The sequence below is a fragment of the Vigna unguiculata genome, chromosome 5, assembly GCF_004118075.2.
Source record: "Vigna unguiculata cultivar IT97K-499-35 chromosome 5, ASM411807v1, whole genome shotgun sequence".
In the NCBI taxonomy this organism is placed as follows: domain Eukaryota; kingdom Viridiplantae; phylum Streptophyta; class Magnoliopsida; order Fabales; family Fabaceae; genus Vigna; species Vigna unguiculata.
The window spans coordinates 23,117,731-23,189,819 of record NC_040283.1 but is presented as its reverse complement, the minus strand read 5'-3'; the positions used below and the strand labels follow the sequence as shown (position 1 = coordinate 23,189,819).

The 72,089-nt window shown below is 34.8% G+C and overlaps 1 protein-coding gene and 1 long non-coding RNA gene across 3 annotated transcripts; both read left to right on the top strand.

Moving 5' to 3' along the window:
• The first annotated feature begins 51,563 nt into the window (after positions 1 to 51,563).
• On the top strand, positions 51,564 to 54,793 carry LOC114183249. 2 transcript variants are annotated; one of them, XR_003604319.1, is made up of 2 exons: positions 51,564 to 51,847; positions 54,258 to 54,793. It is a non-coding gene; the product is annotated as an uncharacterized LOC114183249 (long non-coding RNA). The 2 variants fall into 2 exon arrangements; XR_003604318.1 differs by having other exon boundaries at positions 51,564 to 54,064.
• An 8,809-nt stretch (positions 54,794 to 63,602) lies between these two features.
• On the top strand, positions 63,603 to 67,130 carry LOC114184139 (myb-related protein 305-like). Its single transcript, XM_028071395.1, has 3 exons — positions 63,603 to 63,830; positions 63,971 to 64,100; positions 66,527 to 67,130. Exons 1-3 carry the CDS (start codon positions 63,692 to 63,694, stop codon positions 66,867 to 66,869), a joined length of 612 nt encoding a protein of 203 aa, XP_027927196.1. The 5' UTR covers positions 63,603 to 63,691; the 3' UTR covers positions 66,870 to 67,130.
• Positions 67,131 to 72,089: the final 4,959 nt, after the last annotated feature.

Below are 72,089 nucleotides of genomic sequence, written 5' to 3'. Positions count from 1 at the left end.
TTGTGCTTTTAAAATTTTCTCTTTTAATATCAAAGATCAATTAAAATTCTTTCCTTTATTTTAATAAACACAATAAAATAAAGAGAGTAAAAAAGAGAAAATTGCACAAAGTATTTATACTGGTTCGGATCAAAAGACCCTACGTCCAGTTGTTTTTCCCTCAAAAACGATATTAACTCAATCACCAAAATAAACCAAACTTACAATTAATGATAAGAAAGATTAGGTTTAGAAAACACCTCTCTTGAATCACACAAGAGATGAAGACACCTCCCTTGAAATCTACAAGGGATGAAAATGTTGGCACAAGCAAGCTTGAAGCAAAGAATTGATAAAGCCATATGCATGAAGATCTTAAGTGTTTGATAAAGTTTGATGAAGATTGATGAAGATCCACTTGAAGATTTAGTTTTAGTGTGTTAAATCTGAAAATAACATGTTAAATGTAATGGTTTAGTGTTATACAATGTTGCTAGGCTCTATAACATAGGTTAGATGTCTTGTGTGCCTTAGTGTGTCTCTTTTAATCTGTTAAAATGGGTTTTAACAGGTTAAAAGGCTTGTTGTATATAGTTTCTGGTATGAATGCATAAGTCAGTTGAAATATTTTTCAATCGACTGATTTCACTTAAGTCAGGTGAAATCAGCTAACTGTACAGAAAATTCAATCGAACGATTTCACTTAAACCAAAACTATATAAGCTGTGTTTTCGCGAGCAGAGGTGCGAATCTGAGTTTTTCTGAACCAAATCGTGTCATTCATCTCTGGGAAGCGTTCTCTCTCTGCAATACACACCTGTAACTCGTGGTTTGAAGATATTGGTTGATCTTGGTTGATTTTGTAGGCATTTTGGCTTGTGAGTAGCTTGAAGAACACATGTATGGTGTGCTAGGGACAGCCACCATCAGGTTTGGATGATCTTGTGCCTCTAGATGGTTTTCCTGATGTGATTTCAGGTCTACAAGTGTGATTCTTGTAGGTTGTGGTTCTAGATTTTTGTGTGAATCAAAAATCTTGTGTGTTTTGCGTTCAAAAGTGTAATCTTGGTTTGTGATTTGTAAAACTTTTGAATATAGTGGAAACCAGGCTCAGGTTGTCCTGGTAAACTAGATGTATCTCTGTGATTGAGTGAACTAGTATAAAAATAGTTGTACAATCTTCTTTCCGTCATCTCTCTCTCTGTTTGAACTCTTTAAAAACTCAAGAAAACCAAGCAATTTGATCTTTGGTGTGATTTAATGCGTTCTTGTGTAATTTGAGGCTTTATACTTGTTATAAATACTGATTAGAACATGTCTTGTATGTAAAAGATTGATGTTTGAGTTGAATTTGCAAATTCTGCATAATTCTCTAGTATTTTAGCCGACTGAATTGCATTTTTAATCGACTATTTCATAGCATCAAGAATAATTTAGTTTGCTATTTTATATTTTAATCGACTGAAAGTGTACTGGTCTGCTGCATTTACATTCAAACTTTCCAGTCCATTAGATTCAATTGAAAAGAGGTTTACGCTTTCGAAAAAGTTTTATAAAGCCAATTCAACCCCTCCTTTCTTGGTTAAACTCACCATTTCAAAACTAACAATTGGTATCAAAAGGTTCTTGAAAGGTATTCAAGTTTGATAAAAAAAATCTTTTGAAATGGCTGAAAGTAAACTCCCTTTTGCTGAAGGTGCCTCTATTCATAGACCACCTATGTTTTGTGGCCTAAACTATTAGTTTTGGAAAATAAGGATGCAAATTTTCATTGAATCTATAGACAAGGGAATTTGGGATACAATAGTTAATGGACCATATACTCCTAAATGTGTTGTTGATAATAAGCAGGTAGACAAGACTTGGAGTGAATGGAATAATGAAGAAAGGATAAGAGCTCAATATGATTGCAATGCCAAGAATTTGGGATGTCCTAAAGGTTACACATGAAGGAACAAGTGAAGTGAAGAGAGCAAGGAAGCTGCCTTGATTCAAGAGTATGAGCTTTTCAAGATGCAAAAAGGAGAGTCCATAGCTGAAGTGCAAAAGAGGTTCACTCACACAGTCAACCATCTCATGGGTCTAGGCAAATAATTTGACAAAAAGGAGCTAAACATCAAAGTGCTTAAGTGTCTTGATAGAAATTGGCAACCAAAGGTGACTACCATATCTAAATCTAAGGATTAAGCATCATTACAACTGCTGCACTATTTGGTATGCTTAGAGAGCATGAGATTGAAATGCAAAGGCTAAGTGAGCTTGAAATAAGTGAGAAAAAGGTAAAACCCATAGCCTTGAAGGCTAACTCTAAGAAGAGTGATGAAACCGAGGAAGAGGTTGCGGAATATAGTGACAATGGGAATTTGAATCTACTAGTTAAGAAGTTTGGGAAGTATCTCAAGAAGAAAGGCAACAAAGGTAATCAAAGGAGGTACAATTCCAAACAAAATGATTCAAGTAATTCTTCTAAATTCTCATGTTATAATTATGGAAAGCAATGACATATCAAGATTGAATGTCTTAATGTTAACAAAGAGAAGGAGAAGGTTGATGATAGGAAAAAGGAGAAAAGGGCAAGGAAAGATGTGCCTACATAGCTTGGGAGGACAATGATGATTCAACAAGCACTTCATCTCAAGAAGGAAGTGAGGAAGCAAATCTATGCCTCACGGTCGGATATGAATCATCCTCATCAAGCCAAGTAAGTTTCTTGTCATCCAAAGATAAGAATGACTATTACCAATCATTGCATGACTTTAAAGAGTTGCATAGTGAGGCAAACAAAATTGCTTTCATGAACAATTGGCTAAAAGGATTAAATAGCTGGCTAGAAAACAGAGTTAGCTAATTAGAATCACAAACAGTCGACTTAAAAACTGATTTTGAACATTTGGAAATGATTTACAGTAATTCAGTCGATTGTTCTGAAAAACAGATGGCTATAAAACCTTGTGAAAACTGCACTACTTTGAAAAATCATGTGAAATACCTTTTGAAAACAAAAGCAAACTTGGAAGCTGTTCTTGGCTCTCAAAATTGTGTTTTTGGAAAGGCTGGACTTGGTTATACACCTATCCATTAAAAGAAAGCCAATAAGTTCTCTAGTTTCTTTTCCAAGAGTGAGCCAAATGCTATGCCCTTCATTTCTTGCAACTACTGTATGAAGAAAGGTCATATTCTTAAGAATTGTCATGTTAGAAAGTATGATGTACCTAAGGGAATTATGAAATGGATCCCAAAAGGATCTAGAAAGACCCATATTGGACCCAAACTATCAAAGGGTCCATGCAATATTAATTTGTTTTGCAGGTCATAAAACATGAAAAGAAAGGCCTTTGGTACCTAGATAGTGGCTGCTCGAGGCACATGACAAATGACAAGTTCAAGATTACAAAGTTGGAGTTAAATGATGAAGGATTTGTGACTTAGTGTTTACAACAAGAGGCTAATGATTGTTGAAGAGTTAGTGTATATTGTATTTGATGAAACTAACCTTGTGTAGCAAGATCAAGAGCCTAAGATAGCAGATGAAGAAGAAACAACACTGAAAAAGAAATCTGCTGTAGAATTGGAATCTGTTGCAGGAAATCAGTCAGCTTAAAAGGAAATTCAGTCGACTAAAAAAGCTGCAGACAACAAATTACCCAAGAAGTGGATTGAACCCAAAGGAATAAAAGGACAACATAATTGGTGACATAGAACAGGGAGTATCCACTAGACGCAAGCTTGCATTCTTTCAACATGTTGCATTTGTTTCTCAAATTGAACCTAAAAATGTGAATGATGCATTATATGATAGTAATTGGGTTATTGCTATGCAAGATGAACTTAATCAATTCACTAGGAATGATGTGTGGTCTCTTGTTCCTAAAACTGATGCAATGAATGTGATTGGTGCAAAATGGGTGTTCAGGAATAAAATGGATGAAAGTGGAAATATAGTTACGAATAAGGCTAGGCTAGTTGCTAAAGGTTATAATCAATAGGAAGGCATTGATTTTGATGAAACATATGCACCTGTGGCTAGGCTAGAAGCTGTGAGGTTATTGTTAGCATATGCATGCATGTGTAATTTCAAACTTTCTCAAATGGATGTGAAAAGTGCATTCTTGAATGGTTTCTTAAATGAAGAAGTGTATGTATCACAACCCCCTGGCTTTGAAGATCACCTCTATCCTAATTATGTTTTCAAATTGAAAAATGCTTTATATGGTTTGAAACAAGCACTACGACAATGGTATGAGAGGTTAAGCAACTTTCTTTTATCTAAAGGATATTCTAGAGGTGTTGTTGATAAAACACTTTTCATTAGAAAGCATGCAAGTGATGTAATACTTGTTCTAGTATATGTAGATGATATAATCTTTGGATCAAATAATAACTCCATGTGTGAAGAGTTTGTTGCAGCTATGTAGGGAGAATTTGAGATGTCTATGATGGGAGAGCTAACCTACTTCCTAGGGATGTAAGTGAAGCAACTCAAGCATGGGACATTTTTAAGCTAGTAAAAATACTGTTTTAACCTACTGAAAAAGTTCAAAATGGAGGATTGCAAAGAGGCTGCCACTCCAATTGCTACAAACTGCCTTATGGATGCAGATGAAGCTGGAAACCAAGTTGATTCAACCAAATATAGAGGGTTAATTGGTTCCTTGCTATATCTAACTACTAGTAGGCTGGATATACAATTTGGTGTTTGCTTGTGTGCTAGGTTTCAATCCAATCCAAAGGAATCGCACTTCAAAGCTGCAAAAAGGATTCTCAAGTATCTGAAAGGGACAACTAATGTTGGATTATGGTATCCTAATGAATCTAACATTCCTCTTAGTGGTTTTTCAAATTTTGACTATGCAGGGTGCAAATTGGATAGCAAAAGCACAAGTGGCACATGCCATCTACTTGGATCAAGCCTAATCTCATGGAATAGCAAGAAGAAAGCTTGTGTAGCACTCTCTATAGCTGAGGCTGAGTACATAGCAGCTGGACATGCATGTGCTCAAAGCATATTGTTGAAGCATCAACTTATGGATTATGGTGTAAAGCTAGAGAAGGTACCTCTTTATTGTGATAATATAAGTGCAATCAACCTAACTAAGAATCCAATCCAATATTCTAAAACTAAACACATTGAAATCAGGCATCATTTCATAAGAGATCATATTCAAAAAGGTGATATTGAAATCATGTTTGTGAAAACTGAAAATCAATTGGCGGATCTATTCACTAAACCACTTGCACGTGATAGATTTAATAAGCTTAGATCTGAATTAGGTGTTCTTGACATGAAGAATATATGTTGATATTTGTTTGGCTTGTTAATCTTATTAGATCATGTGTGTGCTGCATTTAAAATGACAAAAATTTGCATAATTTGAAAACTGCCAGAATTTCAGTCAGCTAAATTTGTAATTTCAACACATAGATTTCATTTAAAATGTCAAAATCTGCATAATTTGTGTTCTGGAACTGTTTCAATCTGCTAAATCTCACAAAACAGCACATATATTTGATTCAAATTGGTCTGATGTGAATTTTGTAAAATCTAAAATTTTTAGTCAGCTAAATTGGTAAATTTAACACATAAATTTCACTTAAAACTGCCACTGCACCAAAAATCAGTTTTCTGGTACAGTTTTAGTTGACTAACTCTGTATTTTTATGTGTTAAAATAACTTATGCTGATGTGGAATTGCTTGAATTGATTTTAATTGATTGACCAAGTCAAAGTATGCATCACATGACTCTTTTTGGACTGTAGCAGCAGCATATAACAACTATTACATCAGCTAAAATCAACTTTTCAGATTGCATTGACCGTAAAGTGCTATAATTACATGATTTCCAATGTGCATGCATTAGATGTGAACTGTTTATGAGTGGATTGATCATAAAACGCATGGGAAACACATCACTGCATTTCTGATTCAGATTCCCTCACATTTAATTGCTTTGATTTTCTGTACTACATTGAAACCAGATATTCTGCACAATTTAATTGACTAATTTTGAAAATCAACTTGCTGATTCTATAAATACTTGCATAAGCATCATGCATTGGCATTCTCATTTGCTAGTAAGAGCCAAACCTGCATTTCACCATGCCTAGAAGATCACGAGCTGCCCCCTCCATGATGAAAGCTCCACTCCACCTACTCCATCCCCTCCAAATGCTATGAATCAAGGAAGACTTGAGATATGGTTTGAAGGTCATGAGGACAGAATTCAAACCTTCTTGATATAGATAAATAGGAAGCAAATCATTCTTCCTAAGGTGATTCGTATGTCATGGCTAAGGGCAGAAAACTTTGGCAACCTTGAGCAACATCTCAAAGCTTAAAAATTGAAGACTTTCCTTGAGCTTTCAGGTAAGGTGTATTCGGATTTGGAGAAGGTGTTCTATGCCAACCTCAAGTTCAACAATGGTGTTCTCAAATCAAGTGTCAAAGGTGTGGAGATGGAAATCACTAGGTAAGCATGGAAGGATGTGGCTGGCCTAAGGTAAAGAGGTGTGTAAGTCCGAAAAGGAGAAACTAGTGCGGTGGACGAATTCAACAAGGTGCAATACTTCAACCAATGTGTGAAAAATCAAGGTGAGCAAGCTAGTAATTTCCATGTGGGAAGGCTTCGTGTGGAGGAAAGGTTGCTAACCATGGTGGTGACCGAAATCATCATGCTTAGGGGGAGCAACCATGCTACCTTGAATGAAGGTGATCTTGTGGTGATGTATTGTATCCAAAATGGTATGATGGTGGACTGGACATACACCATCCGTGACCACATGATGAAGGCAAAGATGCTCACGGATTTCAAGCTTCCATATGTGGTGCTCATCTCCAAGTTCATTGAGCATTTTGGTGTAGATGTGGAAGGAGAGCTTGAGGAGTCAACTAGACTTCTAAATCATGTTTCTACACTTAATATGCACAAGATGGGATTCACCAAGGTAGGCAACACTTGGATAGTTGAAGGAGATCAAGGTGCAAACATTGAAGATGGAGCAAATGATCATGAAACAGGAACAAGTGGAGGAAACCAAGAGGAAGATGAACCTCAACCAATAGCAATTGAGCTGTACAATCCACTTGAGAATACTGGACATACATACTCCCAATTTGAGAGAGTGGTTCTCAACCAACTTCAAGACCTCAACATGGCTCAAAATGCACATCACATGTATTGCACAACAAGGTTTCAAGACTTGGATGACCAACTCCATAATGTTCATGACCTCCTCTCCAATGTCTACAACAGAGACAACCCTAGGAATGAGTGAAGGCGATGGCTCATAGGTCATGCATTGCATTTTCATGTTGCATTTTGTGTATCTGTTGTCTGTCCCAGTATTTTAGTTGCCTATTTTCGCATTTTAGTCGACTGATTATATCAGTTTTTAGGTTCATGATGTATCTACATTTCTGTTTCAGTTCTGGTGTGTTTGTATTCGTGCCAGGTGCCCTGGTACACCCCTATGTTACTGCTTTAATGAAAATTTTCATCTTTCCAAATTGATCTATGCATTTACTTTCATTTGATGAATCCAAAGGGGGAGAAAAATGAGTGAAAATTGAGTAAAATTGTGTTAAAATTGGAAAACCGAAAATAAATCTATTGTAATCATATAATACTGCAAACTTAATCAAAAATCTGAAGTTAAATCATATTATTAATGATAGGGGGAGCATATGCATATGTGATATGTATGTATGCTTGTGTGCTTTTGCTTGGTTGTATATTTGGAATATTGGTATCTTGTATGCAAAAGCTTTTTCAAGTTTCTCTATAGATCTTAGCTCATCAATTCAACTCGAGGATGTTGGCTTCATCAATTCATGGGGAGATTGTTGGCACAAGCAAGCTTGAAGCAAAGAATTGATAAAGCCATATGCATGAAGATCTTAAGTGTTTGATAAAGTTTGATGAAGATTGATGAAGATCCACTTGAAGATTTAGTTTTAGTGTGTTAAATATGAAAATAACATGTTAAATATAATGGTTTAGTGTTATACAATGTTGGTAGGCTATATGACATAGGTTAGATGTCTTGTGTGCCTTAGTGTGTCTCTTTTAATATGTTAAAATGGGTTTTAACAGGTTAAAAGGCTTGTTGTATATAGTTTCTAGTATGAATGCATTCGGTCAGTTGAATTATTTTTCAATCGACTGATTTCACTTAAACCAAAATTATATAAGCTGTTTTTTCATGAGTAGAGGTGCGAATCTGAGTTTTTCTAAACCAAATCGTGTCATTCATCTCTGGGAAGCGTTCTCTCTCTACAATACACAGCTGGAACTCGTGGTTTGAAAATATTGGTTGATCTTGGTTGATTTTGGAGGCATTTTGGCTTGTGAGCAGCTTGAAGAACACATGTATGGTGTGCTAGGGACAACCACCATTAGGTTTCGATGTTCTTGTGCCTCTGGGTGGTTTTCCTGATGTGATTTCAAGTCTGCAAGTGTGATTCTTGTAGGTTGTGGTTCTAGATTTTTGTGTGAGTCAAAAATCTTGTGTGTTTTGTGTTCAAAAGTGTAATCTTGGTTTGTGATTTGTAAAACTTTTGAATATAGTGGAAACCAGGCTCAGGTTGTCCTAGTAAACTAGATGTAGCTCTGTGATTGAGTGAACCAGTATAAAAACAGTTGTGCAATCTTCTTTCCTCATCTCTCTCTCTATGAAACTCTTTAAAAACTCAAGAAAACCAAGCAATTTGATCTTTAGGGTGATTTAATGCGTTCTTGTGTAATCTGAGGCTTTATACTTGTTATAAGTAGTGATTGGAACATGTCTTGTATGTAAAAGATTGCTGTTTGAGTTGAATTCGCAAATTCTGCATTCAGCATAATTCTCTAGTATTTTAGCCGACTGAATTGCATTTTTAATCGACTGTTTCATAGCATCAAGAACAATTTAGTTTGTTGTTTTATATTTTAATCGACTGAAAGTGTACTGGTCTGCTGCATTTACATCCAAACACTAGTGTAGTTTCATGTTTAGACAGCGAGCGCCCTATATGCCTCGGTTCTCGCGCAAACGAGGTAGATAAGGACACGATGGCATTTTATGTGATTTCGAACAACTTTTATGCCTTGGTTAATCAAACAACTGAGGCCTATGAATGTTTATGCCTCGGTTATAAATTCAACCGAGGCAGTAACACTGCCAGAAACTCACACTTTCTCGGTTTTTTTAAAATTCGAAAATAATTTGGCAGTTTTATGCCTCGGGTCCCACTGAACCGAGGCATATAATGGTTTACTGCAGCGGGTTGTTTCACCCGAGGCCTATCAGTGCCAAAATTTTTCCACGTGGCTGATTTTTTTTTTTTGAGTATACGCCTCGGTTATTTACTAAACCGAGGCCTAAGCATGTTTATGCCTCGGTTTCGAATCAACCAAGGCAGTAAGTCCAGTTAGGTTTTAAAAACCCAAATCCGCTGCACTGTAGATGCATCTTCTACCTTCGAAAATCAGCGCTGCCTGTGCCTCCACGCCGTTTCGCCACCACTATTTTGTGCCTCCACCGCACCGATTGGCCATCAAATTGGCCGTTCTTGTTGCTCCTTCGTTGCCGGCGTGAATCTCGCCCCTTTGTACGGTTCATTTTTTTTGTTTTTTTTGTTCAGCTCTATCACATTTTTGTTTGCGTTTTTTTATGTATGATGTTGAGTTTTCATCGTTGCCGACGTTGGGGAACTCTCTCATCATTTCAGCTACCACAATTTCAGGAAGAACCCTAGGTTGTTTGTCTTCATCCTCCGAAGAGTTGGAGGAGTCATCAGAATCATGGAGCGTCTTCCTCTTTCCCCTCTCCCTATCTCTCCTCTTTCTCCTTCGCTCCTCCTTCTACCCGCTCCTTCTGCACCGTTGCTTCTCACGACGTCGTCGTCGCTGCCGCGAAGAGCGATCGGAGTCTGATGACGACGAAGAGGATGAGGAGGTCGACGAGTCCTGCAAAAGACGCTGCTTCTTTCTACTATCACCCATTTTTGGAATTCACGCACCAAAACTATGTATATGAATGATTCAAAACTCTGAAGGTAAAGATTTGGAAAGAAACAAGGAATTAAGTCATCATTCTTGTGTTTTACCGCTTTTTGCACTTAATTTTCTGATTGACACAGAGGCAGAAGATTATTCAAAATTTTCTTTTTTTTTAAATGGTCATATGCCTCGGTTGAAACAGATCTGAGGCAGTAAATGTATCTTTCTGCTACGGTTAAAATAGACCCGAGGCAGTAAATATTCAATATGCCTCGGGTTTGTAACCGAGACATAAAGTACTACCTTTTTACCTCGGCCGTATATGCCTCAGTTGCGGACCCGAAGCCAAAAGCTTGAAATAACCGCTGTCATTTCCCTTCCTTGCACTAGTGAAACTTTCCAGTCAATTAGATTCAATTGAAAAGAGGTTTAAGCTTTCGAAAAAGTTTTATAAAAAGCCAATTCAACCCCCCCTTCTTGGCTAAACTCACCATTTCAAAACTAACAGAAAACACCTTCCTTGAATCACACAAGGAATGAACACCTCCTTTGAATCACACAAAGGATGATTGGCTTCTCCTAGCAACACCAGCAACACTCAATCACTTAAGATCCCACTTGATGAAAGTTATCGCTCTACCCACACTAGGTTTTTCAAAGCCTTCCCATTGAGAGTTCTCAAGTACTCAAACTTCTTTCACTTCTGTTCTTGATAATGAAAGCCTACCACTATATTTATAGAAGCCTATTTAGGAATTAGGTTTAAGAATATGAAAAGTTAAGTCACAACTGCCATATATAATCGATTATCATAAGTGATAATCGATTATCACAAAAACTTTTATGAAAATATTTTTCTCGCTGTGATAATCTATTATCAGCCAGGACAATCTATTATCAGTAAGTGATAATCGATTATCACAGAAGCTTTTCTCAAAAATCAGTTTTAACTGAGATAATCGATTATCACTAAGAATAATCAATTTTTCCAGTGAGTTTTGCAAATAAATAAAATTTTCTTGGTGCTCTACTACTTGGTTTTTGCCTTTTGACTCTTGACATGCTAATTTAACTATTTTAAATAGCATACGCAGATTACAAGACCTAAACAACTAAACCCTTAAGTCTTCAATGCATCTCTTGAATCAAAACATTCTTTTAAGTCTTGAACATTTTTCCATGAATCATCATCAAGTCTTCCATACTTCTTCCTAAGTCATCATCATCAAAACTCCTTATTGGAGGAAGATGTCCATCTTCTTTTTGTTAACAATCTCCCCCTTTTTGATGATGATCAAAAAATGCTAAAGACTTGTGATATGTCTTGTTCTTAATAAACAACTTTAGAGAAAAAAGTAGTTAATCCAAATAAAAGATAATTAATTTTTCTCTCCTTTTTAAAACATAATGTATTACAAGATAATAACACAAATATATCTCATCCTTTTTTATCATAATCAAAAATGAATTCTTTAGACAACTCCCCCTAAATCAGATAACTTAAGTTCCCCTTAAAAAAAATTGTTTAAGATATAAAACTCCTCCTACATGTAATATTTCCCCTTTTTGATAAACACAAACATTTCAAGAACAATACTCTCCCTTAATCAAAGAGTCCCCCTAAATGAAAGGGAGACTCTAAAGATTAAAAAATATGGGTTTAAAGAAGGAAATGTTATATTAACAAAATGAACTCCAATGTACTAATTTGCATTTATGAAGTACCTAGTTGTTGCTCATAGTCTAAATTTTTGAAAAGCTCACTTAAATAGTAAAAAATTTGAAAACATGCATTCTACTATGCAAAATAATCGATTATTAGCTTAAGATAACCAATTATTGTTTCATACCCATGAACAAAAATTTCCAGATTTTTTGATAATCGATTATCACCTGAGATAATCGATTATCCCAACAGAGTTTTTCGAAAAACACTGAAATTAAAGATTTTTACCACTTTTACACATATATAATATTCCCAAACCCCTCATAAAATCATAGAACTTACCATGATACCAAAAGTTTGATGAATATACTAGCTATTGAACATTCAAAGAGACTTTCTTGATTTTGAAATAACCTGCGAGATAGAGAACAATAACATTTTGGTTGCCAATAAACTTATTTTGGGTCCTTTGAGGTTAGAGACATGTTATTTTATAATAGGAATCCAAACACATCTTCCATTAGGGACATCAAAATGTTTGACTCTACATTTATTTGAAGTGTGCCCCTTTTACATACAATAAAAACATGTTACACAATTTATCTTCCTAGAATAAGGCTTACCTTTTTCTACCCATACCCTATGGGCTCTTTTATTCTTATTCTTAGGAGCTTGCTTGTTGTTACTTAAATCATTTTTCTTAAAATTATGCTTTTTAACACTTTTATTTTCTAATGCATCTTCAAGTTGTTTTTCTAGAATATTTAAATCAAACATATAAGTTTTGCAAGATGCACATTCAATAATTTTAGTCTCTTTATTTTCTAAATTTGAAATTTTATTTTTCAAGACTTCTTCTTCCTCAAGAGACTTTTCAAACTTACTTTGTAACTCCTTAAAATCAAATTTTAATTTCTTGTGAGTACCATCTAATTTACTAAATTTAAAGAGCAATTGTTCAAATGCATCATATAGAGCATCATAATCATTTTCACCACAAGAGCTTACCTCACTATTAGAAGAGTCATGGTCAGCAATCAAACACATATTTGCTTCCTCATCAGATTCACTAGAGTTAGATGAGCTTGAAGAAGAACTTGAATCGTTATCCTCCCATTTCTTTTTCTTGAAAACCTTTTTGCCCTTCTTCTCTTTACCCTTTTTAGCATTTGGGCAGTCTGCTTTTACGTTACCTGTTTCACCACATCCATAGCAATTGAAATTTGAAACAAAGTTTTGGTTTTCATTTTTGTACCTTTTGTGATGACCTTTATTTTTGCTTTTCATAAACTTTGCGAATTTCTTTATCATGAGACTCATATTCTCATCGTCAAAGTCATCATCTTCTTTAGGGCTTTTGCTTTTTACAATCTCATATTTGAAAGTTATGTTCCTTTTCCTTCCTTGGTACTCTTCTTCATTTAAACGCCCAAGTTCAAGTTCATGCTCTCTCAACTTACCAAAAAGAGTCGCCATGGACATTGTTGCAAGATTTTGAGATTCAGTGATCGCGGTAACCTTTTGCTGTCATGTCTTGTTCAAAGATTTCAAAATTTTAATATTTAATTCATCAATATCAAAATTTTTACCTCACCCAGAGAAATGATTAATGATGTGGGTTAATCTCTTCTACACATCATAAATGGCTTTGCCTTGTTGCATTCAGAACATTTCATATTCTTGAATTAATGAGTTCTTCCTTGCATGCTTAACATCATTTGTTCCTTCATGGGTTACTCGTAAAATCTCTCACATTTCCTGGGCACTTGTACAAACTGAAATTCTATAAAATTCATCAAGAGTTAGTGCAGATGATATTTATTTCTAGCCTTAACATCGTATTGAGGCTGTCTATTTTCATATGTAGTCCATTGTTTAAAGGGTTTTGGTTCCTGCACATCATTAACAACATTAAAAACATAAATGGACCACTTAATATTGCATCCCAAATACCTCTATCAACAGATTCCAGAAAAATTTGCTTCCTAACTTTCCAGAAAGGATAATTTTCACCAGTAAAAAGAGGAGGTTTGTTGATAGATGCATCCTCAGCAAAAGTTTGATTTTGTCCAACCATTTTCGAACATTTTGAAAAACTATCAAAGCAAGCTCTGATACCAATTGTTGGTATCATGCAGCGAAAAGTTTAGCGTTTGGAAAAAAACCAAGAGGGAGGTGATTTGGGTTCTTAATAAAAATTGTGCTTTTAAAATTTTCCCTTTTAATATCAAAGATCAATTAAAATTCTTTCCTTTATTTTAATAAACACAATAAAATAAAGAGAGTAGAGAAGAAAAAATTGCACAAAGTATTTATATTGGTTCGGATCAAGACCTTACGTCTAGTTGTTAATCTCTAAAAAACGAGATTGACTCAATCACTAAAATAAACCAAACTTACAATTAATGATAAGAAAGATTAGGTTTAGAAAACACCTCTCTTGAATCACACAAGAGATGAAGACACCTCCCTTGAAATCTACAAGGGATGAGAACACCTTCCTTTAATCACACAAGGAATGAACACCTACTTTCAATCACACAAAGGATGATTGGCTTCTCCTAACAACAGCAACAACACTCAATCACTTAAGATCCCACTTGATGAAAGTTATCGCTCTACGACAATAGGTTTTTCAAAGCCTTCCCACAAAGAGTTCTCAAGTACTAAGACTTCTGTAACTTTTGTTCTTGATAATGAAAGCCTACCATTGTATTTATAGAAGTCTATTTAGGAATTTGGTTAAGAATATGAAAAGTTAAGTCACAACTGCCATAGATAATCGATTATCATAAGTGATAATCGATTATCACAAAAACTTTTATGAAAATATTTTTCTCGTTGTGATAATCTATTATCAGCTAGGATAATCTATTATCAGCGGGTGATAATCGATTATCAGCAGGTGATAATCGATTATCACATAGGCTTTTCTCAAAAATTAGTTTTAATTGAGATAATCGATTATCACTAAGAATAATCGATTATTCCATACTTCTTCATAAGTCATTTCCATGCATCATCATCAAGTCTTCCATACTTCTTCACAAGTCATCATCATCATCAAAACTCTTTATTGGAGGAAGATGTCCATTTTCTTTTTGTCAACACTTTGTTGTGGCTATAGTGAGCTTGTGTGTATGAATTATCTGCCTCTAAGTTCATTGACTTGTTTGAGGTAATGGCACTCGTGCTTCATGATAACCACTGGTGGTGTTATGCCCTTCATTTGGAATCGAAAAAATTGTTTGTGCTTGACTCTCTAGGACATAAGTGTCCTAAGAGAAAACAAATTGACCACCATATTGTAAGTAGTGCCATGTTGTTGACTATCCATAATTGATTTTTAATTTGTTTTGGCTATAAATTAATATGACATGTTACTTTGTATGTTTAAAGGCCCATAATCTAGAGCTTTTGTTTTCCATGTTGATGTCTCCCCCACCGAAAGAGAAACCAACTTTCGAAATAATCATTGAAGACCTGCCACAATAACCTAATTTGTAAGTTTTTGTCTTTCTGAATGAAAAGTAGCGAGCCATGTCAGAGATGATGACTAATGGGATACCTAATGTGACTGAATTTGGTTTTCATGTAAAACTTTGACTATGGTATTATGGTACTTAAATATCTTGAGCATTGGGAACCTGACAAAAAGTACAATGGTCAAAGTATGCCTGCTTATACTGGGGTAAGTTGATTTTGCAAAGAGGAAAATAATTATTTGATACATTGATGTCATAAGTAAAGTGGAATGTAATAAGATGTTAATTTATGATTGCAGATGGAGCTGTAACAGTTTAGGCAAGACTACATCTATGATTGGGTTTTGGATCCATAAAATATTCACCAACACTGTTCTTTACGCAATTCAATACAACACCTTTGTATTCCCAGCATTAGATTGATACATTTAAAACATCAGATGTTGTAAATGACAAGCTATTTTTTAATTATTAAGTACATTAATTATTGTGTAGGCCATGAAAATTCAATATTAACAGCTTTTGATGGATGTTTTATTGTTTCCAATATTTGTTCAAACCAAGGAGCGAATAACTGCTAAATTATGCTTTAGTTATTGAAATTATGCCTATCAATTTAATATTCATTTATAAAAGTTTCCAGTATATGTGCAAAGTAGTGGGTTCGTAAGTGCAAAACTGCACCTTTCTGCATTACATTGTTTTCCCTCACCCACTAGAAAGTAGTAGCCCTTAAATTTTGAGAATTTAACATGTTTGCTTCGTGGATGAGGTGGGTTGGTATAAGATGAACCCATTTCAATAGATGGTTGTGTCACTCGTGATCCCGGATTTAAGTGCAAACTTAGGTGTCCATTTCTGCTAACCTACGTTATATGATTTGAACAAAATATTTCCACTTCTTGGCTTGACTCATAAGTATCTCATTTGGTGGCGTAAGTAATTTATACACTTAATTAATAAAGTGAACTCACTCCAAGTAATAAGGAATAATATTTATAAATTTTGCAGATTGTGCCAAACCTATTGCATATGAAAAACTTCCAATTTAAGTTCAAGGCGAGGTTATCGTAAGTGCGAAACTGCAATTTTCTGTATTACATTGTTTTCCCTCACCCACATGAAAGTAGTAGCCCTTTAAGTTTTGAGAATTTAACATGTTTGCTTCGTGGCTGAGGTGGGTTGGTATAAGATGAACCTGTTTCAATAAATGGTTGTGTCAGTCGTGATCCCGGATTTAAGTGCAAACCCAGGTGTCCACTTTTGCTAACTACGTTATATGATTTGAACAAAATGTTTCCCATTCTTGCCTTGGCTCATAACTATCTCGTTTGGTGGCGTGAGTAATTTATACACTTAATTAATAAAGTTAACTCACACCAAGTAATAAGGAATAATATTTATAAATTTTGCAGATTGTGCCAAACCTATTGCATATGAAAACTTCTAGTTTAAGTGCAAAGCGGGGTTATCGTAAGTGCGAAACTGCAATTTTCTGCATTACTTTGTTTTTCCTCACCCACATGAAAGTAGTAGCGTTTAAGTTTTGAGAATTTAACATGTTTGGTTCGTGGCTGAGGTGGGTTGGTATAAGATGAAACCATTTCAATAAATGGTTGTGTCAGTCATGATCCCGGATTTAAGTGTAAACCCAGGTGTCCACCTCTACTAACGTACGTTATATGATTTGAACAAAATGTTTCCCATTCTTGCCTTGGCTCAAAACTATCCCGTTTGGTGGCGTGAGTAATTTTTACACTTAATTAATAAAATTAACTCACACCAAGTAATAAGGAATAATATTTATAAATTTTGTAGATTGTGCAATACCTATTGCATATGAAAAACTATCAATTTAAGTGCAAAGTGGGGTTATCGTAAGTGCGAAACTACAATTTTCTGCATTAGATTGTTTTCCCTCACCCACATAAAAGTAGTAGCCCTTAAGTATTGAGAATTTAACATGTTTCCTTCGTGGTTGAGGTGGGTTGGTATAAGATAAACCCATTTCAATAGATGGTTGTGTTAGTCGTGATCCTGGATTTAAGTGCAAACTCAGGTGTCTACTTTTGCTAACCTACATTACATGATTTGAACAAAATGTTTCCACTTTTTGGCTTGGCTCATAAGTATCCCGTTTCATGGTGTGAGTAATTTATACACTTAATTAATAAAGTTAACTCACACCAAGTAATAAGGAGTAATATTTATAAATTTTTTAGATTGTGTCAAACCTATTACATATGAAAAACTTCCAATTTAAGTGCAAAACGGGGTTACCGTAAGTGCAAAACTGCAATTTTCTGCGAACCGATATTTAAGTACACAACAATAACCACCTATCTGCGAACCAACTTTAAATCTTTTGCACAACCATAGTATAAGGAATCACATAACTAAATTAGTGTCATCACTGTCATACGTTGATCAGATATTAAAAAACAAAATGCAGATAATGTTTTACAGAACTTCACATTTCACCTTATAAAACTAAACTTAACATTTAGTTTAGCTTGACATCCAAAACCATCATATATAATGGGTAATATTTATATTGCCCCTACGGTTGTGACTTTGATGATTGCCATGCCTGAGTGTTCTTGAATGGATCAACTATGTTTTTAATCTTGTCATGAATTCTGATATAGGTCATTTCCTCACCATCACTATTATCCTCTACTTTCTCTAGAAGGATTTCGTCCAGGTGCTCCATATTTGGATCCACATTCTTTTCCCCATTTGTGTGAACATTAATGTCCACATCACTATTTACATGAACTTGTTCAGTGTGGTTCAAATTGGCCTCAACATAGTGTTGGGGTGGTTCCTTTTCTCCATCAACAGTATGTGAAGCTGCTACCTCTTCCATTGTTGGATCATTGATGTCATGGTTAAACACCTATGGATTTCATGATAACATAATTAAATATGTGTTTGGAGATGACACAAAATAATGAATAATTTATTAAATATAAGACCTTAACAATATTCCTTAGTGTGATGTATATGTACAACTTATCTGGCTTAGGATTGAATACGACCACTTCTTTCAGTAATATGACAACCCCAATACCAATTAGTGGACCACATTCAGGATGTGAAACTGCTTTTTTGTGGATGCTGGCCTAAGCAGTATGCTTTTGGTCCTGATAAAATAGTTCACCAGCATTATAATCTTTATTTACCACTTTATGTGGGGAAAAATTCAAGAAATTAAGAACATAAGATAACATGAACAACCTTAACAGTCAGAAGCAGATCACCCAACCCATTTGGCTTACACTCCTTGACAACACATGCCACAAAGGACAATTTGTCATAAAGCGTTTTGGTATACATGGGAGTAACATTTTTCATGTCACCCCCTTCCAACAAACCTGTAATTGGCATTATTTAGGCCAATTAGTTTTTTTCAGTGGAATTATAAATACAGGTTCATAATATATATATCTATAACAGATTCTTTGAATAAAAAATTACCATGGTGTTTTATGAACATAGTGGCTCATTTCCAACCATTTGTTCCAAAATCACAAGCAAATGTTGTTGCAGCAATGTTCTCCATAAATTGCTTTGTAGATGCCTTCGACCTGCCTCACAATTCATCATGACAACTTGAAAGTTTCCTACTGGAGCAGGGATAAAAGACGTACTTCCACTACACTGTCGCATGAAGTTGCGTAAGTCCGCTTCGTTTACTTCGAAACCCATTAAATGGGTCTTTTGGAAAGGTGTTGACCAAAATACCCTTATAAAGTGCTAATTTAATTGACGTGACATTTTTCTTCCTTAAAGTTTGTCCTGTTGCATTGGTTCTGTGACTTTTTAAACAAGCCACTCTCTCACAATTGTCCCGTCAACCATCAAAATTTAATTTCATTCATTGCAATGAATGCCATGGTTTGAATTTTCAAGTTCGAAAAAATTAAAAAATAAAAAATAAAACACCTTTAATGCAACTTAAAGCATATTGAACCTGGAATTAATGTTGAGGTGGTAACAGGGGCTGAGTTATTGGGCAGCGTTGAAGACATTAAAGAAGTAGTAAATACCACCATTAACTTCCACCAACAACCACCTTTGAGCACTTTTAATGGTGCGTTTTTCTCTTCTTAATGTGTTCCATTTACGTTATTTATTTTATGAAATTCAATCCTAACCTTCACATGAATCACAAACAGACTTGGAAAATTATTTGAAAAAAATAAAATTGCTTTACTCATTCAATGGCCATAGGGATGTTCAACATATGGATCAAGTTAACTCAATGTCAATTTAATTCCATCCGCATATGCAAAATGGGGAACAAGATGACATTACTTTACTTGATGAAGAATGTGGTCTAGGTACATCAGATGGGGAGGAAACCTATGATAGTGCTGAAGTGATTGACAATAGTCAGGATGGTGCTTTGCCCACTGTTGGAATGAAATTTGAAACTATAGAAGACATTAAGAGTTTTACAAGCAACATGTTGTGAAATGTGGTTTTGGTGTGAGAATTCTTACCTCAAAAGAGGATGATAATAACTACTTGTGTTACCTGAAATTATTTTGCTCAAGGGAAGGGAAGTACGTGTCCCAAATCCTGCTAGAATTGAAGACCCACCCTAACCAAAGAAGAAAATGTCTAGAATCCTTAAAAGCAGTGAAAAAACCACAAGCATGGATAGTAAGCACTATGGTTCATGAACACAATCAAGACATTAGTCCTACAAAATGGAGGTTAATACGTGGAAATAGAAGGTTGAATTTGCAGGCAAAGCGAACACTTGATATTAACGACAAGGTCGGTGTACGTTTGAACAAGACATTTAGGTCCTTGGTAGGTCATGCGGGAGGTTTTGAGAATTTACAATTCGTTGAGCGAGACGCAAGGAACTACATCGGCCAACAAAGACGAGCATTTGGCAAGGAGGGAGATGTTAGTTTTGAAATGGTGAGTTTAGCCAAGAAGGGGGGGTTGAATTGGCTTTATAAAACTTTTTCGAAAGCTTAAACTCTTCTTCAATTGAATCTAATGGACTGGAAAGTTTGGATGTAAATGCAGCAGACCAGTACACTTTTAGTTGATTAAAATATAAAACAGCAGACTAAATTGTTCTTGATGCTATGAAACAGTCGATTAAAAAGAAAAATCAGTCGGCTAAAATACTGAAGAATTATGCGGAATGCAGAATTCGCGAATTCAACTCAAACAACAATCTTTTACATACAAGACATGTTCCAATCAGTATTTATAACAAGTACAAAGCCTCAGATTACACAAGAACGCATTGAATCACATCAAAGATCAAATTGCTTGTTTTTCTTGAGATTTTAAAGAGTATCAAAGAGAGGGAGATGAGGGAAAGAAGAATCCACAACTATTTTTATACTGGTTCACTCAATCACAGAGCTACATCCAGTTTTCCAGGACAACTTGAGCCTGGTTTCCACTATTTTCAAAAATTTTACAAATCAAATATCAAGATTACACTTTTGAACAACAAAGCACACAAGATTTTTGACTCATAAAAATCTAGAACTGCAACTTACAAGAATCACACTTGCAGACTTGAAATCACAGCACAAAAACATCCAAACCTGATGGTGAATGTCCCTAGCACACCATACATGTGTTCTTCAAGCTACTCACAAGCCAAAATGCCTCCAAGATCAACCAAGATCACCCAAGATCTTCAAAACATGAGTTACAGTTGTTTGATAATGTTGTCGTTGACGCGATCAAATTAATACTACTAAACTATATCAACTTCAGTATTGCTAAGATAGTAGTTAACAAAATAGAAAGCGTAAAGTAACCCTAAGTCATCTCCCAACGCACACGGAATTAATTTTTAACAAATTAGTTCTTATAAAACTATACAAATGAGTTAGTCAAATAAAATAAAAAATATAGGGGATTAAGATAAACAAAGATAGAAATAAAATTTTAAAAGATAAAAAGAAATAAAAACAATAGTAAAGAAAAGAGATTGATTCCATTGCTTTTTCAAAATAGATTCATCATCGATTATCTAAAGATTATTGCTCAACTAATTATTGTTATAGATTTACAAATTAATCAATGTAAAGTCTCAATTAATTTGTTTGCGTTCTCACTTTTAACCAAAGTACAGTCTCAATTAAAAGTGAGAACTTTTAGATTATCCACAATAAATTCAACCAAAGTACAGTCTCAATCAAATTTACTATGCCTAATCATGTCTATTCTTTTATCTCCTCACCAAATAAAAAGCTTAATTAATCAAAGTAAAGTCTCAATTAATTGTAGTTAGAGTAAATACCTTTAATCAAAGTAAAGTCTCAATTATTGGTAAAAACTCATTCAATCACATGAAAGTTTCTAAATAAAATCAAAGTAAAGTCTTAATTAGATTTAAAAACCCTTGAACTCATATGATCAACATGCATATAGATTTAAAATCATTACTTTTTACGTGATTCAAAGATAAAAGACATAGATGAATTAAAATCTCAACAATAATAAAAAGAACAAAGAAATTAATTAATCTAACCTCAGAATCCAATTAAGAAATTACAATGGAATCAACCCAAGAAGTTTAGAAATGCATGAATGCAAAATAAAGAGAAAAATAGAGAGAAAGGAAATAAAATTAGGCACCCCTAAGGGTTCCAAAACTCCGAAGTCCCGAGCTTATCCTTTTTGCTTCTCCCTTGGTCTCTTTATATAGGAATTGGACTGGGATTTTATGTTGCTAAAACCTCTCAAATATCTTTTAAAATAAAGATAAAGATAAATATTCAAAGATATTTGGAGAGAACTAAACTATTTGACAAATATAGTTTGGTTAATAATTTATGATATAATTAAATAAATTAATTATTTAAAGATATCTAATAAATTATTAACAAATAATATTTGCATTAATTTTCTCAATAAGCCATTTTTAATCCTATAGTCCAAATTTGCAGAGACATAAAAAAACATCAATATTTGCAATTATACCCCTCCTCGTTTGACCAATCTTTGAACATTTGACCAGAGTTGACTGTTTGACCAGCTTTTGAACGCTTGACCAAATTTGACTTTGACTGTACAATGACAGGATGACACGTGACAGCTCCTTCTCTCTCCCAAATTAGGGTTTTCGTTTCTACCGTAGGTTCGAGAATGACGGCTGCCATCCTTCCCGGTGCTGGTGTTGTTTCTATTATGGCTTGCAGGTGTAGATCTGTGAACGTGAAGGCTATTGCAGGCGCTGCTGCGATGTTGCTCGCGAGGGAGTGGTGTTGCCGGCGAGTTGCAGGTTCGTGGTGGTTGCTACTGCGTGGTATGGACGAAAAACGGTGTAGTTGATGGAACGATGCGATGGCTGAATGCGCTGGGTGATCTGCGGCATCATTGCAGATGCGTGGTGCAGATGAAAATGGAATTGCAACAGATGCATGGAGATGAAGACGGTGCTTCCATGGAGATGAAGGTTGAAAATGGATGCTGCTACTGGTCCAGGTGCGTGGCTGTAGAATGCTGGTGGCTCGCAGATCTGGTTCGTTTTAGTTGCAGATCTAGAGCTATTTCGCCATGGATGTGTGTTATAGGAGCGTGGAGAGAAGTTGCGAACAAGTGCAGGGGCGACGAGCGTTGGTTCACGCTTCCATGGTGGCACGATGGTCCTCGCGTCATTAATGGTGGTGGTGTAGGTTCGAACTGCTGCGGCTGGTGCAGGTGATGACCGCGGTGGTCGGAAACTTTGCTGTCGGTAAGGGTGGCGGCTGCCATGGTGATGGAAGGAGAGGAGAAAATTAGGGTTAGGGTTTCAGGAGAAGATGATGATGTGTCAGTGTTTCATTGGTGTAGATGTGTTTGCAAGGATTAATGCCACGTGGCTTGTTCTGGTTGGCCAATTTTAAAAGTTGAGGATTTCCACATGGCAGCATCTGGTTGAGTGGAGTTTAAGTGGTAGGAGGGGTGTAAATAGACATATTAGAGGGTGCAGGATAGGTTTTTTATGAGACCTATTTATAAAGAGGGGAGTGTATAAGTAAAAACTGGGGTGTAGAAGTGATTTTTCCAGAACTTGCTATTTTCAGCCTTATTAAAAGGTGTTTGTAATTTCAATCAATTTATTTTCCCACCTTTGAATAAGCTTAATCTTAACTTTAGCTGCATCAACAAACGTTAAAATATCCAAAAATAATTTATGCAGCTAAAAATCACTTTTTAAAACATTTTTATCACACAAGCTCAAACGGCCTAATTATCAGAATTATCAATTAAATCACTCTTTAAGCACACAAATTCAATTAAATACCCAAAATTAAACATTAAATGAAGGCAAAAATACGCACTCATCAGTTGTGTATTGCAGAGAGAGAGCGATTCCCAGAGATGAATGACACGATTTCGTTCAGAAAAACTCAGATTCGCACCTTTGCTCACGAAAACACAACTTATATAGTCTGGTTTAAGTGAAAACAGTCAATTGAATTTTTCGTACAGTCAGTTGATTTCACCTGACTTAAGTGAAATCAGTCGATTGAAAAATAATTCAACTAACTGAATGCATTCATACCAGAAACTATATACAGCAAGCTTTTTAACCTGTTAAAACCCATTTTAACAGATTGAAAGAGACACACTAAGGCACACAAGACATCTAACCTATGTCATATAGCCTATCAACAATGTATAACACTAACACATTACATTTAACATGTTATATACAAATTTAACACACTAAAACTTAATCTTCAAGAGGATCTTCATCAATCTTCATCAAACACTTAAGATCTTCATTCACATGGCTTTATCAATTCTTTACTTCAAGCTTGGTTGTGCCAATAATTTCCCCCTTAATTGATGAAGCTAACACCCTCGAGTTGAATTGATGAGCTAAGATCCATAGAGAAACCTGAAAAAGCCTTTGCAACCAAGATACAAATATTCCAAATATACAACCAAGGAAAAGCACACAAGCATACATACATATCACATATGCATATGCTCCTCCTATCATTAATAATATGATTTAACATCAGATTTTTTATTATGTTTGCATTGTTATATGGTTCCAGCAGATTTTTTTCAGATTTTCCAACCTTAACACACTTGTACTCATTTTAATTCATTTCATTTTAACTCATTTTTCTCCCCCTTTGGATTCATCAAATGAAAGTAAATGTATAGATCAATTTGGAAAGATGAAAATTTTCATTAAAGTAGTAACATAGGAGTGTATCAAGGCAGCTGATACAAATACAAAAACACCAGAATTGAAATAGAAATGCAGATACAACATGAAGCTAAAAACTAATATAATCAATCGAATGAAATGAGAAAATAGCTAATTAAAATACTGGAATAGACGGTAGACACAAAATGCAGCACGAAAATGCAATGAATGACCTCTGAGCCATCCCTTTCACTCATTCCTAGGGTTGTCTCTATTGTAGACACTGGAGAGGAGGTCATGAACATTATGCAGCTGGTCATCCAAGTCTTGGAACCTTGTTGCGCAATATGCATGATGTGCATTTTGAGCCATATTGAGGTCTTAAAGTTGATTGAGAACCATTCTCTTAAATTGGGAGTATGTAGGTCCAGTATTCTCAGGAGGATTGTACAACTCAATTGCCATAGGTTGTGGTTCATCTTCCTCTTGGTTTCCTCCATTAGTTCCCGCTTCATGATCATTTGCTCCAACTTCAATGTTTGCACCTTGATCTCCTTCAACTAGCCAAGTGTTGCCTACCTTGGTGAATCCCATCTTGTGCATATTCAGTGTTGAAAAATGATTGAGAAGGCCAGTAGACTCCTCAAGCCCTCTTTCCACACCCACACCAAAATGCTTAATGAACTTGGAGATGAGCACCACAAATAAAAGCTTGAAATCTGTTAGTCTCTTTGCTTTCATCATATGGTCACAGATTGTGTATGTCCAGTCCACCATCACCCCATTTTGAATTCAATACATCAGCACTAAATCACCTTCATTCAAGGTAGCATGGTTGCTCCCCCTAGGCATGATGATTTTGGTCACCACCATGGCTAGCGACCTTTCCTCCACATGAAGCCTTCCCAGATGGAAATTTCTAGCTTTCTCACCTTGATTTCTTACACATTGGTTGAAGTATTGCACCTTGTTGAACTCATCCACTGCACTAGTTTCACCTTTGCGGACTTGCACACCTCTTTGCCTTAGGCCAACCACATCCTTCCATGTTTGCCTAGTGATTTTCATTTCCACACCTTTAACACTTGATTTGAGAACACCGTTGCTGAACTTGAGGTTAGCATAGAACACCTTCACTAAGTCTGGATACACCTTGCCCGAAAGTTCAAGGAATGTCTTCAATTTTTGGGTTTTGAGATGTTGCTCAAGGTTGCCAAAATTCTCTGCCCTTAGCCATGACATACGAATCACCTTAGGAATGATGATTTGCTTCTTATTGATCTCAATCAAGAAGGTTTGAATTATGTCTTCATGGCCTTCAAACCATATCTCAAGCCTTCCTTGATTCATGGCATTTGGAGAGGATGAAGTAGGTGGAGTGGAGCTTTCATGAGGGGGTAGCTCATGATCTTCTAGGCATGGTGAAAAGTAGGTTTAGCTCTTACTAGCAAATGAGAATACCAATGCATGATGCTCATGCAAGTATTTAGAGAATCAACAGGTTTATTTTCAAAATCAGTCAATTAAATCGTGCAGATTTTCTGGTTTCAATGCAGTACAGGAAATCACAACAATTAAATGTGAGGGGAATATGAATCAGAGATGCAGTGATGTGTTTCCCATGCGTTTTATGATCAATCCACTCACAAACAGTTCACATCTAATGCATGCACATTAGAAATCAAGTAATTAAAGCACTTTATGGTCAATGCAATCTAAAAAGTTGATTTTAGCTGATGTAATAGTTGTTACAGTTGCTGCTACAGTCCAAAAACAGTCATGTGATGCATACTTTGACTGGGTCAATCAATTAAAATTAATTCAAGCAATTCCACATCAGCATAAGTGATTTTAACACGTAAAACTACAGAGGTAGTCGACTAAAACTGTACCAGAAAACTGATTTTGGTGCATTGGCAGTTTTAAGTGAAATCTATGTGTTAAATTTGTAGTTTTAGCTGACTAAAAATTTCAGATTTCATGAAATTCATACCATACCAATTTGAATCAAATATATGTGCTATTTTATGAGATTTAACAGATTGAAACAGTTCCAGAACACAAATTATGCAGATTCTGACATTTTAAATGAAATCTATGTGTTGAAATTGAAAATTTAGCTGACTGAAATACTGACAGTTTTCATATTATGCAGATTTTTGTCATTTTAAGTGCAGCACACACATGATCTAATAAGATTAACAAGCCAAACAGATATCAACATATATTCTTCATGTCAAGAACACCTAATTCAGTTCTAAGCTTATTGAATCTATCACGTGCAAGCGGTTTAGTGAATAAATCTGCCAATTAATTTTCAGTTTTCACAAACATGATTTCAATATCACCTTTTTGAATATGATCTCTTATGAAATGATGCCTGATTTCAATGTGTTTAGTTTTAGAATGCTGGATTGGATTCTTAGTTAGGTTGATTGCACTTGTATTATCACAATAAAGAGGTACCTTCTCTAGCTTTACACCATAATCCATAAGTTGATGCTTCAACCATATGCTTTGAGCACATGCATGTCCAGCTGCTATGTACTCAGCCTCAGCTGTAGAGAGTGCTACACATGCTTGCTTCTTGTTATTCCGTGAGATTAGGCTTGATCAAAGTACATGGCATGTACCACTTGTGCTTTTTTATCCAATTTGCACCTTGCATAGTCAGAATCTGAAAAACCACTAAGAACAATGTTAGATTCATTAGGATACCATAATCCAACATTAGTTGTCCCTTTTAGATACTTGAGAATCTATTTTGCAGCTTTGAAGTGTGATTCCTTTGGATTGGATTAAAACCTTGCACATAAGTAAACACCAAATTGTATATCCGATCTACTAGCAGTTAGATATAGCAAGGAACCAATTAGCCCTCTATATTTGGTTGAATCAACTTGGTTTCCAGCCTCATCTACATCCATAAGGCAGTTTGTAGCAATTGTAGTGGCAGCCTCTTTGTAATCCTCCATTTTGAACTTTTTCAATAGATCAAAACAATATTTTGACTGGCTTAAAAATGTTCCATGCTTGAGTTGCTTCACTTGCAGCCCTAGGAAGTAGGTTAGCTCACCCATCATAAACATCTCAAATTCTCCCTGCATAGCTGCAACAAACTCTTCACACCTGAAGTTATTATTTGATCCAAAGATTATATCATCCACATATACTTGAACAAGTATTACATCACTTGCGTGCTTTCTAATGAAAAGTGTTTTATCAACAACACCTCTAGCATATCCTTTATATAAAAGAAAGTTGCTTAACTTCTCATACCACTGTTGTGGTGCTTGCTTCAAACCATATAAAGCCTTATTCAATTTGAAAACATGATTAGGATATAGGTGATCTTCAAAACCAAGAGGTTGTGATACATACACTTCTTCATTTAAGAAACCATTCAAGAATGCATTTTTCACATCCATTTGAGAAAGTTTGAAATTACACATGCATGCATATGCTAACAATAACCTCATAGCTTCTAACCTAGCCACAGGTGCATATGTTTCATCAAAATCAATACCTTCCTCTTAATTATAACCTTTAGCAACTAGCCTAGCCTTATTTCTAACTATATTACCATTTTCATCCATTTTATTCCTAAACACCTATTTTATACTAATCACATTCATTGCATCAGTTTTAGGAACAAGAAACCATACATCATTCCTAGTGAATTGATTAAGTTCATCTTGCATAGCAACAACTCAATTACTATCACACAATGCATCATTCACATTCTTAGGTTCAATTTGAGAAACAAATGCAACATGTTGAAAGAATGAAAGCTTGCATCTAGTGGATACTCCCTGTTCTATGTCACCAATTATGTTGCCCTTTGATAATTCCCTGGGTTCAATCCACTCCTTGGGTAAGTTGTTGTCTGTAGCTTTTTCAGTCGACTGAATTTCCTTTTCAGCTGACTGATTTCCTACAGCAGATTTCTTTTCCAGTGTTATTTCTTCTTCATCTGAAATCTTAGGCACATGATCTTGCAATTTTGGGTTAGTTTCACCAAATACAACATGCATAGACTCTTCCACAGTCATCAATCTCTTATTATAGACTCTATATGCATGACTTTGTGTAGCATAGCCTAGAAAAATACCTTCATTCACTTTTGCATCAAATTTGCCAAGACTTTCTTTGCCATTGTTTAAGATGAAACACTTACATCCAAAAACTTTTAGGTGACTTAAAACAGGCCTCCTCCCTTTGAAAAGTTCATAGGGTGTTTTCTTCAAAATTGGCCTAATCAATACTCTATTTAAAACATAGCAAGCAGTATTGACTGCATCAGCTCAAAAGTACTTAGGTAGTGAATTCTCATTTAACATAGTTATAGCTAGTTCCTCAAGTTACATGTTTTTCCTTTCAACAACACCATTTTGTTGTGGGGTTCTTGGTGCAGAAAAATTATGTTTAATGCCATGTTTTTCACAAAAGTGTTCAAACCTTTCATTTTGAAATTCCCCACCATGGTCACTTCGAATAGACACTATCTTGGAACTCTTTTCATTTTCTAGCACCTTGGTAAGTCTTTTAAAAGCATGAAAAGTGTCATTTTTGGTAGCTAAGAACAAAATCCATGTGTACCTAGAGAAGTCATCAACTATGACTAATGCATAAAGATTGCCACCAAGGCTCATGGTTCGAGATAGACCAAATAGATCCATGTGAAACATCTATAAAGGTCTTTCAATTGAAACAACACTTTTGGGTTTGAAAGAGACCTTGGTCTGTTTTCCTTTTTGACATGCTTCACACACTCTATCCTTCTCAAACTTGAGTTTTGGTAGTCCTTCAACCAACTATTTTTTGTTTAGCCGATTAACATGCTGTATGTGTATGTGACAAAGTCTCTTATGCCATAACCAAGTGTCATCCTCTTTTGTAAGCAAACAATGGATGCTAAATGATGCATGATGCAGATCAAATAGATATATATTGTTGACTCTTTTTCCTATCAAAACAATTCTACCATGTGCATCATATATCAAGCAATTGTTTGGTTCAAACATCACTTTAAAGCCTTTGTCACATAATTGACTTATACTTATCAAATTATGTTTGAGCCCTTCTACCAGTAGCACATTCTTGATGTTGAAAGAGGATCCATTGCCTATGACTTCATTTCCAAGGATTCTTCCTTTGTTGTTGTCTCCATAGGTTACAAATCCTTCTTCTTTCAATTCCAACTTTGCAAATTTGGTCTTATCTCCTGTCATATGCCTTGAGCAGCCACTATCTAGGTACCATAGATCCTTCTTTTCCTATTTAGATCCTTTAAAACAACATAGTATTACATGGTACCCTTTGATAGTTTGGGTCCAACATGGTTATGCCTTTTTAGATCCTTTTAGGATCCATTTCATAATTCCCTTAGGTAAATCATACTTTCTAACATGACAAATCTTAAGAATATGACCTTTCTTCATACAATAGTTGCAGGAAATGAATGGCATAGCATTTGGCTCACTTTTGGAAAATAAACTAGAGAACTTCTTGGCTTTCTTTTCATGGATAGGTGTATAACCAAGTCCAGCCTTTCTAAAAACTTAATTTTGAGAGCCAAGAACAACTTCCAAGTTTGCTTTTCCTCTTGTGAACTTTGCATATGTTTTCAAAAGATATTTCACTTAATTTTTCAAAGTAGTGTAGTTTTCACAAGGTTTTATAGCCAGCTGTTTTTCAGAACAATCAACTAAATTACTGTAAATCATTTCCAAATGTTCGATATCAGTTTTTAAGTCGATTGTTTCTGATTCTAGTTGTCTAACTCTATTTTCTAGCCAGCTATTTAATCCTTTTAGCCGATTGTTCATGACAGCAATTTTGTTTGCCTCACTATACAACTCTTCAATGTCATGCAACAATTGGTAATAATCATTCTTATCTTTGGATGACAAAGAACTTACTTTGCTTGATAAGAATGATTCATATCCGGCCATTAGGCATAGATTTGCTTCCTCACTTCCTCCTTGAGATGAAGTACTTGTTGAATCATCATTGTCCTCCCAAGCTATGTAGGCATGCCTTTCCTTACCCTTTTTCTCCTTTTTCCTGTCATCAACCTTCTCTTTCTCTTTGTTAACATTAGGACATTCAATCTTGATATGTCCTTGCTTTCCACAATTATAACATGAGAATTTGGAAGAATTACTTGAATCATTTTATTTAGAATTGTACCTCCTCTGATTACCTTTGTTTCCTTTCCTCTTGAGATACTTCCCAAACTTCTTGACTAGTAGATTCAAGTTCTCATTGTCACTAGATTCAACAACCTCTTCCTCGGTTTCATCACTCTTCTTAGAGCTAGCCTTCAAGGCTATGGATTTTACTTTTTTCTCACTTGTTTCAAGCTCACTTAGCCTTTGAATTCCAATCTCATGCTCTCTAAGCTTACCAAACAGTGCAGCTGTTGTGATGATGGATAAATCCTTGGATTTAGATATGGTAGTCACCTTTGGTTGCCAATTTCTATCAAGACATTTAAGCACTTTGATGTTTAAATACTCTTTGTCAAATTCTTTGCCTAGACCCATAAGATGGTTGACTGTGTGAGTGAACCTCTTTTGCACTTTAGCTATGGACTCTCATTTTTGCATCTTGAAAAGCTCATACTTTTGAATCAAGGCATGTTTGCTTACTCTCTTCACTTCACTTGTTCCTTCATGTGTAACCTCTAGGACATCCCACATTTCCTTTGCATTCTTACATTAGGAGACCCTAAAAAATTCATCCATACTCAAAGATGAAGTGATGATGTTCTTGGCATTGCAATCATATTGAGCTCTTCTCCTTTCTTCATCATTCCATTCACTCCAAGGCTTGTCCACCTGCTTATTTTCAACAACACATTTAGGAGTATATGGTCCATTAACTATTGCATCCTAAATTCCTTTGTCTATAGATTCAATGAAAATTTGCATCCTTAATTTCCAAAACTGATAGTTTAGGCCACAAAACATAGGTGGTCTATGAATATATGCACCTTCAGCAAAAGGGAGTTTACTTTCAACCATTTCAAAAGGATTTTTGATCAACTTGAATACCTTTCAAGAACCTTGCTCTAGATACCAATTGTTAGTTTTGAAATGGTGAGTTTAGCCAAGAACGGGGGGTTGAATTGGCTTTATAAAACTTTTTTTGAAAGCTGAAACCCTTTTTCAATTGAATCTAATGGACTGGAAAGTTTGGATGTAAATGCAGCAAACCAGTACACTTTTAGTCGATTAAAATATAAAACAGCAGACTAAATTGTTCTTGATGCTATGATACAGTCGATTAAAAAGAAAAATCAGTCGGCTAAAATACTGAAGGATTATACATAATGCAGAATTCACGAATTCAACTCAAACAACAATCTTTTACATACAAGACATGTTCCAATCAGTATTTATAACAAGTACAAAGCCTCAGATTACACAAGAACGCATTGAATCACATCAAATATCAAATTCCTTATTTTTCTTGAGATTTTAAAGAGTTTCAAAGAGAGGGAGATGAGGGAAAGAAGAATGCACAACTGTTTTTATACTGGTTCACTCAATCATAGAGCTACATCCAGTTTTCTAGGACAACCTGAGCTTGGTTTCCACTATTTTCAAAACTTTTACAAATCAAACACCAAGATTACACTTTTGAATAACAAATCACACAAGATTTTTGACTCACACAAAAATCTAGAACTACAACCTACAAAAATCACACTTGCAGACCTGAAATCACATTAGGCAAACCATCCAGAGGCACAAAAGTATCCAAACCTGATGGTGGTTGTCCCTAGCACACCATACACGTGTTCTTCAAGCTACTCACAAGCCAAAATGCCTCCAAGATCAACCAAGATCACCCAAGATCTTCAAAACATGAGTTCCAGTTGTGTATTGCAGAGAGAGAACGCTTCCCAGAGATGAATGACATGATTTCGTTTAGAAAAACTCAAATTCGCACCTCTGCTCACGAAAACACAGCTTATATAGTCTGGTTTAAGTGAAAACAGTCGATTGAATTTTCCGTGCAGTTAGCTGATTTCACCTGACTTAAGTGAAATCAGTCGATTGAAAAATAATTCAACTAACTGAATGTATTCATACCAGAAACTATATACAACAAGCCTTTTAACCTGTTAAAACCCATTTTAACAGATTAAAAGAGACACACTAAAGCACACAAGACATCTAACCTATGTCATATAGCCTATCAACAATGTATAACACTAACACATTACATTTAACATGTTATATACAGATTTAACACACTAAAACTTAATCTTCAAGAGGATCTTCATCAAACACTTAAGATCTTCATGCACATGGCTTTATCAATTCTTTGCTTCAAGCTTGGTTGTGCCAACAGGAGATGGATATGCTTTGATGCAACATTTATCAAGAATGGGAGAGTTGAGTATTTTCTTCTATTTTGAAATTGACACTGATGTTGAAAATAGAATCATTAATGTCTTTTGGGCAGATGCAAGGAGTAGAGCCGCCTCAATGGACTTTGGTGATGTCGTCTCATTTGATACTACATACCTAACCAACAAATATGACATGTCGTTCGCACCCTTTGTTGGTGCTAACCATCATGGGCAATCAATTCTATTGGGATGTGGATTATTGTCTTCTGAAGATACATAAACTTTTACATGGCTCATTCAATGCTGGTTGAGGTGCATGGGGAACAGGGCACCAGATGGCATCATAACTGACCAATGAAGAGCAATGAAAAATGCTATTGATGTTGTATTTCCCAACACCAGACATCGAATGTGTTTGTGGCACATCATGAAGAAAGTCCCCGAAAAGTTAAGTGGATTGACAACCTACAAGACCATAAAGCATGCTTTGAAACAATTGGTTTACGAGTCCACCTCCACTATTGATTTTGAGGTAGGTTGGGAACAATTCATATCCAATTTTGATTTACAAAATAGCGAATGGCTTTCAATGCTTTACGAGGATAGAAGTAGATGGGTTCCTTGTTATTTGAAGTCAAAATTTTGGGCTGGTATGTCCACCACTCAGAGAAGTGAGGGTATGAATGCCTTCTTTGATGGTTTCATAAATTCTACAACAGCACTGAAACAATTTGTCGTCCAATATGACAATGCGCTGCGGTTGAAGGTCGAGAAGGAAATTGAAGCCGACTTTGGTTCCTTGAATACCACCCTACCTTGTGTCACTCAATCATTTCTTGAAAGACAGTTCCAAGAAGAATACATTCATGCAAAGCTTGTTGAAGTTCAGCAAGAGTTAAGGAGTAAGATTAATTGCAATATCAAAATTTGCGAATGTGATGGAATTTATTCAAAGTACATGGTTAAAGAGGAGTGCATATGTAATGGAGAAAGTGCTGACAAAATACATGAAGTTGTATTTGATAAAATCACACTAGACATTCAATGTACTTGTCTTTTGTTTGAATTTAGAGGTATTATATGCCGACACAACTTTCTTGTTCTTGCACAAGAGGAAGTCAAAAGTTTACCACCCAAGTACCTTTTGAAGAGGTGGAGCAAACAAATTTGACGACGACACACTTACATAAGAGCGTTAACCAAAGATAATAAGGACGATCCCCATGTGGAAAGGTATGACTTCATGTGTAAGAGATTTTATGAAATTGCAGAAGTTGCATGTCAATCTGAGAATGGGACAAAGTCTATGTTAACCCAACTTGCCTCCATTTATGCAAAGCTTGACTTACCTATATTCAATATAGTAAGTATTCCTTCACACCAGGTGAAGGAAAAATTAACCCAAGATTCAACGTCCACTATGGACAACATGGTACGAAGCCCTTTACACATTAAGAGGAATGGTTGACCCCGAACAAATAGGCTTCAATCAACAGTGGAGAAGGTTTCCAAGAAACGAAAATGCAGGGCAGCATCGAATAAATCGACAACGGATCTTAATGTAAGTCATTCATGCATATTTTAATTATATTTAAACAGATTGTCTTAAAATTACTTCATTACACCCCATTTACGATGTTACATTTTGCAGCAAGTCAGCCTTAACATGGAAACTAGAGCACCCACAGTTCAAGTAGGCACGACCACAACTAATTCACAGAACCTCTTCTTACCCACACCTTCCACAAGTTTTATGTCTCTCCTAACGTCATTACAGCACAATATCAACACACAAATGTCTGAAAATGAAGACATCATTAGGTACTATATCACGCTGCTGTTATTTATTAACATCCAAACCAGTCAACATATGTCATGACTTTAAACTTTCCTTGCAAAAATCACTGACATGATTTAGAGGCTTCTTTTGTATTATCTTTTTGGACATTATGCCATGCAAAAAGACAACTTTTGAAGCTCTTGTATATATTTCATTATGACATGGTGGATGAAGGTTGATTGTACACTTCTACTGTTATGTCAATTTTTTTGTATCATACAGTAACCCCAGACATTATTGTCAATGTAGGTTAGCGCTTACTTTGTTGTAGGTTTGCAAATATTCTCCTATCTGCACTTTGTTTGTATATTTTGGATTAATGATTTCTTGACATTGTATGGTGGTACACCTCACATATACAAACGTTTAAGGTTACAGGAAAAAAGTTATTCATGAAAAACTTGTTACATTTAAGTTCACATTACCGAAATAATTGTAAACCAACTTGGCACTAACTTATGCATAAGTTCGCAATTATTTCCCACCAATAAAATAATGCTAAATAAAATGTGTGTCATTTTGGTCAGAGAAAAAGATTCTTATTTCACCTTATCCACGTCAAACAATTGAAAAAAAAATGGCTAAGCTTGTTTTTTGTCCTTTAACTTTTCTAACTCCAATATTGATATGAATGAAAAACAAGCCATACAAATTGACACTTACGCACGCACGGGTTAGCAAATAAACTGCACATTGTTATTTGGCAGCACAAATAATCATTACTTCCAGTAAGGTCACATTGTAATAAAATCATTAATATTCTTCATACCATGAAGCACACTCTTAAAAGTTTAATTTTGTAACATAATTAACAATGAATAAGGTTTCTTTAAAAACCATTGACCTGGGTTAGCAATAGTTATGTCATTGCTTTGTACTTATAGATCCAATGAAGACAAACATACGCATGCGCATATATCACTCTAATGTATTGTAGGATGGAATACCATATATATTAAAGGCCTCTTGACAAAATCAATATTACTGAAAACCAAGCACTACTGCTTAGCACTTATGAAGCCACGAGTTAGCACATAAAATATGATGTGTAATTTAACAGTACATAACAAAAAATCAGATATTCCAACAGAAATTTTTCCTATCTTATAAAGAAACTGAAATACGCCACATTTTCTGTAGAAAAGATTTGACATGGGTTACCACCACTTAATTCATTGATTTGCGCGTAGGAACTCATGCCTTAGCAAATACATGACAACAGAATCTGACATTGCTCATTATGAATCTTTCTTTCCTTCATTACACCCTTTAACCTAGGCGCCATTTATAAGATGCACACTTCAACATAAAACAGAAATCAAATTAGCTCATTCCCATCCATTCAACTAGATTCAATAAAGTACCAAAAAACCAACAAAATAGTAAGGTCAATCAACGAATTAACAATAATAATTAAATTGGTGTTCCAAACCTCACTTTTATAAATTCCAAATTCATCCACAACTTACACAAATAAAATGATATCTAACATTACTACAACTTCTAAGTAATCCACTTCCTCCTCCTCGCATAAGTCATAAAAGGAGTTCGTATCGTGATGCTCTTGAAACGCTTCCTCGTTCTTCCTTCAATCGATGGTATAAATTACTACTTTCAGCTTCATCCCTGTGTAGGTTCGCACCAACCTCTTCGCCATGTTGCTGCGGAGGAGTACTTTCAACAACTTCAAACCTGTCTTGCTACCCATATTCATCAAATTCTTCCTATCCCCCATAATTATGTGATTCGGCTAGAAACTCCTGTTTCAAATTCTTGTTCGACGTATCATTCATTATGGCTTTAAACTCTTTCATTACCTTCCGCAGTTCCAAAATCACAGCTTCTTGTTTATCTATTTCTATACTTAAATGTTCCTCATCTTCTTCGTCTTCGTCATCCTCAAATCCTATACCATATTTATCAAAATCTTCCTTCACAAAAGGATGACAAAGCTCGAAGTTTGATACACCAACCTCCATGACAACCTGAAACATTACACCCAAAAATTACTTCAAAAAATTTAAGTCAATACCTAAAAGTAAGTAATCATACTAAATCTACTTTCATACCTTGTTGTTATTCAAAGCACTAGTTATTTTTTACTTAGCCACTTTCATATCCATCCATTGCAATACTCGGGTGAACATTGTGCTTGACTTTCCAATATCACATTTTGGAATCAAGAAGTGCTCAAAAGACCATATCTAAAACATCTAAAAAATAAATAAATAAACTTAATACATTTCTTCCTATTTCAAAGAAAACAAATTTGAATTCAAACAAATTAATTACAAATTACCTGTAACAAGTACACACAACCAAGAATGTGGAAGTGTCTCTTCTTTCCTTTCTCCTTTAAGAACAGGGATGCATTGCATATGCTCCCAACTAAGTATTCATAAACAAGTCCACCCCAATTGTATTTCCCAAGATTACTAAGGTCATCTACAATGGTAAATAAGATGGGGAAAATTGTTCCCTTGCGACTTGGACAAAGGAACTCTGATATTCCCAATACAATATATAGCCTACAGTAATTCTCCAAGCTAACATCATCCCTACATCTTGCTAGAAAATCATATAACATCTCAACATCAACACTTTTGTTATTTAATAATTTCTTACACTCACTCTCCACACAAACCTCATCTAAGTTAATATTGTCACCATCAACCCGTAATCCCAGTCCCAAACAAACATCCAATAAAGATAAATAAACAACTTTATTACTTATTAAACCCCCATTCCTTTCAACCCACAAACTAATTAAGGAACTAAGAAGTTTCCTACTAATTTTTAGACTTCCTTTCAACATGTTGAACCATCCAAATGGTGTCCCTTCAATTACGGACCTTTGTTCTCCAATTAAATTTTTATTTAAGGAAGCAATGTACTTCGTCCGACAACAATGTCTAAAAGTCTACACATATTTATCAACAAAACTTATGAAATGTCATTCTATAAATTAATGAATAATAAAAAAAATTAAGTGTTCACACCTTAACCTCATGCTTCTTCTGACCACCGCATTCACTGTTGTGACTATAATCAGCCAATACATTATCGCTTATGTAAACAACTGCTATCATGTCCTGTCATATGTGCAAAAACAATACCCTGGATTAGCACTTAGAAACTAAGAGGTTAGCAAATCATTTTTAACAACATCAAATTATTTTAAACCAATCAAAGTAACACATGGTGTACGTATCAAGTGAATATTAGCTGTGATGTGCGGACACTATACATATACAATCCCCATTCATTAACAATTCACAATCCATATCACCCATCCACAAATGCAACCACATTGGACATCATATGTGCAAAAATAAAAGCATGGCTTAGCACTTAAAAATTAACAACTTACCAAATCTTTTTTTCCCACTTAACATAAATTGAAACCAATCTAACTAATAAAGTGAGTAACAGTTGTCATTTGCGAACCCTATAAATATACCATGAAAACTCATTAACAATTCACAGTCCATATAACCCATCCCCAACTGAACTAAAGTTGACATCATATATGCAAAAACAATAACCCCACTTACAACTTAACATCTAACAGGTTACCAAAATTTTTTGTTTCCCAACCTACCAAAACTCAATCAAATGAAAGTGATTTATGCTCAAGTATTAAAGTGAATACCAGCCCTATTGTGCAAACAATATAAATATTCAATTCCAACTCATTAGTGCAAACTTGACAACGTGTGTGCAAAAGTAATACCTTGGCTTAGCACCACTAGTGCAGAATGGGGTTTTTAACTCGCCTTATAGCCCTCGGTTACTGCGGGACCGAAGTCTATAAGGAGGCGGTGGCATTTTTGAAATTTTCTTCAGCATTTTGCCTCGGGTCACAACACAACCAAAGCATATAACCGGTTTTATGCTTCGGTTCACAACCAACCGAAGCCTATAACCCATCTGTGGCCCCCAGATTTACAAAACTGCCACTGACAGTGCATGCTTTGGCCTCAGGTGACAAAGGACCGAGGCCTATGACAAATGATTTGGCCTCGGGTGGCTAAGAACCGAGGCCTATCCTTCTTTGTGCCTCGGGTGTTTACAGAACCGAGGCCATATCCTTTATTTAGGTTTCCAAATCGCGCGAACCCATCATTGTTCACCATCTTCTCTCTCGCGAAGCTCTCCGCCACCACCGTGCCCTCCGTCAGGATTCGCCCTCTCCATCGCCGATTACGCCTCCATCCACGAAGTTAGGGTCGCCGGTCTTGCTCCGCCACCGAACAGTAGGCGAAAAGGAGGCAGCCACCGTCGCGCCACCCTCGAAAAGGAAGCAGCCACCGTCGCGCCACCGTCCAGCCCTCGTTGTGGCCTCCGTCGCGCCACTGTCGCTCCTCCATTAAAGCATATAACCGGTTTTATGCTTCGGTTCACAACCAACCGAAGCCTATAACCCATCTGTGGCCCCCAGATTTACAAAACTGCCACTGACAGTGCATGCTTTGGCCTCAGGTGACAAAGGACCGAGGCCTATGACAAATGATTTGGCCTCGGGTGGCTAAGAACCGAGGCCTATCCTTCTTTGTGCCTCGGGTGTTTACAGAACCGAGGCCATATCCTTTATTTAGGTTTCCAAATCGCACGAACCCATCATTGTTCACCATCTTCTCTCTCGCGAAGCTCTCCGCCACCACCGTGCCCTCCGTCAGGATTCGCCCTCTCCATCGCCGATTACGCCTCCATCCACGAAGTTAGGGTCGCCGGTCTTGCTCCGCCACCGAACAGTAGGCGAAAAGGAGGCAGCCACCGTCGCGCCACCCTCGAAAAGGAAGCAGCCACCGTCGCGCCACCGTCCAGCCCTCGTTGTGGCCTCCGTCGCGCCACTGTCGCTCCTCCATTGCGGCCTCCTGCGCGCCACCGTCACGCTGCCTCTGGTTGCGCCCTCTTTCGCGCGTACGTCGCGCCCTTCGTCGCGCCCTCTGTTGCGCGATAGAAGATGGCTTCAGCATTTAGGTGGTTCGGTCCTCTCATCGATCTCTCGAAAGCCTCTTCTCACATCGACGACTTCGTTCAGCTTCTCGTCTTCGTTCAACGTTCCTTCCCCGTTCAGGTCCCTTACTCCTTGGTCCACCCTCGCCATTCTCTTCTCTCCAAGGGTCTGTTCTGTACTTCTCTTCTTTCTCTGTTATTTTATCTGTTTGGTTAAGTTATTATCTTCACTATTCATAATTCTTCTCACATTTGTGTCTGTTGATTTGTTTTGCATTTTTATACATTTGAAGCAAGCAAAACACACCTTCTATTCTTCATGTTCAATCTTGTGTGCTGGTGTAGGGCTAGTCAAAAGTGATTCAGGCAACTTCACCATGGTTGTACCAATGGATATGCTAAGTGTTTTTAGTTTTGTTCTATAGGTCATGGGGAGGTTCGAACGTGTAGAACAAGCCAGAGCAGCCTCGGAGTGCCTCGATTATGCTATGGTAATCGAATGGGTCAGATCGAAAAATCTTAAGCTTATTAGAGTCTGTGGAAATCCCATTGAATAGGTCTTCGTCGCCTGAGACACGATCGGAAAGGAAATTGAAATTGAAATCGAAATTGAAATTGAAGGGAAGGAGGAAGCGTGGCATGAAGAGTTAAAGAAATGATCGATTACCATATTTTTGGATAGAGGCATGAACAGTGTAGCCTCGATGGAGGAGTCGCTGGACGAGGTTGAAACCTAGGTGGCCGGAAGCGTCGATGACGCAAACTGTTTGAGTGGTTGTGTCTATGCTTTAAAAGGTTTTGATTTTTATAATTTGGTTCAATGCAGCTGTTGAAGAGTTGGTAACAGGATTCCGTGTTGGCGCAACAACGAAGGATAAGCTTAGGAGGTGCAGCAGTCTCGTTCCACTATTTGCAACATCAAGGGTATCAAATTTTAAAAAAAAAAAGCCCATATGGCCTCGGCTGCAGCGAAAACCGAGGCCAAAGGGTATCGAATTTAAAAAAAAAAACCCATATGGCCTCGGGTGGAACGAAAACCGAGGCCAAAAGGCTGGGCTCTATGGCCTCTGGTTCCATTGAACCGAGGCAGAAAGGGCCTCTATGGCTTCGGTTCTTAACCGAGGCCAAAAGCTATGCTCTTTTGGCCTCGCCCCAATATGCTTCGGTTCCCGAACCGGTGCAGAATATTAAAAACAACCGCTGCCAAATCCCCTTCCTGCACTGGTGCACTTATATAATAACAAGTTAGCATAAATTTTCAATCCCACATTACATACATTCAAACCAATCTGACTTCCTATAGCAACTCAACCTTTCAAACCAATATCCCAATAAATGAATTCCAATTCAATAAATCCATTCCAATAACAATAATACATTTATATTACGTTAAATTTGTTTTCACTGCCATACCTCCCACTAATGGGTTGGGTTCAAGAATGACTTTGCTTATCTCTTCACCAATGTAGACAACAGCAGAACGAAAAACACCAATCCAGCAGTTTCCACTTCAGAGTGATTATTTTCTACAACTAACATTCCGCTTCCGCTCTTGAACAACACTGTTACAAAAAAATTCACACTTTATCATATTTTCTCCAAAAAGGGAAACAAAAATGCCTCCTTTTCACAAACATCAACGAATACAAAAAACATTGTTGCAGTGGGTAAACCCAAAACTTTTTCTGCTCCACCAAGGGGGAAATGACAAACCCCATCGGAAAATAACTTCAAAAACGGAGGAACAACAAACTTGGAGAATGAAGGAAGAAGAAACTTAGGGGGATGGACGAAGAAGACACTTCGGAGATGGAGGAAGAAAAAACTTGGGAGAAGGAGGAAAAACAAACCTGGGATGGAGAAAGAAAAAATTGCTCTCCACTTCTCTCATGACTTCCACTCCTCTTTCTTCTTGCTCTTCACCCACTTCTGTCACGAATCAACCTCCCTTTCTCTCTCGTTCTCAAGCATCCAATGCGAAATTATACAAAAAGTAAATAAAAAATTAAAAAAACAATGCCACGTCAGATAGTGAGAGAAGTTATAAAAAAAATGTTGTCATTATATCATTTTCCATAAAACAATTATTGGTGCTGACCTTGTGTATAATATATGTTGTTTGAATAAAGTAGTTGTAGTGACAAAATTTGACAGAATTTCTTTGTTGAAATTGTTTGGGGAAGCATTTGCACTTCCTTTTTCGTCCTCTATCGTCAAAGCTCTGGAAAATTCTTACTTTGATCTCGCTTGTCTAACCGATCATTATATCATTTATGGTTTCTTTTTAGGGCAATTTTTTGCAATATTCATTGTAGCTACTAGAAGAATATTATGGTTGTTTCCATGAGATCTGGATCCAACTTTCCAGTGAGCTAGACAATGTGTTTTTTTTTCTTTCACTATTTATCATATTTTCATATGTAGAAGATTTGTTCATGTTCCAAAATTCTCTTTTGGTAAAATTTTCACTGGTATAATCTGTTTCAGGAAGTTACTATTTTTGTTTATTTACATTGTATGAACATTGTAAAGTGGTGCTCTGCGCCAAGACATCTTTACTAGTAAAGACACCAGTCAGGTAACTTATCTATTGCCACTTCCTAACTTCTCCAAACTTTGATTGCATAATAATAATTAAAAAAATAAAACATATGTGTAATAATATTGGAATGAATTCCCCTCCCTAGTAGTTTTGTACAGGTTCGGTTCTGGTTCAATGCATAATTCAAGCACTTAATAGTCCCTTTTTCAGTATTATTCTTTTCTATATACACATACTCATTATCGCATAGAAGTAATTATTACATTGTGTAAAAATTAAAACCGCTAATATTTCTTTTTAATGCTTTTACTATACTACTTAAGTAGAAAGTTGTGAGAAACCTAATTAGCTTTTTATTATCTGTGAGATAAAATAACATAAAATAAAATAAAATAAATAAATAAATAAATAATCAAACATAAAAAATATGGGTCACTACCCTTAATCAATACCTCTTCTAAATACATAAACGTATACAGCCATCATTTACTTTGTTACTTTAAAAACATACCTATTCTTACAACACCGGTTTAAGGAAGAAAAATTATCTTTTGAAGAAAACATTTGACAAACTTCACAAAGTTTTTATAAATAAAATTAAAATAGATTAATTTTTATTTTTTAATTAAAATAAAATAATATTGTTTTATCCAAATTGATAATTTGTTAAAGTTTGTAAAAAAAAAAACCTTTTGTTAAGATGCCATTTATAAGGCCCATTAAAATTTTTTTATTCTTTTCTGCCCTAAATTGTAAGGGCTGCCTTTGTGAATTGGGCCTAAGGGCTGGCTCAGAAAGGGGAAACCAGACCTCTAAGTCTGCCCTAACACATCACTTCCTTCACTTTACAGAAAACAACATCATTGTCCCTTAGAGTAGCCGCGACTTTCCGCTAGGGTTTAGACCTTAGTTATCTCCAAGCTTGTTCAACCCCTTCTTGCTCCACGTAAGTTATCCCTCAACTCACACTTTTCCTCCCTGAGCATATATTTGTTTTACAGTAGGGTTTCACCGTGAGCTTAGTTCCTAACTCTATTCCACTGTCTTGTTCAGTTCGCAAGTCCACTCTTTGAGCTGTCGTGCTCCGCTAGTTAGAGTCGCGCACTTTCTAGCTACTTCCAGGTAAGGGAAGCTAGAACCCTTTTGTTTAATGCGATTGCGGTTTGTTTTGTTTGTATTTTCATGATTCTTGAACTGGTATGTTGTTGTGGATACATGGAATGGTTTGTGTTATCGTTGGTGTGTAAAAATACAACTGCTACAGGACAGTGGCGACGACTAATAATCTCGCCCAAGCGAGCTTGTCTCGCCTAGGCGAGGTGAGTAGAGGCTCGCCCAGGCCTTCTCGCGTGAAGAGTCGCTCAGGCGACCCGCTTAGTTTTGAGCAAGCGAGCGTCTTGCTCAGGCAAGGAGTGTCTCGCCTAAGCGAGAACGTGAAAAGGCCACTGTTCCAGATTCTTGAGCTCTTGCCTAGGCGAAGGGAGCTCGCCTGAGCGAGAGTCTCTCTAGCCTGGGCGAGGCCCTTCAGCCTGAGCGAGGAGCTGGGCGAGAATTCGTTTCAGATTGGTGTTCTTCTTGTTCTTGGGTGTTTGACCTGTATTTGATTGTACTATTATATGATGGCATGAGGGAAATGAGTATGCATGAGTGGGAGGGTGTATGAGTTATGAACAATGGATTTTTGAATAATGCTTGATATATAATAAACATGAGATGGTTCGTATCAAAATGGCACGGTATTTGCATGAGGTGCAATGCTATATTTATGGTTAGGGATGGATGAGCTGGAATGGTATTCTGCATGAAATGTGAATGAGGAAATTTGGTTATGAAGATTGGCATGAGAGTCGTGTCCATGGAAATGATTAATTTATTGACTGATATGCTTGGTCCGTGTCAGTGCGTAAATCCTTGAGATCTCTAGGTGGGGTCTCAGGGTGTGCTTCAGTGGTCAGGACGTAATTCCATGGGCCCTATTAGTGGGTGTCCATGGTGGTGCCCCATATGTATAACTGGGTAAGGATTCAAGGTAAGGTTGCATCCTGACACTCTAAGGAGTCAGCTAGTCTCACCTAGAGCGGACTGACTCTTGTGGTGAGAGTAGTAGGAGGCCTGAAATTCATTAAGGGCTAACTTTATGGTGAGGGAAATTGATTCATTGTAACATATGTAACACATAGCTCGGGGGTGAGCAGCTCGGGGGTGAGCAACGGTATCCACCACAAGTGCAAGCATCCGCTGAATCCGACCAGGTTATATGTATCCGGATGAGTTCAGTCGAGTCTTAGTGTATTACTTGGAAGGTCGTAACATGTTTGTGTGATGTATGTATAATGGACTATGAATATGTATCTGATTTCATTAATGAAATGGTTTTGGCTCTAGCTTACCCTTTGCTTGTTTGATTGTCTTGTGTGTGTGGTTCTTCTCTTTTGCGATGATCATCAATTTATTGATGTGAGCATAAGCGAGAGGTTCTCGCGGTCAACAGGGGAATGGCAACTCCGCTGCATAGCCCGCCTGGGCTGGATTCTTGATTCATGATCTTTCTTTTAGGGCCAGGGCCCATGTAGCATTTGTCCTTTACATTTCAATTTGATTTCCGTAGAATATTTTGTAACTGTTTCTTTTGGCACCGTTACGCGTTTTGGTTAGTTGTAGGGAGTTACTTTTAAACTCCGAGACTGCGCTGAGATATTATTCTAGTGTGACACTTCTTTTAATTACATTTTCTTTTAAAGAATTTGTTTACAACTATGATTGTTATAGCAATTTATTTTGATATTTGTACCACACCTAGCCGGTCCCACTAGCATATTAACACATATCACCCTTGACCAACACCTATGTCGGTCAAGGCTAGGAGACTGGTGTACCACACCAAGCCAACTTAACAAAATAATAATAAAACGATCACCATACCTATACACCAAAACATTCAAGTAACCGGCCTAGGCTGGGCTGATCTAAGTCTAGCCGGCCTGAACTGATAACATAAACATCCAGAGGAATAACTTGCCTAAGACAGTATATGAGCAACACAAACCGTTAAGGGAAGTAGTCGGTTTAGGCTGACTACCTTAATACGCTTAGCAAACCCCCCCCCCTTATGTTCAATGAGCCCACAGTAATCAATCTAAGGACCTGGGTTAGGGTCAGGCCCACTTACAGCCCAAACTAGGGCCCAAGCTAAGGCCCGGCCCATGGCATAACCAGACATAGTTAATACTCTATAAATACACGTGGACCCCAGTAATTAAAGGTACGCATTCATTACTCCATTAATCACTTGATTTGACTTTTTGAGAGTTTTGACTCACTTGAGCTTCGAAGTCCCTTCTGCAGGTAACCCCTCCGGGGTCCAAGCAGACATGTACCAATCGGGAATAGGCCAACTGAGAAGATAGCAGACTACATGGGTAAGGTGACGTTTGTGCCTAACTTATCTTGTTTGTTCTCTACAGGAACAATATTAAACTATTTATAGATATGAAGACATCGGGCCGCATACTTGATTCTTATAAAACCCAGCCTTAAAAAAAAATGGGAATATGTGGGCCATTCGGATAGTAGATCTATTTGTCTAGGCAGGAACCTTGTGTAGAACGTATAAATAGTAGTAGTAATAGGAAGAATACTTTTTCTTTATGATGAAAATGGTCAAATTATATATATATATATATATATATATATATATATATATATATATATATATATATATATATATATATATATTGGTGCAAACTTATCTTAAACGGTCATTCTGTAAAGTTGAATTAGATCTCTTTTTTAATCAGAATTATAATTGGTCCAAACCTACCAGTAATAGATTTCTCTTCTAATCACTTTCTTTTTTATTCCTCATATTATACATGTGTATAATTGACGGTAGGCTTTATTGTTTTAAGGTTCATTTTACTCTTGTTAGTGAGTGTCTAATGTACTTTTCTTTCCTTTAATTATTAGGTGGGCTTGCCGAAGGATCTAGAAAGAAAATTCTTGATGAGACATAGAATGAGTGATGGCTGAATTATTTGTATTTTCTTTATTCTGGAGAAGATAAGAGTTTTCAGTTGTAATTATTTTTAATTATGAGAGTGTAGAAATATTAAAATGTGATTTTAAAATATATGTATTAACTTTAATTTCTACTATATATATTAGAAGTGTTTTAATTAATGATTTTAATTTTTTTATCTTATTTTATATGTACTATGTTAATAGAATTTATTTTAGTTAATATCTTTAAAATAAAATTAATATATTATTTCAAATAAGGTCGCCTAAATGTATGTATAAAATTTAAAATGATATCGTAAAATTTATTTAAATGTTTTTCTATTATTGTTTATTGTAATATTTAGACAACAATTTTGTATGTTGTAAATTGTCATGTTTCACGCAACGGTTTTTTTATTGTTGTTTAGTTTTTCATTATTCTCTTTTATCTACTCTAGGCCATAATTTTAAATTTTGTGACCTAAACAGAAAAAATCATTGTCTAATGTATAGCCTATGACACATAGACCATGCTTACAAATTTGTTACCAATTCATTACTTAACTAAGGCAACAATTTTTCAGCTTCAGACCGAAATTTTTCAGCTTTAAATCGAAAATTTTCATTATTGTCTAAAAGTTATTTTTCTTGTAATAGTAATTGGTCACAAATTCTATCACATCTTTCTTCATCCTTGACCACCAAAAAAATTCCTTCAAATTCTTATACATCTTAAAGATGCATAGACGCATGCTACAATGACTCTTATGTCCATTTTCTAGGATCATCCTTCTCAACTCATCATCAACAGGCACACAAACTCTTTCTTTGAAATGCATAACTTCGTCACTCCACAACTTGGATTATCTAGCTTGATCAATACCCAACATCTCTTTAGTACGTCTCAAACTAGGATCATTCATCCACCTTTGCTTAACTATTTTAAGGAACTCATTAGTTTTAGTTAGATGGCTATAACTAATATGACTACTCTACAACTCCACGCCTAGGTTTGAATCTCTAAACTTTTCCACCAACTCAAACTTTTTCACATCAAACCAACAACTTGCCCCCTCTTTCTAGTGAAAGTGTTTGCCACAAAATTGGCCTTTCTAGAATGGTATAACAACTCGAAGTCATAGTCTTTAAGGAACTCTATTCATCTTCTCTACCTCATGTTCAACTCCCTTTGGTCCAACAGATACCTCAAATTTTGTCATCGCTAAACTCCTTAAACTAAGCTCCATAAAGATAATGGCTCCACTATTTTAAGGCAAATATTACTTAACAAGCTCAAGCTCATGACTAGGAGAATGGAAAAGGAATTCAAAGAACTCTACTCTTGTGAAGAATAGTTTATTAGCTTGTTGTTCCTTCTCTTAGTTTTGTAAAAATGAAAATAAGTTTTTGCATTAGAACATTGCTTGGAGGCCAAGGCATCGTGAAAGGTGCATGCATCTTCATTATTGTAAAAGGTTCTTAAAGCTTTTTCAATTTTTTAAATTCATCGTACTCTCTTTCACTTAGGTTAATTCTTCCATTATATAAATAAGAATAACTCAAGCTTCATAAGTCAACTTGGAAATAATAAATAGAATTTCTGTAAAATTTATAACTCTTATTTGTTCTAAGTTCACTAGGATATATTGTCTTCTTGACTTCTCTTAGACCTTTTCCTAGATGGTTGGCCCAACCTCCTTCAAGAAACACACCCAAACCGCTCTCCAAACTACATTTCCTTTATCATTTCATGCTTCCGCATCCAAGCGCATCATTTTCATGGAGTCTCCTTCAACTTTGTGAAGTAGGTTTCCATAATTAGACCAGAGCTTTTAGTTCTTCCATCATTTTACACCAAATTTTGTTCCTTCATTTAGGTCATGTTTCATCCTTTGGGTCATGATCCATCCTTTGGGTCATGTTCCACCATTGGCACCAAATTTTGTTCCTTCATTTAGGTCATGTTTCATCCTTTGGGTCATGATCCATCCTTTGGGTCATGTTCCATCATTGGCACCAATTATACTATTCATTGAAGAGTTCCTTGGCCCTCTTCCATCAATAAGCCATCACCCTTTTCACCTACATCAACACACACTTAACCCCATTATGTGATAAATCATAATAAACCTCGAATTTGATGTGTTGAATAATTATTTTAGACTTTTCACTGTCTAATTTTGCATTTGCATGCATTCATCATTTTCCACTTCATTCTTAGTAAATTTTAGTTAGTTTAGAAGTAGTATATTAGATTTTTCCTCCATTTAGATCACATTAGCACAATCATATGCACTCAAAATTTATTGTCTTTCCTTGGGTTGATACCTTAGTTTGCCATTACACTATATTTCATAAATCTTAGGCACCTTTCTTTAACTTGGGCTAAGCTAGAATCCCAAATACAAAAATTTTTCTAATCGAAGAAGTAAAAAGTCAAGATGATTGAGGACTATCACGAGAGCTCTTTTTCTCTATTAAACTAAAAAATTCAAAAAATATGGTACATTATGATTCTAGCTTGCATGACTTAAGTGTTTGATGTGTATGGAAATTAATTCCATCATTAATTAGACCTAGTATTCTTTGGTAAAGGAATGTTTGATTAGTCTTTGCCAAGTTGATTTAGTCTTTACTACTTAAAATGGACTTGCAATTTGAAAATATAGAATAAAAGGTAGCTAGGTTTGTAAGTGGGCTTAGGAGGGAAATTCAAGATGTATTAGAATTGTATGAATATTCCTCTCTTGAAAAGGTTTTACACTTGGCTCTCAAAGTTGAAACACAATTTAAAAAGATAAGTAAGGCCAAAAGGAGTAGCTAATACAATTACTACTACAATAGTAGTTGGAAGGGAAAGGAAAGAAAACATGATAAAAATCCTTCCAAGAGCTCCAAGGACCCACCTACTAGGACCAACTTGCCTAGGACTTCCCAAACCACTCCTAATTCTTCTCAAAGTGCAAGGTCAAGCTCTATAAAATGCTTTAAATGTTTAGGGTATGGACACCTAGCTTCAAATTGTCCTACCAAAAGAACTATGACCATGAAAACTAAAGGAGAAGTAGAGGGTGAGCATTTTTTTCCTTCTTCCCCAAAGAAGTCTTCCTCTCACACTTCTTCTTCCTCCTCCTTTTCAAGTAAGGATAAGATCAAACCAAGTGAAAGAGACTTGATAGTGATAAGGCTCATGCTAGGCTAAGTTCCCAAAGAGCTTGAGTCTTCTCAAAGAGAAAATATTTTCCACACAAGGTGCCTTATCAATAACAAGTTATGTTCCAGTATAATAGATGGAGGAAGTTGTGTGGATGTGGCTAGCATAAGGCTTGTGGAAAAGCTTTGCTTGTAAACCATCTCTCATGCCAATCCATATAAGCTATCATGTCTTAGTGAGGAATGAGAAATAAAGGTTACTAAACAAGTCCTCATCAACTTCTCAATAGGAAATTATGAGGATAAGGTGTTATGTGATATGGTGCCTATAGGAGCTACACACACTTTGCTAGGGAGGCCATGATAGCATGATAAACACACTTTTCATGATGGCTACTCCAACAAGTTTACCTTCCTCTTTGAAGGCAAAAATATCACACTCCTACCTCTCACACCTAAAGAAGTCAATGAGGACCAAACAAAAATGCAAATCTAAAAGAGAGAGGAGAAGTGTAGGCATGTCATTTCTAGGCTAGATGACTTGCTTGATTAGCTACATGGTGCCACCATATTCTCCAAATTAGACTTGAAGAGTGGGTACAATCAAATTAGAATCAAAGAGGAAAATGAATGGAAAATCTCTTTCAAGACTAAGTTTGGACTATATGAGTTATTAGTCATGGCTTTTGGCTTGACCAATACACCTAGTACCTTCATGAGATTCATGCATCATGTGCTTAGTGAGTACTTAGGCAATTTTATAGTGGTCTCTTTTGATGACATCCTCATATATAGCTTGCCTAGGTAAGGACATATGCATCATTTAAGGAGTGTACCAAAGACCCTAAGGAAGGAGCAATTGTACGCTAATGGGAAAAAATGTATCTTTAGGATGGATCATGTGATCTTCCTAGGGTTCAAGGTGAATGCCATGTGGATCAAGAGAAAGTGGTGGCTATAAAGGAGTGGCCAAAACCAAAAAATGTGAGTGAGTTTAGATCTTTTCATGGGTTGACTAGCTTCTATAAAAGGTTTGTGCCAAACTTTAGCACAATAATCGCCCCCTTAAATGATTTGGTTAAGAAAGGCATGGACTTGAAATGAGGTGATGATTAAGCAAAGGCCTTTGCAACTCTTAAATATAAATTGATCAATGTATCACTTCTATACCTCCCTAACTTCTCAAAAAATATTGAGGTTGAATGTGATGCATTAAATCTATGTAACGTCGAGATTCTCCAAGAGGGACACCCTTATAGCCTACTTTAGTGAGAATCTCAATGGGAGTCACATCAACCACTCCATCTATGGCAAGGAACTCTATGCTTTTGTTAGAACTTTACAAATGTGGCAACACTACCTTCTTTACAAGAAGTTTGTGATTCACAGTGATCATGAATCTCTAATGTTTTTGAAAAGTCAAGGCAAGTTGAATAAGAGGTATGCTAGGTGGGTAAAATTCATAGAACTGTTCCCAACATAGTGGTTGACGTCTTCTCTAGGTGTCATTCCCTCATTACTCTTCTTGAAACTAAATTTCTTAACTTTGATCACACTAGGACTTGCATTCTAATGATGAAGATTTCTCATGCATTCATAGTGAGTGCCACCTAGGGGCAAATAAAGACTTCTACTTACACATTGACTCCTTTTTTAAAGGTAAGAGGCTTTGCATACCCAAAGGTTCTTTAAGAGTCTCACTAATAAGAAAAGAACACGAGGAAGGTTTGTTGAGACATTTTGGGACCAATAAGACTTTAGAAGTATTAAAAGAACATTTCTTTTAGCCTCACATAAGAAAGCATGTTGAGAGACAATATCGAGAATTGTATACTATGCAAGAAACTATCATGAAATGTTTGACACATTTTTGCTTCAATGTTAACTTAAATACTATCATGAAATATGCTTGAAACGTCAGATAAACTTAACAAAATTTGGTTAAAAGGACTAAATTCACGCATTTTGAAATATGAAGAACTAAATTGGTATAAAGTTTTGATGAGGGACTAATTCCAAAATTCACTGAAACTTGAGGGACCAAAAACATATTTAAGTCTAAAAAAAAGAGATCAAAATGAATCGAAACTATAAATAAAGGAACTAAATTAAAAATAAGCACGGTTATTGACAATAACATAATACGTGACACTATACGGGAACGATACAATGTTAATATTAATTTAACTGAAAAGAGTAAATTGAACATTTTTAAAAAATTAGAGAATTGAATTGAATAAATAAACAATTAGAAATTTTTTAAAACTTCAAATAAAATTAGAGGACCAAATTAAATATAAAACTTAAAAATAAGGAATAAAATAGAATTGTTTTTTTTGTTTAGATAGGTTTATTTTTGTTTTTGTTCTTACACCTTTAACCCTCTTTGAATTTTCTGAATTTACAGAAATATCCCTACATAGAGGCTGGTCAAGTATTTGAACCTTTTCCTCTTTAATCAAAACGCACAGTTGCACTTGAGGAGAGAGCCCGCGGCCAATTGAATCAATTTTTCCTTCGAAGGTTAACCTAGTTGTTGAACGAAGATGACCAATGGTGCTTGAAGGTCTCATGCTAATTCAGATGGGTGTTGGTGCGGAACAAAAGGGGTTGGAAACTGGTTCAGATTGGCGTCTTTTGGGAAGCATAGGATTAGGTCTCAGTTCTTTCTTTTTCTGTTTTTCAGAAGAGAGTCTTAAATATAGATGGAGAGCTAGTAGAGTCAAGAGCTTCTTCTTCTGAGTAATCTTCCATGTACTCTTGCATTTTAGATTTCTGCTTTAGTGAATTTCTGTTTAAGTTCTTATGATAGTCTGAATTTTAATCATATTTTGATTTCCTTTCTTGCCCAATTGTGCTTTGGTCTTGTTTTCATTATTCTGATTTTTACTATGTATCTTATGGCATGTATTCTTTTTTTTTTTTTAGTTTCGGTAGTTGAAATTCTTAGGCTTAGTTCTTGTCCGTTTCAATCTTAATTCAAACTTATGCTGTTGAATTTAACCGAAAATTTGGAAATAGAATCTGTAAGTACTTTGGTCTCTAATCAGAAACCCACAGGACCTCAAAGTGGGCCTATTTTGTTCCAAAATGTCTTTTTGAGACAGACTTTAATTGAATTAACCAATTAAGTTTAGAAATTCATTTTCGGTTTTGATATTCAGTTTTGCTTGATAGTTTTGTGCTTTTCTTGTTCTATTTTTCTTTTAGTTCTAATCTTGTTTCCTTTAAATTCCGCCCTAAACTCTATTCTTATTGTTTTGTGATTTCAAGTTCTTACTGCACATGCATTGCATTCAGCATCTATATCAGATTCATGATTTCAAGTTTCTTCACTACATTTATTTTAATTTTCAGTTTCTTGCATATATTGGATACCTAATTGTAGATTAGTGTGCCCTGCGCATTTTGTGGTTTAGGTAGGTGTCTTTAGTTCACTGCATAATACATATAACTGGTTATCACCATTGGTGTAAGATCTAGAATCACATATCCCTCATGAGTTGCATTTACAGAGTAGTTAGTACTGCATTTGCATCTGCACTAGAGTAACAAATTCAATTCTGATTTAGCTGTACACTCCTTTCAATTTCCAGTTTTCACGCATAACTAGTTAATACCAATTTAGGAATTTTTACTTCTCTGCATAGAGTTTTTAGGTAACCATGCGTAGCATGATGTTTGTTAGAATCTATGCATTCATTGGTTGTTTGTAATTTTGATTCTACATTTTAGCTTCCTTTCCAAGATTGTCTTCTGTTTTGGCATATCATAAGTATTTTTGGGATTGTCCATTACATTGCACTAGTTCAGTTTTGGCATCTTATTTACACTATCATATTGCATTTTTGATTCAATTTCTCTGTATAAAATATAACTTTAATATTGGTTTAATTTTCAGGTCATGATTAGTGCAGATTAGCTGTTTTAGATATAGTTTCTTTGAATTGTGCATTTTATTCAGCTTTAGGCTATAATTTTCGTTAACTGCATCTTTTAAGACTAGTGTGACTTGTTATTTTTTCTGTCTTGATTAATCAACACTGGTTCAAGGTTTGGTTTTAAGTTTTAAATCCAAGTGGCATATTTTTAATGCATTGCTTGACTTTTCTTAATATTTCTTATTTGTTCTTGTGCTTGCTTGCATAATAGTGGTGTAGCTGCATTGTGCCAATCGAGTTTGCGTTTTTTGGTTAGGCTAATAAGCTTCACTACTGTCATTGCCTTTTGTGAGTCACACTAGTGGATTCTATAGCCCTGTTTGCTCGAAATTCATGCACTGCATATTCATTCATAGATAAACATTATAAATTTGCATGATAATTACACCAAAATGTTGTAATGTTAGCTTTGTTGTCTTTTAGGAGTCTATAAGCAGTTTTCAGTTTCCAATTCTTCTCTGTAATTGCGCAACTTATTCCATTCTTACTAGCCATTTTAGAATTACATAAGCATTCATTTAGGTATTTATCTAGGTAGTATTGTACGGCATAAAAACACTATAGTAGAGCTCCATTCTAAAGGTAGTAAATCCTGCTAGTTTTAGGTTCATAAGCATAGATCAAAATTTTTCATTTTCATCTACATTTAGTTGTATAATTCATTTTAGGAAGATAGTTTAGATTAGTTGCTTACAGTCGTGCATCTTCCGTAGCATTTTTTAATATTTCCATAGCATACATCTAGAGCAGTTTAGTATTTCATTCATTCATTTCACATTTTAATTTCCCCATTGCATTCTCATGTTTGCAAGAATAACATACAAACTATACTTAATAAGCACCTTGGATTTGATACACAAAATTTTGCTATACTATATTAGGGGAATTTTGGAATTGTTTGCTATATCTTAGTGCGACATAGGGTTTAACAATGCCAAGATGATCCAAGACTTGCATGCTCAAGTTAGGAACAATATAGAGAGGAAGGCTGCGCAATACCAAATGTTTGCCAATGAAGGTAGGAAAGATGTCACCTTTAAAGAGGGTGATGGGTATGGCTCCATTTGAGAAAGAAAAGGTTCCCTACTCAAAGGATGACCCTTTCCAAGTAGTTAGGAAAACAAACAATAATGCTTATGAATTAGATTTACCACCTAGCTATAACATGAGTCACACTTTTAATGTGGTTGATCTTTCTCATTTTGATGTAGGGTTTAAGAATTCGTGATTAAATTCTTTTCAAGAAGGGGAAGATGATGAGTTCATGATTCACCATGAAGCAATAGAGGACCTTCCAAGGAGAGTTCCAAGAAGCATGACTAGAAGAGAGGCCTCTAACCCTTCTTCTTTATTTTTATTTTCTATTTCATTATGTTGACTTTTCTTAAGTTGACTTTTGTTGACCATAGTTGACTTGACTTAAGTTGATATGCTAACTCTTTTGTTTGTTTGATTTGTAGGACAAGCTAGTGCCAACTTGGAGGTGTGTAGCACTACTTGGGTTGGAGGTTAACCTTCTCCATCTAGTAGGTGAAAGGCGCCACCTAGGTAGCTTGTAGGCCAAGCTAGGGTTCTCTCCAATTCAAGACACCGCCTTTCGACCTAGTTTACTTGTTTGTCTTTTTGTAGTTGCACCCTTCTACTTTGTATTTTTGCAAGGAGACCCTTTCCTTCACTTATGAAAGGGGCTCTCCCAGACTATTATAATAGTTGAATATTTTTTAAAATAAAACACTATATTTGACCACCTTTGTTAGAGGATCTTCTTAGGAGTGTCTTCTTCATCTTGCCTTATGTTGAGAATAGCTCTCAAGTGGCTGCATACACCACTAATCTTTGGTTGGTGAGCTTTAATGCTCCTTTAAGTGGTATGCCTTCATCTTGAGCTCCCCTCCCTTCTACTATCCTCAATCTTTGTTCATCTTTTCTTCTCTTTTGGTTCCTTATGCATATTTCTATTCAGCCTTTTATATTTTTCATAGTGTTCTTGTTTTTGCTTTCATCAATTGAGCTTCTCCTCTTTTCTTGAACTCTTGGAAGTGCACCTTCACATCTAGATAACATTGTTATCTTAATATCCAGATGAAATCTTCCTAGAGTTTTCTTAACCACTAAAACGCCATATTTGCTAAACTCTAAAATGGGTCTTTACCACTATTGCTTGTAGTGTCTGATGCTCATAACATCGAACGCCCTTAGTGCCTAACACTTCACAATGTGTAATGCTCACCACACAATTGCACATTAACCTAGATGTGTCTACTAGCCTTAAGACACCTTCTCGCTTGACCCCACACTCATCTAACACTCAAACGACTCCACGTTGTCTAGTCCTCCATCAAAAGACCTTATTTCCTTGGTCCTTACAATGACATTTATGTGAATTTAAATTAAACATGGATGTATATACTCTGATTTTAGTTGAAACTCTTTTTGGCTTGATATATATGATTTGGAAATGAGAGTGTAGTGATTCCTAAGGTGGGAATGCTACCAATTGGATGATGTGTGGAGTGTATTGATGTCAGATTTCGAAGTGAGATTATCTTGACTCTACTAAGCATTGGACTCATGTAGAGGAAGATATTTAGAGTGAGAGTTGATTGTCTTCATTGATAAATTGTTTAATTTGATTCTTTAGTTTAAATCTTCAACATCATACTTCAAGGCTTCAATTTTGGATTAGCTTATGCTCTTTAGAATATCTTTTTTTCCTTTAATTATTAAGCTCAAACATGATTTAAATTTTGCTTTTTTCAACACTCCAATTTTCATGTTAAGGAAACTTTGTACAACTTGATTCTGCATTTGAATCGTTAAAGCAATAATATTATTCAATCAATCACGATTCATTGATCAATCATATAGAATGTTTGATTTGAGGTTAGTTCTTTTGTAGAACACTATACCTTTATCAAAGCTAGTCAAAGTTTTTGCTTTATATCCGGTCCATGTTTTTTCATGTGATTTACTATGTGTAGATGTGTGCCATTGTGTAAGGCATGCAAGTTTGGCTGTTAGATGCGATTAGTATAATTGCTATTTCAGATCTTTTATGTGAAAAGTTAATTATATGTTGTGTATACTCAAAGTTTTTATTAGCTTACCCTTCCTTGTTGTTGGTTGTTCGTTTTTTTTGCAATGATCGCTATTGTGGCGTGTGGAGGCAAGGGTGCAGGTGATGGAGAACCTATAACCTAGGAGAAGTATAACTGAGTTATTTGTTGTTTTTAGTCTAATCTAATCTACATGAAGTATATATATGTATCTGGTGTAGTTGTATTATTGTGTTTTTGGACACTAGCATTGAAGCTTGTTAGAGATTTGTAGTATGGTTTATCGGTACCGACTCCAGCCTCTAATGTAGTAACCACAATTTCGGTATGTGCTGAGTGTCTTCTTGTTATGGAAGGAAGTAGATTGAAAATCAATTTGATCTTCTTACTTCTACAATACTTGGATATAGTCTTAGAAATGGATTGATTATTTGTCAATCACATTCTTATAGATTGTGATCTGGAGAGAGTGTTTTTTTATAAACTCTAAAGAGTTAGAGATGTTATTTGCACATCAAGGTTTTTTTAGAATTAAAGGATGACACATCGCCTTTTGAAGTTTTGATTTATATGGAAGTTGAGCAAGAAAAAAAGGCAAGGTTAGATACTTGTTGTTGAAGAATATATGGGCATATTCCCAAAACAGGTAACTAGGTTGCTTACAAAAGGGGAACGAGCTCTACATTGATCTGGTGTTAGGAGTAGGACCATGTTATCAATTCCATATAGAATGGCTCCTCTAGAGCTTGTGGAACTAAAAAAGTAGATAGAAGATTTGTTGGAGAAAAAATTCATCAGGCCAAGTGTATCCCCATGGGGGACACCAATATTGTTAGTAAAGAAGGATAACAACTTCAGACTATATGTGGATTACATTAAGTTGAATAAACTAACTATCATGAACAAATATCCACTACCAAGGATAGATGACTTGGTGTATCAACTACATGGAGTAGTGGTGTACTCCAAGATAGATTTGAGGTTTGGCTACCATAAAATTCTTGTGAAATATAAGGATGTGCATAAGACGACTTTTAGATCACATTATGGGCATTATGAGTATGTTGTGATGCCCTTTGGAGTTAAAAATGCAGTAGCCATGTTCATGGACTACATGAATAAGATCTTCAGACCCTTCTTGAATAAGTTTGTCATGATCTTCATAGACTACATCAATATCTACTCCAAAACTCAAAAGGAGCGTATAAAGCATCTTAAGACATTATTGGTCAATTTAAGAAGAAACATTTATATGCTAAACTATCCAAATGTGAGTTTTAGATGAAAAGTACACTTCTTAGGACATGCAATATAAGCTTAGGGGATATCAATGGACCCAACCAATGTAGATGTATTGCTTCAATGGGAGTGTCCTAAGAATGTGACTAAGATAAGAAGTTTTAAGGAATTAGCATGTTGTACAAGAGATTCATGGAAGGATTCTCTAAGATGGTAACACTCCTTGCAAAGATCAACTATTTGCGTAGATGTATAAATGTGACCAGAGTTTTCAAGAACTCAAGAGAAGATTGACAAGTGCCTCAGTTTTAGTAATCCCTAATACAAATAAGCCTTTTGAGATTTATTGTGATGATTCTCATTAGGGGTTGGGATATATGATCTTGTAAGAGAAAGTTCATTCCCATGGAAGGTTAACTTTATTAAAAGGGGGAGTGTACCACCCTATTGATATGGAGTTTTTGATGATGTCCAAGTCAAGTGAACGTGGTCTAGCATTGATACTAGGAGTAGGTTTGATCATTCATGAAGAAAATAATGGTGCATGTTTAAAATCACTGTAAGCCAAGCTTAGAATCCTTTAGATCAACCAATCTAATCATGGTGAGTGTTAACACAATTGATAAAGATAAGACTGAAAGTAAGAAAAGCTCAATAATGGATTAGCCTACTTATCTAATCCATTAAGTTATTCATTGGAGTCTCAAAACTTAAAATATGACGTTGGTAATGGATTAGATTACTACCCTAGTCTATTAATCTTAACAGTAGTGGTTTCTTTATAAACCAACTTTGATTCATTTTGAAAATACGAAACTACTTTTGAAATCGGAGAGAACACATTCTTAAGTTAACAATCTATTGGGTCTTCAAACGTTCTTCAAGGAGTCATCAAGATGGATGTGATATAGGGAGTTCAAGCTTGACACTAGGGATTGACTATATCTTCTGCGTAAGTAGGTGTGCTCGTTCCTTTTAATTCTTTGAATTTCCTTTCTTTATAGTGTATTCACTGTGTAGGTGCATAATTGATTGCAATTGTGTGAAGCATTGTTATTGAAGATAATTCTTGATTAGTGTATCAAGTTCTTGGTTCATTAAAGTATAGTATTATTTAACACTTGTAATTCTTGAAACTTTATTGAAATAATGGAAATCTTCTAAGCTTAGGTTGCTTAGAAGAAAACTGGACGTAGATTCAAGTTTAAATCAAATCAGTATAAAATTGATGATTCTTCTTTTCTTATCTTTACTGTTTTCTTTGATGGTTCTGAAATAATCCATTATATGCGCATTCCCTAATATGCTAGAGTGTTTGTTAAACATTGAACACTGTTTCAAGAATTGCTTAACAAATTAAAATCTTGAAAATCCAATTCATCCCCCTTTTGTTTGTGTATATTAGACATATCTGTTTTAACAATTGGTACTAGAGCTGGTTAATCAAAACCTAAATTGTTTAGAAAGATCCTAGATATTGCTAATATATCTCAAACCTTTGCTGGAGGGGCTTCTATCCATAGATCAACTTTGTTTATAATTGACAATTTACAATTTACAATTTACAATTTATAATTTATAATTTGAGCTTGAATTTTTTTTCCTCTCCTTTTCTAAACACCTTTAAGGTTTCTGGTCTATAATAATGTCCTTCACCACTTGTATTTCAATTTTGCGATTAGTAATGAGATTCTACCACATTTGCCACTTTACTAGTCTTGGGGTTCTTCCTATACTAGTTCTCTCTTCTAGACTATTTTAGGCTTCCCTCTTTGGAGTTGGTGATAGAGGACTATCCATGGAAATCGTACAAGACAAATTAGAAGAGGAAATGACAATTCAAGGGGCCTATGACAAGGTCAAGAAGTAAAAAGATGGAAGTACAAATATCTTCAAAACTCATGATGATACAACAGGTTGAAGAAATGTGATATTGTCCCTGATACACTCATGCTTGTTTCATCCACATGAATCATTTCATGTGTTTTGTGTCTTATGTATTCACTTCTAATATTGGCAACATAAATAATTTTCTAAGCAATTTCGTTTGTGAGCATTAAATAGAGGTTGTTTGTTGAATTATGCTCCAATTTCTTGGTCCATGTTTTATTGACTAATCTGCCAGTATTGAAACTTGTTCTATTGTCCATGGCACTTTTCTTAGATTAGTTTTTGGTGACAGATTTGATTACTCTGCTACCAGTATTACAACACTTATGCACTCTCAGAAAATTTAAGATAATTGATGAGAAAAACACCTTTCTCTTCCCCAAGTAGTTCAACTTATATGATCACTTTCAATTTGCTTATTTGAGTGTGGATTAATTGTTGGGTTGTTGGTTTATCATTTTAAGTCGTCATAATTTGTTTGTTTGGTGGTCTTTTTCACTTCCAATTTAATGCAGGAAAAAAATAGATGAGCTAATGTTGAATAACCCAGAGATTGCATCAGATATATCTCCAAATGATCCGATTGGTATCATAGTTAGTAAGGAGCATCTAGGTCGGGTCAGAGGATTGTCACATGGAGCTCGTCCCACTCTTGCATTTAAGCAATCCACTACAAGGTTAAATGGTATGAATTTTGCTTCATGTAATGCAACATCAACAAATACAGATGAAAAATTTATGAAAATGGAAAATGATCTCACATCTCTCAAAAATCAAATGCAAATATTGGTTGCCTACATTCCTTCTAGAGATGACGTTCCTGAGCATTTTGTTGTTATGGCTGCTGGTTTGGTACATCCCTCGGTTAATCAGGTAAAATTTAATATTTTATTTAACAAATTACATAAATTTATTATAATACACATATGAATTTGAATAACTTCATTTTTTTTTTCTATTACAAGTACCTGATGTTGGAAGTGGTGATCCATCACCTATTGGCATAAGAAGATCAAGCGGTGCAGAAAATAGTAGTTAGGAACATAGCTATAGGAAAATATAGCTATAGGAACATAGCTATAGGAACATAGTTATAAGACCTTTTCTTTTGTTTTCAATATACAATCTTTTGGTTGTTATTCCATAGCATTGAATTTTTTAATATGAATTATGAATGAAAATATTAATGATCAAAATATTGTCTGTGTTTTTAATTTTGTTCTTAATTTTAAGCAAAGCAGGTTAAATAATAATGGAAAACAAGTTAAATGATTATGGAAAGAAGATTAAATAAAAATTGAATTAAAAAAGATTTCACATTCAAATTATGGTAGTTGAAACACCGTATAACGCGTCAATAAAGTGCAAAAAATAACATTTCTAAGTGTCATATTTCACATTAGATTTCTTTTTAAAATAAACAAATTACGACAATTTCGACTGTCATTATTTGCGTACAAAATAAGACGGTTAGAACTGGCATTATTTGTACAGTGCATTTAATGACAAGTGTTGCGACGTTTTGCTCAAGACCGCCATATTATTCATTGTGACGGTAGAATATATGGCGGCACCCGAACCCGCCATACGTACAAAATATGACAGTTAAAATCGCCATTTTATACCCCAAATAATTGCTTTAATTAACAATTTTTTTTTGTATTGAAATATTTTTTTTCTTTATGTATATTCTTATAAATGCTAATTCAAGTTTCTATTGAATTATTGGTAGTAGACGATTTGACTTGACAAATCCTACCTTATTCATTCCTTCACATTCGTGTATATATATATATATATATATATATATATATATATATATATATATATATATATATATATATATATATATATATATATATATATATATTAATCAGATGTTCTACTCTACTTAACTCATAGAAATGACATTATGAAATATCCATAAATAATGTTATAGTTTTTTTAGTGATTTAATTAGAATAAAATAAAAAATAAATAAAGTTGTAAATTGTCAATTGAACTAAAATTACAAAAGGAAATTAAGTAATAAGATTAAAATCACAAAATTAATAGGAAAACCTAGGTTTGAATTATCTATCAAAAGAAACCATAACTTTATAGTGTAGTTTTATTTGTTATAGTGTTAATCGAGTTATAATCCAAAATATCTCTATCACATCTGCTTCTTGTTGTTGGTCTGTTGTTGCAACCGCGTATCATGTTGTACCACTCAATGTATTGAAGTGTTTGGTTGCCCCGATAAACAATACTGGTCATATTAGTTTAGAGTTACTAAATTGAGATCACATTTTGTTGATTGGTTTGATGTTTTCAGGATATATATATATATATATATATATATATATATATATATATATATATATATATATATATATATATATATATATATATTAGTTTAGATAGCAAAAAATTAAGGATATATATCATGAACAATTTTTTTCCAAAGTACATATAGAAAAGAAAAATATGAAAAAAAGTATAGTATTAGTCGTACATAAATTAATGTGTAAAAGTTGACTTATATAATTTACAGAAATATTTTAGTATTCTAAAAGTTAAAACATGTAACATGCAACCCTAAAACCTAATGCCTCTTCATTTTCAACGAGACCGTCAATTTCAGTATAAGAAAATAACATTAAATTCCTCATGAAATTAGCTGTAAAGGAAGACATTAATGTTAAGATACAAGTTCCCTATCATTTATTTACATCTTTATTTGGATTTGTTCTTAAACTAAATTTGTTACCAAGAGTTCATTTACTTTCTTATTCTTTTATTGTAAAAGTTTGTATGAAAAAAATGGTCCAAATATTTCACTAAACTCATTAAAAAATATATATTTTTTTTCAAGTGGGTGATATATATATATATATATATATATATATATATATATATATATATATATATATATATATATATATAACGAGCTTTTAAGTTTATTGAAAGATAATTCGGCCAAGGACCTAGGGCTGGGTGTGAACGCATGTACTAAAACCTATTCACTTTTAGGGTTAAATAATATGTTTGTAATCCCTCTTGATACAAAATTGGAGATTTTATTTATCTTAAATTTTGAAATATTTTAATTTTCAATTTAAAATTTAATAGATATATTTTTTTTTACATTTAAATAAAGTCTTAGGCGGACATTTAAACTGAAATATATTAAAAAGTATAAATAATTTAAATATTTGCATGAAACACCATTTCACACATTACTACAATTGAGTTAAGAAAACTATTCAATTTTAAAGTTTGATGACCGTATCAAAATTTGAGATAGGAATAAATTTTTATTTCACAAAAGTTTAAGATTAAAAAATATTTATCCTTAATTCTATATTTTCGCAGTTATTGTCCTTGATATATAAACAGCTCTAGTGAAGAATAGTTTAAAAACATAAGTTGAATCTAAGTTGAATCTTAATGTTAATTTAAAGTATAAGAACCAGGTTACTAAAACCAGAACAGGTTCAAAAGAATTAAAGAACGAAATAAAAAAATAATAATTTATTTGTTAATATCTGAGAAATATGCACGGTGTATAAATCTTTATTTGTTGGAGTAAATTTTATTAATTAATTTAAAGGAAGAAACTATACTACAATGTTTTTTAGAATGCAAAAAAATTCGGTATATGAAATTGTGGTGAATATATAATGGTCTTTATAAAATATCTTCTTCAAATTTGTAGAGTTGGCAACTTTACTTTTGTTCAATAGGTCAATTTGAACAATCCGAAATAAACTTTTTTACTTCAAATACTCATGGGTAAACTCATCGATACCGTATTGTACTTTTCAAATATGCAGTGTAGAGATGAAGTGTGGTGGGTCAGATTTTAGGGTTTATAACATAACCACAATTCCAATACTTATTTTCATAGTTTGCATGGTATTGGATTCCGTTTTAGGGCAAAGGTTTTGAAGAAATATATTTTAAAATGGGCTCGGGGGCCAACTTTTTGTTGGTATGGGATGATGTAATCATGGTGATAGATAACTTGGAAATTTTCCAGTTTATTATGTTCTTTTCTTTGTACTACAATCCCTAAACTGCACTAATCGTTTTCTAGCACAGGGCTAAAGATATTAATGAAATATCTCACTCCTCTCGTGTTTTGATAAAAAAAAAAATGCGTATAGACACCTGATATGATCTAGTGCATGTGCGTGACTTAAGAGTACGTAGTGACACTATTCTATTAAGCTTTAGTTTTGCCAAAGGAAACTAAAAACATAGTCATGCATGCATGTGTTAACATGATAAACACAGTTAGGTACGTAAAATCTAGTTAACCCTAATAGAAAATTTCATTAAAATTAACACATTATTTATTCTTGCCTCTATTTAAGCACTCCAACCCCCATTATTAAGTTATCGGTATTTCTCTTTCTCCCTCTTCCCCACCCCACCTTTCTCTCTATCACAAACAAAAAAAAAAAATAATAATAATGGATAAAAAACAGTGCAATACGTCTCAAGATCCTGAAGTGAGAAAAGGGCCATGGACAATGGAAGAAGATTTGATCTTGATCAACTATATTTCGAACCATGGGGAAGGTGTTTGGAACTCTTTGGCCAAAGCTGCTGGTAAGCATATTTTTTGTTCTTCAACTTTTATTATTCTTTGAGTATTATATTTTTATAATTTTTTTCTCGTATTTTTTTTTCATTCAAACTTAAACCTAAGGGTGGGAGAAAATTATTGATGATTATCCTTGATATAACAGGTCTTAAACGTACTGGAAAGAGTTGCCGACTTAGGTGGCTAAACTACCTCCGTCCTGATGTTAGAAGAGGGAATATTACACCCGAGGAACAACTTTTGATCATGGAGCTTCACGCAAAGTGGGGAAACAGGTAAATTTTTAACATATTTTGTTAATTAATATGATGAAAATTGTCAAAGGAAACCAAGATCTTTTTTTATTTCCCATAAATTATATTTTTCCCAGAAATTATATATTTTTGTAAACCCTTGTTTATTTTCTAACCATTAAAGAAGTTTTTTTGCTGTCTTTTAAGTTGTAGTATTTGGTTTGGAGGCAATCGAACTAGAAGGCCCATGAGTACCAATAGTCTTGGAAGACTATATTTGAGGGGGATCGAGGGAGTGTAGTCGGGGAGAAAACTCTAGCCAAGGGAAAGGTTTAAACACATGCGGGTTTGTAGAACTTTTTTCCACAAATATATATATATCTTTGATAAAATCTGTATTTAATTTTTTTTAGAGCCTTCAAAATCATTGTGTTCGATTGCCTCCAAATCCAAGAATTGGACTGTTTTTGTTTTCCTTTGAAGGGTACATATTATGCATCAATCCTTACTGTTGCATTAATCTTCGCCCTAGCTCCCCCTCTCTCCTATATATGTATGCATATCTCTGGCGGGAGAGAGGTCCTTTAGATCTAACAGTAATCACCACCAATTAATCAACACTAACGTTCTTCTTCTCCACTTGATCTTCAATTCTGTGCTTTTATTTTAATTTTTCATCAACTCTGTTAATTGGAGGAGGGTTTCAATTTGGGTCAAATTATCTCATAATCATGTAAAAAGTATGATTTATTTTTGTCTAATTATGCGTGTAAGAGTTGCAGGTGAATTAGCCGCGTGGAAGATTCTTTATGTTTATTTTCGATGATGAAAAATCTAAAGGATGATCGTTTTTTTAATGATAAATCTAAAGTAGATGATGAATAAAGTAGCCATTTTAATTAGGAGAAAAGCCATATATATTGTATTAAAAACGAATGAATAAAAAAAATAGATGACGTAAGGGTTTTGGACATAAGATAGTAAAATATGTGAAGGTTGGAAAAGGGGGATGAATTGCAGATGAGTAGTAAAGATAAAAGAGATTACCTCAAAGAAGAAATAGATGGTATTAGAAGTTGTTTGTAAATAGTGGTTAGTAGCATATATAATAAGTATATGTAAAGGTGTTTTAATTTTGCAAAGCGGCATCTAGTTTTACAAATGACTATTTCTATAAGGCTTAGAGCGAGGAGTAAATAAGTTGGACAAGAGGACCTTCCACTTTAGGTTGAACTCATGGAAGTGCGCATATCTTTATAGCTTTCTAGTTCGGATGAAAGAGAGTTTGAGTGAAAATAGACCCAAACCATACACTTTTGGCTCTTCTTAACAAGGGCAGGTGTCCTTGTAAATTTTAGAGCCTCCCCTTGAAGATAGACTTACATAGTGCATATATAAACCGAGGATATACTTACATAGTGCATATAAAAACTAGTTAGCACCATCCTTGCTTTCTCAGTATCGAAATTGCCTCTCAACCAAGAAAACAAATGATGAAGCAATAACAATAAAAGTGGAAAACAAAATATTTAACCTAACTAACTATGTTTTCAAATATTAGATATTTACTAGTGAATAGTATTATTAGTGAGGCGCGCATTGAGACGTGCCGTTTTTTGAAATAAGCAAGATGAGTTTATAGTGCAACAAGTTAATGACGCAAATTATTACAAGAAACGAAGGTGACGCGATTAAGAGTTGCTAGAAAATTTGTATGCGTGCGTATGTATATGCGTGTATGTATGAAGGGATATGGATGGAAAAGAGAATAGGAGACGTTTGGATTGAACCATACTCTCTCTAGTCTCTACCTGAGGCATGCTTTGAGAAACCTGATTTTCTGTTCTTAGAGAGCCCTTGCTACAAAGCAAGGGAATTATCTTCATACAGCAAAGGAAATTTAGCATCTTACGTACCTCAACACTGGTCGATTTATAAGTGTGAGTCCAAGATAACGTCACAATGATTCTCAGCCATGGAACATGGCTTCCATCAGACTCACAACCGTATTTAATATAGGTGTTGCCACTTTTTAGTTAATCAATAAAAGCTGTGGCAGTCATATATATAGGCAGTTTTTAATTGCATTTTCATTTAATGCTTTAACTTTAAAGCAAATTAAACAGATGTTTTAACTCACTCTCACTCATGCACACTCGTGTGCCCTCTTTTCCACAACGCATTTCTACAACCGAGTAGCATTCTAGGTTTTCCTTCTGCTTCTCCGCTTACTGTCATGAAGACAACCATACTTATGAAAGGCAACAAAGTTTTTAAGGAAAAAGCAAATTCTTATCCTCTTGTTTGGTGTGATTAAAGTACAAAGTATTTTCTTTGGCATGATATTAAAATGTTTTCGAGGTTCCAAAAATTTTAAAATTTTTACAGCGAAAAGCGTTAAAAAACCAGTAGGGTACTATTGAGTTACATGACACTGTCTTCTAGAAATAAATCATTCACCAATGCAGGTGGTCAAAAATTGCCAAGCATCTACCAGGAAGGACTGATAATGAGATAAAAAACTACTGGAGGACCAGGATTCAGAAGCACATCAAGCAAGCCGAGAACTTTCAGCAACAGAGTAATTCTAATTCTGAGATAAATGACCATCAAGCTAGCACTAGCCAAGTGTCCACCATGGCTGAGCCCATGGAGACCTACTCTTCACCCTGTTACCAAGGAATGTTAGAGCCATTTTCTACTCAGTTTCCCAATATTCCTGATCAATCCAGTTGTTGTACCAATGACAACAACAACAATTATTGGAGCATGGAGGATATCTGGTCAATGCAGTTACTCAACGGGGATTAAATAAATAATAAATATTATAAACATAAACTAAGTGCTTAATTAAGTTCCATAAAGCTGGAATATCTCCTGCTCAAAACATATATCATTAGGTTTGTTTATATATAAAGTAGTTGGATGTTTGCTTTTTCGTACAACTATATATGTCAGAATCTAATTAGTTATGTGCTGTAATATATACGAGATCTTATATTAAACTGTATCTGCATGCTTTTTATATCAAATGAGATGCTTTGTGCATTAGATATGCTTCACAACCTCAAACTTTCCGACGTCTAATATATTCCCAGTGGCCGGCTTCTCTCTCTAGTTTCCTTCATTGTCTGTTTGTCTGTAAAATTACTACTTTCAATTATTTTATAGAGGGTTTTCAGAAAAAAATAAAATAAAATATCATGTTCTTACAGGTATATATAGATCAAACATCTGTAATCAGGTGGTTATGAACATCATACATTCACCATGTTGGTAAACTGTTCTTTCTTCTCTTTCTTATTAAGCTCTAAAATTTTAACAAAAATGTTTTAGCCCTGTAGGTTATGTAGCAGCCCGAGCGTAAGATGTGTTTGGGATGGTAAGATAGTAGTGTCAAACTCACCTTCATATAAACGGAAAGACAGCCAGACAAGTATGGGCATGAACTTGCATTTACATTGGGAAAAAGAAAAAATCCTCATATATATATATATATATATATATATATATATATATATATATATATATATATATATATATATGCACATTACCTAACTAAAGCCACAACATGTTGACGCGTGGTCACAGAATAGCAACCATAGCTATGTTTGTTAACAATTGAAGTTCCTTTTTCTTATTACCCATTCTTGTGCATAGCCATGCAACGTTTTAAAGACCGACGGAAACCTAACTCTTGTCCATGATGCATTGGTATTTCACATGGGCCTCATAAATTCATCCCATCACCACATCCTTTGCGATTAAGAAAACACGAATACGCGTAAGTTCTCCCTTTTTAGGTCATTTTGGCAGCTAATGCATCTGTTGCGACGTTGATTAGTAGCTAACAGTGGTTGGTTCTGATTTATGATAGGCAGTGATAGTTTTTGATGATGGCATTGTTCAAACGCATAAGCTATGAGGTAATTGAAACTGAAAGAGTTTGTCATGTTGTGAGCACCAAGTTAGGCCAGTGAGGACAGTAGAGTAAGAGCATTCACGGCGTACCAAACTTCAACTTTAGTTTAGCTTCCAACACTTATTCGGACAAAGAGGGCTGAGAGGATGACTAAGAGACTAGTCCTGGGATTGTGCCATGTCCCATTAAGGAAACAAGGACAATTGCTTGTAGGCTTTAACTTTGTGCCTACGCGATGCGAAAAGGAACATACAGCATCTATCAGCCACTCGTTCAATTTAGTCACATGTTATATGTGCAAAATTCAATTTCAACTCCCAAAAGAAAACTCGCACGTGATGTGATAAGGATCATTCACGTGGTAGGTCGGCCACTTGAACAAAACGTGATAGAATTGAACAAAGGAGCCAGTCATAATTTTGAACAATGATACAAACACATTCTATCTCTCATCTCCATTTTCTTCTTATATTCTCTTTACTCCATCTTCTCAAAACTACAAAACCAGTTCACCAAATCGTAAATTAGTTTATCCACACTTGTAGCTGTTTATAACTCAAACTTTTCAAGACATTGGTTAAAGAACCAGTTTTAAACAGTTATCAGAGAAAACACTAAAACTCATGACCAAACGCATTGTTTTACATGCTAATACAACTTTCTTTTTCCTTTTAACAATGCCCTCAGCTTTCTTTTAGCGGTAACGAAACTATTATCAATACACTTTTTTCAAAACCTTTCGTCGGTCGAAATTTATGGAAAAATTACAACAGCAGAAGAAAAAAAAAATGAAGATGTTCCTAACTCTGCACATGATTCAAGAAATATTTACCCCATACATACATCCACTTGCATATGGGAAAATGAGATAGCTCATCATTAATAGATTTACCATAAATAATGAAAAAAAAAACTTCTTTTATCCAATAACAAGTACAAGTTTCTGTATAGATATTAATAAAATAAGTAATTTCAAGATAAATTCAGAACGTCTGTTAAATTAAAATAAAAGCTAAAATCCTCATCCCTGTGAAAGTAGAGTGAAAGAGACTATAAAATATATTTGTTTGTTTCTTATATAAAGGGTGTATCTTGTACTATTTTTATTATTATTATTTAGTAAAGTCTCGAATTTAAATTTTCTGAGTGAAAAAAAATAATAATAGAGAAAAGTCGAGTAAAAATGACCAGTTATACTTCAAGGAGGGGATTATTCTTTAATGAAGATGCTTATATCCCTCACTTTATTGTACTGGTCAGTTTTAACCTTCACTTTTTTTCTTGCATATCTTTAAATACTTTGTATATCCATCAATATTTTTCTCCTTCTATTTGATCAACCGTTAGATCTCTAATTCTCATTCTTTTCTCAGAGTTTTCGTACTATTTTTTCTTCTCATATTCCACCCATTTCAGACCCATGAACATGTCTGAAAAAAAGTTACCCTTTAATCAATACTTCTAGCTATTTTAGTGGAATCATCCTTCCCTTTCAGTTCTCTTCTTTATGATGTTTTTCTTTTTCTAACTTTGATAGTTGTTTCATGTCACTTTTTATATACCACATTTTGCATTTGTTGAAAATATTGCTTTCTTTTCACTTTCTTTATTAACCTTTATTTTCAAGAGTGTTAATAAAAGAGGATTTATAAGAAGAAGAGAAAAAGATATATGATACAAACGAAAGAGAAAAATGAAAAAAAAAACATTAGTGAATTAAAAATGTGCCAAAATTTTATTTCTGTACATTTTGAATTGTCATTCCATTTAATTTAATTTAATTGCAGTGTCCTATATCTTTCATATCTTGGAAGGAGTAACATGAAGCTTTATAGATGTATTAATACTAAGGAAAAGCCTAGTACTCAAAATACGAACTGCTACGTAAAATTCTATTTGCACGTACATCCTTAAATGAAGAATAAATTATTTTTTAGCATGAACTATTCCTTATTTGTAAGAAAGAGCTGAAAATATGTTTAAATAACCAACATGTACTTATATGTCATAAGATAAACTAAAATAAGCTGTAAATAAAAGTTTCCCAAAAAAGTATAATTAGTTTGAGTTGTGATCGAGTTAAGTAGCTGACCAGCGTTCTTACTTTTGATAAATAAAAAGAGCTAGGTAACTGACATAGTTACCCCCATTATTTGCCCGTGAATCAAATAAACAGTGAAAAATAAAGCAATCAAAACTGAGAACGGGGAGTGGGGATGGTATAAAACAACTCAGACCCTAGCTGGCTAGCCTATAAGTCATCACTGTACTATTCAATGTAAAGCAAGGTTTGGTAACCAAAGTCCTCACACCGTTGTAAGATATCTTAACCAAATATCAAATTATATATATATATATGGATGACATAAAATGTTTACATTATGTTAGTTATAAAGACCTGACATAATAAGTCCAACTTACTATGACATATATCAAAATATCTGATATAATAAGTCCAATTTAATATGATATGTATTCGTAGAATTGACATGATAAGTGTAACTTAATATGACATATATCATAGACATGTCATAGTAAGTGACTTATGATAACTCCTATTCCTAAATCTGATATAATAAGTTGAACTTACAATGACAAATATTCGTAGAACTTACATAATAAGTCGAACTTACTATGATAGGTTTATAAACACCTATCATATCAAGTTGGACTTACTACTAGAGATATTTATAAACCTAACATAATAAATAAGTATTCTTTTCCTTTAAATTTTTGTTTTCAGTTTTTCTCCATTCATAATCGTATCACCTGCATATAACAATATACAATTCCCAAGTGTTCTTACCATGATTTGGAATGTCCACCTTTTGATGGTGACAAGATCTAAGTGACTTGTTGACTCCTGAAAATTGCTTTTAAGGGTCAAAACACAAGGGAAAATCTGCTTGCAAAAGACTCTTCAACGCTCAAGTTAGTAAAAGAGTTTTGGATTTATATAAGTGTGTTAGTGAGTATGGGAAAATGTGTCTCATTCCCTCGAAGAATGACATGTCTTTATAGGGTTTCTAGGCCTTTAGGAAATTAGTTGTAAAATTTGGAATACCAATAATAATAAAAACTTACCGACGTCACAATATAATAAAGATAATATAAACCAATCAAATATATCATATATTTTGTTGATATATTATATTAAGGGATATATGGAATATAATCCAACTACCGGTATTTGACCATATATTCTGTTAATATACACTAACTAAGCCAACAAATATATGGGCCTTGTTAGCCTGTGCTCTTTAGCATATTTGTTGGACCATGTAGGCACACCAAAGAAAACAATATCATTATCTTACTTTATCCAATAAATTTTATTCAAAAGCGACTTACTCTATCAAATTTTATATAAAAAAATTAGTCTACAGCTTAAGAATCTTTACACACTCTTAAAATAGAACACATTGTATGTACATAAACTTAAGATTTCTGCAACTTATCATAAACACTTAAAGAGAAGGAAGGCCACTACATCCTGATGTCTTATATATCTAATACAATTCACTAATTACTGCCAAAATATTAGGAATGCCATAAATCTGTTGGTAAATTCTAACTTATTGACTATTTTTTTACGAATTTTACATTTTAATTTATTGATGGATACTTTTGTTGGTAGGAAATTCGACTGTAAAACATCATACAACAATATATTACCACATATAACTCACCTTGCATTATCCCAACATATGCATAATTCAACCAAGATAACCACCCATCACATGTTCCCACACCCAAAACATGTAATCATTAACATATTACCAAGTAATATCCAACGATATGACATTCTCTCATAACCCACCACACTACCTTTGTTGTGCAACAATGGCTCTTGGAAAAGGTGTTTCTCTTGCTTTCCATAGACTCATAAACAACAACACTACCTGCTGGAAAAAAACCTTAGGTAAGAGCACTCTTGCTAAGCTTATGCCAAAGAGTTATGGCAAAAAGAAAGCCTTTTACCCTAACTCGACAAAGCCTTTTGGGTAAAAGAACCATCCTAGATTTACAATTATCAGAGAATTCATACTGTCCCATCACATATTTATACACATACATACAACGTCTCATCACAAGATCAAACATACCTC

Bases quoted from the DNA above. Each gene is read 5' to 3' on its own strand.
- LOC114184139 (XM_028071395.1), top strand. From the start codon at position 63,692: ATGGATAAAAAACAGTGCAATACGTCTCAAGATCCTGAAGTGAGAAAA. The intron at 63,831-63,970 runs GTAAGCATATTT...TTGATATAACAG, and splicing joins CTCTTTGGCCAAAGCTGCTG to GTCTTAAACGTACTGGAAAG. The intron at 64,101-66,526 runs GTAAATTTTTAA...TCACCAATGCAG, and splicing joins CACGCAAAGTGGGGAAACAG to GTGGTCAAAAATTGCCAAGC.